The sequence below is a fragment of the Thalia democratica genome, chromosome 7 (genome assembly GCF_965202585.1).
Source record: "Thalia democratica chromosome 7, ktThaDemo2.hap1.1, whole genome shotgun sequence".
Taxonomy (NCBI): domain Eukaryota; kingdom Metazoa; phylum Chordata; class Thaliacea; order Salpida; family Salpidae; genus Thalia; species Thalia democratica.
The window spans coordinates 57,442,533-57,514,621 of NC_139171.1; the positions used below are offsets into that span (position 1 = coordinate 57,442,533).

Consider the following 72,089-nt stretch of genomic DNA (forward strand, 5'->3'; position numbering starts at 1 on the left):
GAGAGCGGCCACTCTCTCGATTATAAGTAAGCTGGCTTGAAGCCCCGCGACATATCAGACCTGTTTTAAGGGAGATAGTTTCCGAAAAACGGATTGTTACTGTTTCCGTTGAATTTAATAAATGTAAACAAAACAAACGATAACATTTCATTTTTGAAATTAGGAGATTGATACTTTAAACAGTGCTTAATAATTCTAAATTTGTATTAAGTAGTGTTGTTTACAACGAATAAAAGTTAATCGTGTACTAAGTCTGAGTTTATTTCTTTAAACTATGCTATATTAAGTTTAGACTCGTTTTTTTGTAGCGGTTGAGAATTTTTTTTTTCAGCCTATCATTTAATTATTTTTCTTTAATGAACAAAACTGGATGTAAAAAACAATGAAAAGCTTCCAAATTTGTTTAGTAATATTGATTGCATCGATTTGCCTGACTGAAAGCAGTAAGTTTGTATTGTAGTAACTCTAAGCATCAAGATTGATAAAATAAAATATTTTAGCACAAACAAATAAAAACCTTTTAAAGTAGTAAGTATTATTAATACTTAAACTTTTCTAAATATTCGTCAAGTTTTTCGCGTATAGTTTATGTAGCTATTTGCAAATGTCAAGATCAATAAGTAGTTTACCATGTAATTGAGAACAAATTAGTGTTTACAACTACTTTTATTGAAGAGTGTTTTCGTTTATTTATTAGTTTTTAAGCGACTTAAAGGCTTTTGTTTTTTTTTTTTGTAATAATATATCAAAATGAAGTATAAGTTTTTTAAACAAATGAAATAAAATATTGCAATGAGATAGTTTTCCTAATAAGATATTACTCCAAAGAAAAAAGTTATACATGCTTGCAAAAACAGTTTTAATTATGAATATTAAAAAGTTAAGAGTATTAACAGTGAAAATAAATTTTTGTATAAAGTTAAAAAATATACAAAAGTATGCTTGTTTTAACTAATATGTCAGAAGAAGAAATACTGTACTTCGGACAAAAAAGGATTACATTCAATATAATCCGTTTATTTTAATTAACTTTTATGTTTTTCATATATTACTATTTTTTTACTCCTTTTATCCTTTGTAATAAATCAAACAAGCTTTAAGTAAAAGTTTTAATTTAAGTAGTGAATTAAAAACCATAAAAAAAAAATGAAACGTTTTATTGCAAAAACAAAAGCTTAGTAACTTGTTTATTGAAAAAAAATCAATTTATTTTAGAGTAGACACTGAGCTTAAAATTTAAAAAGTTAAATCAGTATTCACATACTTTGCAATTTGTAAAGAACATATTTGATTCATTATTCAAAGACAATAATAAAAATAAAACAATAAAAAAACTGTCGGGTGTATGAGTAAATTTTCAAGAAAATTTATTAATTTACATAGTTAAACCGTTTGATGTTGAGATCATTTTCGCAATTTGAGTTCTAAATTGCTTCAATTTTACCAAAAAAATATTGCGACAAATGTTATTGCAAGATTAACACGTGTAAGCTGTGAATATACTTGTTTGCACATTCAATTTTTGATTGTTTGTTGAAGTTAGTTTAATGTCAAGTTACCAATTTAAGGTGCTCACACAATTAACCTCAACAAAAGCTATTAAGTCATTTTGTACAACTTAACACATGTTCAAAAATCCTAATTTCGACCGCAGCGCTTAAAAATTAGCGCACATTATTTACGCTCGCTTCGAACTTACATCGAAACGTGATATTTCAGCGTTACGGCGACTTGTTGTGAGGGCATAAGACTTGTTGTGAGAGCAAGCAGGCAGTTGAGACTTTGACAGGTTGCGTGTATTCAGTCTAAAAACTCGTGTTTGCGGTCCCATTGTCTAGCTTTCCGGATTATCCTCTCAATTCGCTCTAATTGTTGATTGATGCTCGTGGCTTTCGGGCAATAAAAGTTTTTAATTGTTCCGACACCTGCTTAGAGCAAGACTTTAAAAGTCAAGTTTCCAAATATAACCGGAAATCGTATAAAAATGCTTTGAATAGTTGTTGAGCTTTTAAAAAGTTTCAAACACATAATCCCACTTTAAGTTGGTTGTCATCATAAATCATACTTAAACTTCAAAGTTGTGTATCACAAACACATAAATATTGACTTACACTATTACACATACCAAAAAACCAAACAATTAGCTTTTTAACCTTTCGTTCCTTAGATTAAAGAGAATTTTCTGTGTAATTTTCAGGTAAAACTGTTGTAAGAATAACTAGTTTTCAACGTACATTTTCCAAGAAATAATACTACGAATATGTCATAAATTTGAACTCTTAATGATTGTTTTCGCAAAATTTTGAAACAAATATTCTTCAAAATGTACAAGCTGAAATTAATTTAGTATGATAAAGTTTTAGAAAAATAAGTTGTTTACCTTCTTGTTACATTATTATGCTAACAAAGCATTTGAAAGTATCTCAAGCCATAAGTGTAAATGAATAGTTATATTGATTTTCTAAGTACAATAATTTTTTACACGTATTGTATTCATAGAAAACGCCCGCGCATCTTCGAAGAAGCGATCGAAGAGGAGGTCTTCGGGAGCCACCAACGACGCGGTCTTGTTATTGGCTCAGAAGCTGGACTCGCTGAACGAGCGGCTGATGGACATCCACTCCGGGTTGCAGAAGGTCGCGGAGGAGAACTCCAAGCTCAGCACCACCATGACCAACTGCCACGCCTGCTGTTAGTAAAACGAACAGACTAAAGTAGTTCTAGATTAAGTAATGATAATTCTTAGCTTACCCAGATAGTTGGACACATTTTTTTAAATTCTGTTTAACCAGATTTTTGTTACTTGTTTGTTATTAGTATAACTTTATTATTAAAATATATGTATTGATAAAAAAACATATCTAGTAAGGCAAAATAGGTATAGCACGCTAATTTCTGTCATAACTTAGCTGTTAAATATTTTATAACAAAATAAAAAAGCTGTATTTAAAATAACATATATTGAAAAAACATTAACTATTTATTCGAAAATATTAACTTAAGCGTTTGTTAACAAGGATCCGAGCGAAACAAGTTCACTGGACTGTATAGTAATAACAAATCGAATAGTGTTGTTTTTTTATTAAACTAACACACAGAAACATGTGTAATAAAGAAAGAATACTGGTTAATGTGTTAATATTAAAACTAAAACATATGTTAAAGCAAAACAGTTTTAATTTGTTAAGTAAGCTGTTATAACTAGTATTAAAATCACAAACTTCCATGGTAGCTGTTGCTTTTTTTTATAACTACATCAAGTTTATTTAAACATAATAGTTTAACATAGAACTGTTATAATGTTATATGCTCATTTACAAAAGCTCTATGCTGCTAATAAAATCAATTAAATCAAGTACTTGTAAAAAAAGTTTACCTAGTTTAATGATGTTAGAAAACTATATCTAAAGATCGAAGTATTTTTAATTCGTTAAGTTATAACAGCTAACACCACATAGACCAACTGGCGTGATTGGTGTTAGTATATAAAATAAATTAACTTATTATTAAACTTAAATTAGCTTGAACTTGTGAAATTATTATGGTTATAAACTTTTAAGCCTTATGCTTATTTACAAAGACCAGTTCTAATTAAATTTCTAATAACTTCAAGGGAAAACATCAAAGCCGTTCAGTGTCAATTTAATCCTATCATGTTCTGCATTACCTTGATTTCACCCCCTCAGCTATTATTTCGTAACGCACCCAAATAAACTTAATACTTCAATAACGAGGTGTTAAATTTGTTAAGTTTAATACTGGCATTACCTAATCAAATAATATCTTAAAAGGAAGAACTACACGTTTGACTTGTTTGTTCCCCAAAATTTCATAACTTGGTTAAATAGTTCTTAGTTCAACCAGAAAATTTAAAACCATTTCAAATTCAAATTTTTGCTTTGTCTTTATTAAAAAAAAGCCGGGTTATTTAGTTTTGAAATAATATTTCACCAAATGTTTTAAAAACTTCTAAACTTTTTTTCGTTTTCTTGTTTTCATAATTCAATTTTTAAAAACAGCCGGAGAAGGTTTCTTCAGCGGAGAGTTCGCAAACCTCCTCCTGAAATCGCTCGGAGTGAACGGGAGCATCGGAGGGGGTTTCGGAGGCGGAGGTAGCCACGGAAGGTGAATCTTTTATGTAAATTTACAAAGTAGCTTATGAAGAAAACATGTTAGCTAATCAACTAAAGTACTCTTATTTTAACTTTAGCTAATAATTTGTCAATGATTTTAACTCTAGCAGGTACTTTAACTTACAACTAAGACAAGAATTTTAAAAAAGACAACGATGTATTGAAAATGTTATCTTTATTTTACTCTTTTTTTTTTTGGTTCTACTTTGTTTTACTTCACTTTTTTTTTAATTAATTTTAACTTTATTAAAACAATTTTTTATCCAGCGATGACGTAGCACCCGAAGACTGCGAGGAGAACAACCCGTGCTACGAGGGAGTCGAGTGCAGCCCCAACTCCCAGGGAGAAGGGGTTGTTTGCGAGAAGTGCCCATTGGGGATGAACGGCAACGGAAGGGACTGCATGGATATCGACGAGGTTGGAAGTGAATATGTATTTAGTGTACAGTAAGTCAATATAAAACTTTAGTAGTGAAGAATAAATGACTTTTGTCAATGGCCTCAATTAGTTTTAGTTGTTGAAAAATGGGTGGATAATGATAAGGTTGGAAAAAATGAATATCTTTATTTGTTAAATTTTTAAAGCTGTAACTTTTTTTTGCACTACATAATAAGAAGTTTATTTTTGAATTAGTTCAATTTATTTTAATTTTAGATAAATATTTGGATAAAGACGATAAGTATAAAATTTAAAGAGAACAAACCAAGTTCACACAAATTTTATTTTTATTTCAAACAGTGCGGCGACATGAACCCGTGTTTCAACGCATCCGGGTGCATCAACACGAACCCGGGGTTCCAGTGCGGGTCGTGTCCTGACGGGTTCACGGGCGAGGCCATGGACGGCGTCGGTGCCGAATACGCCGCTTCCCACAAGTTTGTTGTATTAAATGCTTAATAGCTTTCTTTTCAAGTTGAATATCAGAACGAGCTTTTGGTAATGTTGGCTGTTTTGGTAGAGTTGTGAACGTTGCTAAAAGTTAAGTGCTTCCCACAAGGTTGTTGTAATAAGTGTTTTGTTATTTAACTTTGTTAAAATTTTTGCTTGAACAAAATTGTGAACATTGTTAAAAATTAAATTTTTAGTAGACTTTTTAAGTTTAATTAATTTGTTTTTTGAAAATATTAACTTTTAAATGTATTTAAGTTTAAGTGAAATTTCAAAAAAAAAAAAATTCACTAGCTATTTTGACAAAAAATGAGAGTATCAGCGAAACTCAATTTTGTATTATATATTTCTGCTTAGTTTAAGTTTTCTATTATTCGTGAAACTTTAATATAAAGCTTCGTAATCAATAGGTGTTTTTGTATATCTGTAAATATCATTAAAAACTATGCCTTGAGTGTTTTATCTGGTATGCACAAAACATTACATCATATTTACAATAAAGCTTGTTGTGACTTGGAACCAAACCAAGGTTCATTTTAACTTTTGATTAAATACTATTATCGTTTCCTGTATTTGTTTTCACAATTTATAACGTAAACAGGCAAGAATGCGTAGACATAGATGAGTGTCTTGTGGACAATGGGGACTGTGTTCCGAACTCCGAATGCATAAACACGCCTGTATGTTTATATATGATGTTGCGAAAAAATAAATAAAATTATAAAACTTACGTAACAAAAATGTTTTATTCAAATTAAGCTTCTAGCACAATATTACAAATATTTTTGTGTTATATAAAGTTAAGAACTTATAGTAAATTCTAATTTTAATTGAAAAAAAGTATAGTATATCCTTATGATTCTAAACTACATTTCACAACCAAACTAGTTACATTTTATACCAAGACTTTATTATGCAAACTAGTTTTCGGTCAAAGCTTAAATAAAAAATCTAAAAAGATATGCAACAGTCATGGAAAAAGTATTTAAACAATTAAATAAAAGCAAATACAAAAATTCAACTAGATATTACTATTTTCAATTCCGAATGCATAAACACCCCCGTATGTTTATATATCATGTTGTGCAAACATAAATAAAATAACGAAAATTATGTAACGATTTCGTTTTATTTCAATTAAGCTTCTAGCATAGTATTACAAATTATTTGGTATTTAATAACGTTTCAAACTTACAGTAAAAGTTTTATACATCCTTATGATTCTAAACTACATTTCACAACCTAATTAGTTATATTTACTATCAAGACTTTTTTATGCAAACCAAGTTTCGGTCATAGACCTCGTCAAAGCTTAAATAAAAAATCTAAAAAGATATGTGACAGTCATGGAAAAGAGCATTTAATCAATTAAATAAATGCAAATACAACTAGATATTATCATTTTCAACAAAAAATTTATTCACAGGGGTCGTATAAATGTGGGGAGTGCTTGGAGGGCTACATGGGCGACCCGCAGTTCGGTTGCGAGCCGATTCCTGAGTGCGGATCCGAGCTTCCCGGAGCCGTGAACCCTTGCGATTCCAACGCGGGGTGCGTCGTTGCCAGGGGAAAAGCTTTCTGTCAGGTTTGTGTGGTTTGTGTGGTCGCTAAGCATTATTTTACAACTAGCGTAAATTTTTTAAAAGTCTTAAAAATTTGATACAGAATAGATTTTAAATCCTAGTTCATTATTGTCAAGTTTGTATTTATTTTCATTAATTTGTTTCTTAAAAAGTAAAAGATACAAAAACTATTTTCAATAATAAACTAAATAATTTTCTTGTTTCTCAAAAAGTAAAGGATACAAAAATTGTTTTTATAAATAAGTTGATGGTACATTTATTTCTAGTTGTTTAAAGCTACGATAACTTTTAGTACATTTTAATAATTTTATTAGGGTTTATTTCATTTAAATTTTTGAAAATACTACTGAGTTATTATTTAAAACTATTTTCGAAATTTTTAAATTTTCAACAGTGCGATGTTGGATTTGCCGGAAACGGGAAACTTTGTGGCATCGATTCAGATCTGGACGGATTCCCAGATGAAACACTGGACTGCGCCGATCTGCAGTGTACCAAGGTTTGTTGAAATGTGCTGATAAGTTCTTACAACTACACAAGTTTCTTGAATGCAAATATATCACATTTTAAAGCCAACAAAAGCTATAAGATTTACATTTTTTATTTTTAAGAAAAAAAATGTTACAGTACACCTAACTCGGGCTAGGAAATTTTTTTTTTAAATATACTTTGATAACACAGTTTGTGTTTTTACACTATCATATTGTTTGCAAACTCATTTTAAGTAGTTAAATTTTCTTTAAAAGTTCCATATTCACAGGACAATTGTCCCAGCACACCGAACTCGGGTCAGGAGGACGTGGATGGAGATTTGATCGGAGACGTCTGCGATTACGATTCAGATAACGACGGTATCAGAGACGTTCAGGTAATATGAGTATTAGTATGACGAAATATAAATTTTCATTATCTAATTAGATAGACGTCTGCGATTACGATTCAGATAACGACGGTATCAGAGACGTCCAGGTGATATAAATATTAGTATGACGAAATATAATTTTTCATTATCTAATTAAATAGACGTCTGCGATTACGATTCAAATAACAACGGTATCAGAGACGTCCAGGTGATATAAATATTAGTATACGAAATAAAAATTTTCATTATCTATTTAAATAGACGTCTGCGATTACGATTCAAATAACAACGGTATAAGAGACGTTCAGGTGAAACAAACAGAATGTGTTGCAAAAAGCAAAACGTTTTGTTTGTTTTGTTACAATTTCAGTAACATTTCCAACTTTAAAGCACCATTAAAATACAAAACAAAGTTGTTGTTGAACGATTAACTACCTAGCACATTTTATTTAACACAGAACAAACGTCTCCCTGTTCTGAATCGCGATCGCAGTACATTTTTGCAAACTTGATAACAAACACCAAAAGCATTCAACTATTTAATCACTATAAAATTATACACACTTGAAAACAAAAACTATATACTTTAATTAAGCTTATATACCTAATTTGATAATTTTTACAACTTATCACCCAGGACAACTGCCCGCTGGTGCCCAACCCCGACCAGAGGAACTCGGACTCGGACAGCCACGGGGACGCGTGCGACAACTGCAAGACGGTGGCCAACTTCGACCAGAAGAACATGGACGGGGATAGCAAGGGAGACGCGTGCGACCCGGACATCGACGGTGACGGTGCGTTTGTTTGTTTATTAAAAAATTATTGTTTGTTTATTTATTAAAAAAAAAGTTATTATTGTTTGTTTATTAAAATTATTATTGTTTGTTTTATGAAAAATATTTAATTGTTGTTTGTTTGTTTATTAAAATTATTTAATTATTGTTTGTTTGTTTGTTTTACTAAAATAAAAATATATTGTTTGTTTGTTTTATTAATAAATTATTTAATTATTACTTACATGTTCGTTTGTTTATTAAAACTATTTATTTAATACTTACATGTTTATTTTATATAGATTTAATTATTACTTACATGTTTGTTTGTTAAAAAAGTTTAATTATTACTTACATGTTTGTTTGTTTATTGACAATATTTATTACTTACTTACATGTTTGTTTGTTAATTAAAAAAAAATTAATTTTTGTTTGTTTGTTTATTGAAAAAAAAAATTATTTACATGTTTGTTTGTTTTTAAAAAAAAAATATTATTGTTTGTTTATTTAAAAATATTTAATTATTACTACATGTTTGTTTGTTTATTCGAAAAAAAAAATATTGTTTGTTTGTTTTATAAAAAAGAAATAGTTATTTACATGTTTGTTTTTTTATAGAAAAAAAAATATATTAACATGTTTGTTTATTTTATTAAAATAATTTAATTATTACTTACATGTTTGTTTGTTTATTGAAATAAAAATAGTTACTACATGTTTGATAGTTTTATAAAAATATTTAACTATTGTTTGTTTGTTTTATAAAAATATTTATTTATTTCTTACATGTTTGTTTGTTTATTAGAATTATTTAATTAACACTTACATTTTTGTTTGCTTTATAAAAATATTTATTTATTACTTCCATGTTTGTTTGTTTTATAAAAATATTTAATTATTACTTTCATGTTCGTTTTTTTTTATATAAAAAAATAATTAGAGTAAACAATTGTTCGAAAAATATTTAATTTTAATTATACAACATCTAAAAGCTTGTTATCTAAATGTTTCACCACTCAACTCTAATGAACTTAATTTGATATCGACGGACATGATGCGTTTGTTTGTTTTGTAATAAAAATTATACAAAGTATATCAGATTGTACAACTGTTCAAAAGATATATTAATATCCAATTTATGAATATTTAGCTTTTATTTAATTACTATGGGTAAATATGTCAGATTAGATATTAATGACGTATGTTGTAAGTTGTTTGTTTTAGTCAATAAAATTTGCTGGAAAACATTATAAACGATGGTACGGTATACAAAATTAAATATGCAATATGATAGAATTTTGTTGGTTTTTTGGTTACTTTTTGTTTCAACTCAAAGTTTTCGATTTGTTTATTGTTATTGTTTTTGTATTTTAATTCATAGTAAACTAGTTTTTCTATTGATAACATATACCTACTTATTATAAATAATCAAATTTTAATTATTTTATATACACAGAGTAACATTCAAATACAAATGATCATTTAAAAACAAACGTTTACAGTTTTTCAGTATCTTAAAAAGAAAGCATGTATTTGTTAGCGTAAAATTTATCATCTTTGTAGAACTTGTAAGCAACTGCTGATTGAAATATGATTAAACGTTTGCGTTTTAGCGACTAGCATTAACAGTTTCAGATAAATTAAAAACGTCGTGCATAAAACAGCTGTAAAATTTGTTTATAAATCCGTTTAACATTTAGTAGTATGACACAGCATAAACATTTTATAACTTTTTTACTCAAAATAACTGGTTTGGTTTATATACATTACTTAAAGAAAGAAGTTTTTTGAACATAAATGTAAAATTTACGATTTTATTATTTATGCAATTTTTTGCAGACATCTCAAAGCTTTTCTAGAAATTACGTAAAAAAATCTGTAATAAATTACAGTTTTTATCACTGTTTTTGACAGTTTATTGCAATAGCAAAAAAAAAAGCTTTTTTATTAATTCAGAAACAGACAGTTTTTATTACGTATTTATCAAAAGTATCTAATCTTGTTTTATTCTGTAATGTTTTAATTACCCAGCGAGTTTTCCACCTTTTAAAACGTTTTGCTACACCCCATTAATTTTCCCACTTAAGTGTTTTAATTGCTAGAAACACGTCAAAATTTTAACTGTTTTTGACTTCTTTAATTGTTATTTAAATGTTAAAAAGATAAAACTCGTGATTTATTACAAATATTCGGATTTGTCGACTTTAAACGCGATTAAAACTGTTTACATTTTCCTAACGCTCAACTACGACGAAAAACATGTTTTTCAATGATTCATGTGCAAAGTTTCCGTTTTTGAGTTTTAGGATTTAAAAGAATATGTCGCATATTTTCAATTTAACAAAACACATCGTCTATTTTGACCAAAAAAAGCATGTTTATTTTTTAAATTGCACAGTAACTTTCAGAACTGAAGTTTTCTAGATCATAGAAGAAGTTTAGTTGTTTTTTATACCTCGCAATAAAGAAATAACTTTTATTAACAGCTTAAAGGCTTAGTTGCGAATTACAACGAAGTTTGTTTGTTTTTGTTGAGATTATTTCTGCAACTGTCTTGTTTTACGCACGAGAAATTTAATTAAAACTTCAGTTCGTATGTATACAAAACAATAAGCTACTCATAACAGGTATTATGATTGGTATAATCTTAACCTACCATAAATATGTAAAGTTTTACAAATTTTTTCAGCTTGAAGAAGCTTCAAATTTTAGCTGTTTTGTTTAGTGTTTTGTTGTTTTCTCAAAAAAATTAAATACATTAAATTTAAAAAAAGTAAACCTATATATTTACAGTTATTTACTTTAATTTAAAATAAGCTTAAAAGATTATTTTAGGTGAATTTTAAATATAAGTCATAAATTTTATACAAAAGTTTAGTTTTGAAACAATATAATAGCTGCATTTTAATATTGTTTTTTAGTTTAGTTTTTTATAAGAATACGTAATAACTCACTTTTTTAAACATGCATTTTCTGTCTTAAATTTTTTAGAGCACTTTCATCTAAACTTGTAGTAGCAAATTAAAGACTATAAAGCTTTTAAAGCGTTAAAATATACTGTAATTACCAAACAAATTTGTGACTAAATACATTTAAAAAAATCTTTTTATAAAGTTTAAACACTCGTGTGAACGTTTTGGTACTTAAAGTGTACTTGTAAAAATTTGTAAATTATGATTAAGGCTTTAAAATATATTACTTAAAGTAAAGAGTTTAAGCCTGAATTGCGTGTTGCTAAAAACCTTAAGTAGAAACTACTTGTTGAAGTAGAATGTTTTAAATACTTTAATCTTTAAATAAATTGCTTGCGAATGACTACAATATGTAAAACAGACTAATGATGTCATTTGGTGGTTTAACCTTTAATGTAACTTTTTTGCTACTTACCAAAACATTTTTTATAAATACCTGTTATTAAAATATGTTTTAAATAAAAATGAGATAATTCACTTTATGTATTGAATCGAACATTTATAATAACTGGTTTTTGTATATTTCAATAGTGAAACCTTCACATATGTTGTTCTAAAAAAACAAAAAAAGTTTATGGCTGTTTCTTCATTAGTATAATAACAAGAAATAAGCTTAATTTGTTAAATACTTTTCTCCTAATTTACTTTACTTGTTTTTTTTTTATTGTTTCACATTGCAAAATTGACTATTATTTTCTAAAATATATAAAATAGTTAAAAAAAAAAAATTAAAAATATTTATATCTTTTGAAAATAATTACAATTTCAATTTGCAATGGCATCTATAATAATGCAGAAGATTTACATTTGCGGCCTATAACGTACAGATAAATTTATCAAAATACAAACGTGTTTAGAATTAAAAACACTAAATACACTCAAAAAGCATTCTGGACAACGGATAAAACTTTACTTTTTTTTTACTGAAAAAATTCAAACACACTTTGTGGCACTAACAAGTAATAAAGTGTTGTTTTAAACTATTAAATACAACGTGCAAAATACTTTGAAAATGCTACAAAAATTAAAAATTAAAAGTAATACATAAACTTGACAGGCATTCCAAAATACGCTAGTGAGTTTACATTTGTGGTCAAGAATGTTTAGACAAAAATACTAACTAAAATTTAAACAGTTAACACTACGTAAACTCAACAGGCAAATTGTAACATTTACTACATGTAATACTCAAACAAAACTACTAACATTAAAAGAATTACATATATTTATACTTGAGCTTCTAAATTGAACACAAATAGTTTTTAAATTATTTGAAAACAAGGAGACATACACACTGCATTATTTTAATCAAACATTTTTTTGTAAATCTAAGTTTCACCTTTTAAGGGATCTTCAGTTACAGTTTAAATCTTACTCAAATAGAATTTTAAAAGAACATTAAAAGAATTCCTACAAAAATTCAACAACGCTACGTGAACTCAACAGGCATCCCTAAAAAGGCGGACAACTGCCCGTTCGAGGCCAACCCGAGGCACTGCATGTAATACTCAGATAAAACTACCAACATTGATAGAATTCCTACAAAATTTAAAACCCTTAAAATGTTTTTGAATTAAAAACACTAAATAAGCTCAACAGGCTTTCTGTACAACGGATAAAAATTTTCGTTTTTTACTTAAATTATTCAAACACACTTTGTGGCACTAAAAAGCAGTAGAGTATTGTTTTAAACCACTAAAAATATTGTATAAAACATTTTTAAAATGCTACAAAGTTTAAATTTCTTTACAACACTACGTGAACTCAACAGGCATCCCTAACAAGGCGGACAACTGCCCGTTCGAGGCCAACCCGAGGCAGGAGGACGTGGACGCGGACGGTGTCGGGGACGTGTGCGACAACTGCCCGGACCACTTCAACCCGTACCAGTCGGACAGCGACAACGACAAGCTGGGCGCCGCCTGCGACACCAACGACGTCAGTTTGAATTTAGAATATTATAACTAAATTATTGCGATATCAATGACGTCAGTTTGAATTCAGAAATTTTATAATTAAATTATTGCGATATCAATGATGTAGGTTTTAATTTTTTAAATTATAATTAAAATATTGCAACATTAATGACGTGAGCTTGAATTCAGAAATTTTTGAAAAAATTATAATTAATTATTATTAAAATATTGCGATACCGAAAACGTGAGTTTAAATTTTAAAAAAATATGAATAACTAAAATATCGCGATATCAACGATGTAGGTTTTAATTTGAAAAAATTATAAACAATAAAAATTTTCGGATACAAATGACGTTGGTGGTTTATTTTTTAAAGTGTAAAATTAGAAACTAATAATGCTTACTTGTCCGCTTAACCTACAATACTTTAAGCTAGAAAACATTAGCATTAATGACGTTAGTGGTTCGATAGCTGGTGAAATTTGTTGATAAAAAACTAACAGTAAACGTTGTAAAAAAAAGTTTGTCGTTTTATTAGTCCGATGAGGTGGGTGATGTGGTTATAAAAGCTGAAAATTAATTATTATTAAAGCGGTTGTACAAAAAACTAGGGATTACAACCTGTCTAGTTAAGGTAGTAGATTTTAAATTGAGAAACACTTGTTCTAATTATGTAAATGCTTTAAAAATATTGTAATTATGTAAATATTGTATTTATTAATCTTAAAGTAGATTTTTAGGAAAGTTTGTATGATTTGTTAACAGTTGCAAAACATCTGCTTAAGCTATTACACATTAAATTTTGATTTAGCATGCGCTGTTTTAAGGAAATGAGTATTTACCCACAGTTTTGTTGTCAATTTAAACACTTCAAGCATTGTTTTGTACGTTGCACAAAACAACATTAAAACAACGAAAGCCTGTTGCTAATTGTTGCAGTTTGATTTGATACTTCCTGACCTTTAACATGTTGTTTTGGCACAATGCATTTAATAGAAACTGTTTATATTAGTAACCTAGATTTAATTAAAAGTTTCCATTAATGGAACTTATTCGTACTTAAATCGGACTTTTCATACCTCTTTTACTTAGTTGTGCCAATAAAAAATAAAGTTCTGTTTACAGATAACCAGATTAAATATCTGAGCAAACTTTATTATTTCACACTAAGTTGTAATAAATTCCATTTCAAACTAATATGCAACCCTCAATTCACTAACAATTGAGTAAAACTTCGGTTTCAAAGTCGAAATATACATTCAATTTAAACCGCTATTTACAGCACTTAACCACAAACACTTGAGATTGTTCAGCACTTTCGAATATGAAACACATGTAAGTAATTTAAAATTTGAACTTTCACATTTAATTTTAGGATACAGACGGCGACGGAGTACAGAATGACAGAGATAACTGTCCGTACATAATCAACAGTGACCAGCTTGACTCGGATGGAGACGGTATTGGTTAGTTTGAATGTTCACTATTTTTCATTTGAAACATTTAATCTTTGTATTGTTTAGTCTTTTAAACAAATTTGATAAGCTTCAAAAATTTTGAAAATTTTAAATGCAGGTAGCAAAATATTGTTTAACATTAAAAAATAAATTAAAATCTGAAAAACTAAAGATAAAGCATGAGATAACAAGTTTTAGAAACGTAAAATACACGTAAAGTTTAACTTCTTTTAATAAACTTTTATCCATACAGGTGACGATTGTGACGATGATGATGACAACGACGGTATCCCGGATGTAGATGATAACTGCAGATTGGTGCCCAACGCTGATCAGAGGGACAGGAACAGTCAGTTTATGCATTTGATGTGAAAATTTTTACATTAGATTATATTAAAGTTGTATGTTTTATTTTTATTGCAATAACAGTTGTTTAGGTTTTAATCAATTGGTAGTTTATTGAACTTGAAAAAAAAAAGATAACCAGATCTTACTTGGTATTGAATTGTTACCCAGACTTAATGTGTAAGACATTAAGACATTACACTTAAAAACAAATGTTTGTAAAATAAAAACCAATGCGTCTAGCTTTTAGTTCAAGTCTCAATTTTTTCCACCAGACTTTACACGACCACAAAAACTTTTTGCAAAAAAAAAGTTCAACTTTTAATTACAAACGAACTAATGTGCAGCGCGCAGACAACACTTTGTTGCTAATCACCGAAAGTCCATCCGGCCGAAAGCTGACCCGAGTTCCGAACCCGGCCGAACAAAGCCGCGAGTGTTGCGAGCCGCGGCGAAATTGCAAAAAGACGAGCAGTTGAATTAGTCTGCGCGGCCGGCGCATTAATCATGTTTACCTCTGATATGCGCGCAACAAGAAGCTGCAGGTGAACTTTCTATGTTTTCGCTGCAAGCGCGTTATCGCAACAGCTGCGCGCCATCAGGCCTGCTTGCTTGCAAATCAGAGATTAAGGTTTTACACGACTTTTTGTCGTGTAAACAAAATTCGGCTGCGAGGCTTAAATCAAGGTTTGTTTTTGAGCGAAAACGAACTCTGTGACAATAAAATTAGAGCATTTCTATCAATCAGCTTCAGTATTTCTCGAATAGTAATAAATTGTTTAAAAACTTAAATTATTATTAAAAAAACATAAGTTAAACTGTAATAGTGTTAGAATTTTAACGGTACTTATTTGAAGATGTACGTAGAATAATAAAATAAGCTATTAACGTGTTAAGCTTTCATTTTGTCATATATTAGAACTTAAAAAAATAAACGGTGAGTTAAATGTAGTTTTAAAACGTTAAAAATTTGTAATAAAAAATATAAACTTTTTTTTTGTTTTTTGTTTCTTCTGCTATTAAATTTAGCTAACAATTAAATAGTTATAATAACAAATAAGTGTCAAATAAAATTTTCTTTCCTATTACAACGAAGTTTGTAATTATTAATCTCGTTTCATAGTTTAATAAAAACAATAATTTTATCACTACCGTACGACTAAATAAAACAACTTTAGGTATTAAGTTTATGTATGACTTTAAATTTTAGGTGTTAAAATGTGTTTTTTAATTTAAGTTTTGATTAATGTTACAATATAAAGGTTGTAATTGTAAAAGATTTCAAAAATAATTTGTAAACTTTAAACCATTTCACGGTTGTAAGGAGCTTCCTATCCTCAATTGTGAGTGTCAAGCAAAAATTAAAATGTAAATATTGAAAAACTTTTGTAAACAAGCTGAAACAAAGGGGTTTAAACAACTTTACATTGCATAACTCTGTGGTAAGAAAAGCTTTTGAAACATGTAAACAATGTTGGAGAAAAATATACTTCCCTTACATGTGTTTGAAATAATCAGAAAAGTAAACACAACTTTTTAAACTTCACCTACTACTAACGTATATGGACTTAAGCTCAATCACTTAAAATTCTTCTTACATTTTAAGCCAAACGTCTCTAAAATTAACATATAACTCAGACGTTTTTAGAAGCACATTTAATGTGTATCAATCAAAACTGTAAACTTGTTTTGATTTTACAGAACAGTAAAAAAGAAAAGTTTTCTTTTTAATTAGTTTATACTTTTCTAGCTTTCAATACTTTAGCTCGAAAAATAGAAGACATAAGGAATATTTAGTTTATAAAAAAATTTTTAGCAACCTTATACATTAAATACAAAACAGAACAATATGAGTTATTAGAATTAAGAACACTTACCTTAATCTTTTAAACATTTATGAGTGAGCTTATGATGAAAACAGTTTTCTAGAGCATAGAATTACCAAAAGCACATTTTACTTCACTTATTCTATACTTCTATATTTTAAAAAACAAACATAACTTTTAAAAGCATTCTGATATACATTTTATGAAGAAAATAAATCACAGGATTTTTTCCTTGTTTGCATAATTCATTTTACAATGAGCTAAAAAATATACTAAACATTAATACAGACAACGGCATTTCCCACAAGTTTTATTGATTTGTTTAATATTATTTATTTTAATTTATTTAATCATACTTATCATAATTATATTTATTTTTTCAAACAAACAACGAGACAATTGCGAGAATTTTATTTAGAAAACGTATAATTTTATTTAGCGGAAAAAATTCTCCGCTCGTATGAATTGTTTTCAAATTAAGTCTAACCCAATATTAATACTGAAGCTAAAACAGCATCAACCACAAGCCAGTTGACTTTTTGAATGATATTTTTTTGAACAGACAACGGCGACAAATGCGAGAACGACTTTATTATAAGTTTTTTATAACGACAATTTTTTTTCATTATAAACTTTATTAAAAACTTAAGCGCTTTCGAAATGCCCAAATTTATTTATCAAAACTTAAAATAAATAGAGTGAAATTAAATCATTTGTAAAACGCTTCACTTTTAGTTCATTTTTTAAGTTAATGATTCCAACCACATACTAAACGTTCATACAGACAACGGCATTGGCGACAACTTTTATTAATTTGTTTAATCATACTTATTTATTTTATATTTTAATTTATTTATTTATTTAATCATACTTATTTTTTTTTTCAGACAACGGCATCGGGGACAAGTGCGAGAACGACTTCGACAAGGACAACGTTCCGGACGCGGACGACGTGTGCCCGGAGAACATCTTCATCTACCAGACCGACTTCCGCGAGTTCCAGACCGTCATACTGGACCCGCTCGGCGAGGCGCAGATCGATCCCCTGTGGGTCGTCCAGAACCAGGTGTGTTGGAAACAAATAAAGCAAAAATGTAAAAATTTTAGTTTTTTCAGAACCAGGTGTGTTGGAAACAAACAAAGTAAAAATGTAAAAATTTTAGTTTATCCAGAACCAGGTGTGTTGGAAACAAACAAAGTAAAAATGTAAAAATTTTAGTTTTTTCAGAAACATAGTTGTGTTGGATAAAAATAAGCAAAAAATGTTTTGTAAAAACCAAGTAAGAACCAGGTATGTTGGAGAAAAAATTGAAAATAAGAAAAACAAATAAAACTTGTTATACAACATCGTAAAAAAACTTGGTGAACATTATCATTGTAAAATTGCTTTACTTTTACTTCATTTTAATAGCTTTAACTCAAAAAATTAAAAAAACTCTTACTTTTTTTAATTCTTATACTTAACCGCTGTGGGTCACCCAGAACCAAGTTGTTGGTCGAAGGTTAATTAATAAAACGTTTTTTTTTTTTTAATTTTCTAAAAATGTATGCTTTGATCATAAATTGAATTGTTTAGCTAAATCTGTTTTGTGTTGGACAAAAATGTTTTTTTTCTTGATGAGTTTTACTTTGTTTTGATAAACAAAAATTCAATATTTGTTTTCACATTCTTAAAAACTATTTCTCTATTGGTAAAAACTCATCGAGATTATAAAGCATCATACAAAAAAGTCGTTTTTCACCGAAAAATTGTTTCCCTACTTTTTTTTTTAAATTGTACAAAACTGGACTTGTGATGAAATGTCTATCTGAAAAAATGCTCACATTAGGCTACAAAGCATTAAAAAAACGGTTTCATTGTAAAACTACGTTTGTTACTTATTTTTGAAAATCCAAGTGAAAAACAACACTTGAGTTTGTTTACTTTTGTCGCTGAAAAATGATAAAAGTATTTTCTGCCAGCCATGCTTGGCTTTGCCTTCCGGATTAAAACATTATTCGTTCATTGTTCCATTTTCATTGACTTAAAAATTCTTCAAAAATGACCGAGTACAGACAATAGAAGAAAAAATCTTGAACTTGAAACAGTCTTTTATCTAAGTTAGGAATTTTCTTTTACAAAAGAAACTTTTGTGTATTGAAATTTGCTGTTTTTATTAGATATTATCGCTCTATTGAACTAATAAAAATTCCGAAAGCCGTTTAACTTAAAAGTTTCTAAATGATTAATTACGTAATTTGTAAAAGTATTTTTTATGCCTACGAAAGTCCGTAACCACTGACGAACTTTCAAGACTAAATTAAATCAATTCAACAGACTTATAGAAGCAGATGCATCAGTGTATTGTTGCCAATAATATCATAATTGAACCAGTTTATTAATTGCAGTTTAGTAATAACGTATAATACAGGTAGTTAAACCGATAAATACGTAACTAAACCGACTTCAAGTTTTGCAATTAATTACTTTACTAGTTTACAGGACACTTATGCTTTTTATAAAATGAAAATCTGTGTTCATGTCAACAAAACTTTTAACAATTATTCACGGCAAGGAAATTACTTAATTAATTCATTTTTCATGTAGTTGTTATAGTTAATTTGATACTTAAACATTATATAATATTATATAGGAATAAAACATTATTCGTTCATTGTTCCATTTTCATTGACTTAAAAATTCCTCAAAAATGACCGAGTACAAACAAAAGAACAAAAAATCAAGTTCAATCTGTTTATTAATTTCAGTTTAATTAAAGCGTTATTTAAAAACAATTAAACCGACTTCAAATTTTGCAATTAACTACCTTACTTAAACTAGTTTACAGGATACTTATTCTTTTTATAAAATGAAAATCTGTGTTCATGTCAACAAAACTTTAAACAGTTCTTCTCGGTAAGGAAATTACTTAAGTAATTCATTTTACATGTAGATTTTAACATTAATTTAATAATTATTTTAATGAAAACTCGCATATGCTGTCCACTGTAAAGTTTCCAAGGTCAAACTAAGTCATTTTGATAAAGTTATCAAAACGGACGTACTAGTAAACCGATGCCAAGTTTCTTATTAGTTAGTTTAAATAAATTTTAAAAAGTTATATTTTCAAACTTTAATTCAATATGAGACGATGCTTAACTAAGTTAATTATGCCAAGTTTTATTATTAATTACTTTTTTGTTTTATACAAGTTTTTAAATAACTTAGTTTTTCAAAGTAGTTAAATTGTCAACAAATCTTCACAGCAAGAAATATTATTAACAACTTTCTAGGGCAATGAAATACTTTTATTACCTTAACAGCTTTGTAAAGCACTGCAATATTTTTATTATTTTCACTAATTTTTCAGGGTACGGAAATATTTTTATTATTCTCACTAATGTTTCAGGGCAAGGAAATAGTGCAAATGATGAACAGTGACCCCGGTCTGGCCATTGGGAGGCACGCTTTCGGGGGAGTTGATTTTTCGGGGACCTTCTACGTCAACACGGTTACAGATGACGACTATGCCGGGTTCATATTTGGTTACCAGGTAAAAATATTAAATTACATTATTAAAAAATATATATATAAAATAATGTTCTGTAAATTAGCTTAACTATACTTAAAAAAACCAGTGAAACTAGTGTTTTAAAACAGTTAATAAATTTCTTTTGCCTTTTTAAATTTACAATAGAAGGACTTTAAGTGTTTCAAAAAACTCCTCATTAATACCCAAACTGATATATAATAGTATAACACCTTGAATCAAGAAACTGTAAAAATATTTTTCACGCTAAGTTGTATTATATTTCGAGTTTATTATTAAAATGTTATATTTTATTTCGAGTTGATTATTGAAATGTTTTATTCACAGGACAGCAGCACATTTTACAGCGTCATGTGGAAACAATCGCGACAAACTTACTGGCATTCAACTCCGTTCAGGGCTATTGCCCATCCCGGGATACAGTTGAAAGTTCGTTACACATAAACTAACTCCCTACGTGTTTTTTTAATTAGTTATACGTAAATCGTTCTTAAACTAAATGGTTTAGTGGCAACCTTATATATTTTTTTTTTAAGTTGTAACAATTAAGCTTTTGAAAACTAGAAGAAACGATTTATATTCAAACCAAATAATAAAGTTAAAATGGATACTTTTTTTTGTGAACTACGCATTCTAAGTAAAAAAGTTAAAACCTTTGTCGAAATAAAAACAGTTTATTTATTCTATATAAAACAGGCAGTGAAGTCGAACAGCGGACCTGGCGAGATGTTGAGAAACGCGCTGTGGCACACTGGCGACACCAAGGGACAGGTGAAACTGCTGTGGAAGGACCAGAACGATGTCGGTTGGAAGGACAGGACTTCGTACAGGTACATTTAATATATGTATATATTAAAGAACCGCTTTAATTATATTTCTGTTTATTGGAATATTTTTTGTATGAGATTGTCGTTTAACATTTAATATTTGAAAAACGAACAGAAGTCTCAAAATTTTAAGGTTAGTTTTTATATTATTTTTGTTGTCACGACCAAATAAAAATTTATTATTGTCTATAGCAGTTTTTTAGATAATTATCTTACTGCGTCATACTGCTTTAACAATTACTGCAGTTGATAAATAAAAACAATTTTCTTATGGAACTCTGGTTGAAAATAAATTCGAGTTGAACCGTGATATAAGTAGTTTTTTTCATTAACAGTACGTTATATACTACAAATAGTATAAGTTAACATTGTACAAAAATACATATATAACACATATATGTATTTATATATATATATATATATATAATGTATAATTATAGACAAATATAAAACAACGTGGTTGATTAAACTTAAACACTTTCCACAAAATCCACTTAAAGGACTTTTTTACAACTTACTTTGAAAAGTATATTTTATTAAGTATATATTTATAGTATAAAAGAATCACATTATATATATACAAATAGTTACACGTAAAGACCTATAATTCAATTTTGTTTTACTGATAAAGGTGGGAACTGAGCCACAGACCGGATGTAGGTTACATCAGGTTGAAAATGTACGATGGAAGCAGACTGGTGAGTTTCTTGTGTGGTTTTTTGAGAGCTTTGGGTGCAAAAATTTATTTATTGCTTGTAACTGTTAAGTTGTGTATATAGACATTCTCACTTAATGATGGTTAAATATATAATTTGATGGTTAGAATTTTTGATTTTATTTTATTATATCAAAACTTAACTTAATACTTTTTTGAGTTCAATTTAAAAATCTAAATCAAATAACAGTGTTATTAAGTGTTTTGACTAATATATTTATAAAAACTTATATAACATGGTTATAATTCTTAAAATAAATAAAATATATGCTAATAGTTATTTTGAAAAGCTGGTTTAGTATTGTTTACGTATTTTTAGCTTTTTGTGGTCGCGTTTTGTTTAAATCCATGAGATTTATTTTATACAAATGAAGCATTGTTTTATATAATCGGAAATTCATTATTAACTAAGAAATTTTAATTCAATTAAACTGATTAAAATACGGCTTTATATTGTCTAAAAACAAACTTTAACGAACTTATTTAATTCATTCCTAAACAATTCAAACCTAAATTACTTGAAAAACCTACACATCTTCTACAAAATACCACTTTTAGTTGCAATGCATTGAAAAAAAACGTTACAAAGAAACTGTTTCATTGAGTTGTAGACACCAATTAAGACGGTGTTTAGTTACAAATGTCAAAGATATAATCAACCGTGCTATTCATGCAATTAATTAGCGAGCCCTCTTGACAGAACCGTTTTTGCAAGATCAAACAAAACATTTCAAACGCTTTCCTTTCAAGTTTCCCAGAAAAAGTCAACGCCTAGGTCATGTGGATACCGTTGCAAAAAAAAAACTTTTGTTGTGTTTTAATTTACTGTGAAATCCGTTTAAACAGTAACGGTTTCGTTTTTGAACTAGTAAACAAACAAACGAGGCATTTTTTTGATTAAATAAGCTCCGGTAGCGAACGGCTCATTAGCTGTTTATCGAGTTAAAGGTCACGCTGTAATGTTAATAATTATTTAAACAACGCTACTGTCTGTACGCAATACAGTAAGCGCATTTAAAACGTTTATTTTGATTTAATGTTTGTTGTTTCGTGTTTCGAATGTTTGCTTGGTTATTTATTTGTACGCTAATCGTCATGTGAGCATTTAATGTAAAATTTGGTTTGTCTTAAGGAAACCATAAAATGCCAAACTTTTTTTTTTAATTCTTGAATTAACTTAAATAATTATTATTAAAACCAATTATTTCTTGAAGTTGTGAGCTGTGATTATTTTTATTTAAACCAAAACTCTATTTTTTCAGTTTGCTGACTCCGGTCCGGTGATAGACCACACGATCAAAGGAGGAAGACTCGGAGTCTTCTGCTTCTCCCAGGAGAAGATCATATGGTCCAACCTCGAGTACAAGTGCAACGGTTAGAATTTGTTTTGTGCATTTATGCAAACAATATTGAGAACCCGGATCAAGCTACTTAGCTACATATATGATTCAATTTAATGTAATCTAAGGAAACCATAACTAAAAATTGGAAACAAATTTTTGTCGTTCTTTTAGAGTTATTTTGCAAGTACAACCTAAATCAACCCTGAATAAAAAATGACAAACCTTTATATTAAGTGCATGCCCACATATTGAGTTCTAATTTAGGCAATTCGGGTAAAAAATGCTAAAGTTATGTTAAGTGTGAAAGTGATCGCTTAACATCAAAAGAGATTCTTGAATTTAATTTTAAACTAAATTTTTGCCACTTGTGTAGATGCCTACCACTTACCACAACTTTCTGAAGGTGCCAAAGCTTCAATAAGCGTACGGAACTTAATTCTTTCCAAACGTTTATGCTAAAAAAACTAAAATTATTTATCAAGGGTTATTTAACCTTTTGTCCAAATTTTAATTTTAAGTTGATTAAAACATGTTTAGTGTTTGAAATTCTTGGGTAATAAAACATAAATAGTTGAAATAAATTATTGCTTATTTTCATCGTATACAAACCTCATTCAAAAGTTCACGTAGGTTGTCAACTTTAAATTCAAATTTTATATCGTTGTTTTAGTTTATTTTCTAAAACTATTCACAGTTTTTACTAACAAACAATCTGTTAAAACGTTACGTTTAATTTTTCATCAACAGACACAACACCGCACGACTACTACGAAGTGAGAGAACAAAACTAGAATGCGCGCAGCAGCAGTTCACACGAGTCTAAAGTATTAACCGGTAGTAGGATGCTATTAATTGTTGCCTAACGTTGCCTAAATATGCGTCGTCAACTTTTCTTTCAAACCGCTTCATCGTTCTTATTTTGTTTGCATTTTTTTAGCAATTCCCGCATTTAAAGTTTTTGTTTAGTAACAAACTTTGAGCGTTAATTTTATTTGATAGCGAATTTCGTATTTATTTTTCTAATCATCTTATTTAAGTTAAACAAGAATAAGGTTAAATGTTTTTATTTTATTTGCTGTTTTGTTAAAAATAAAGTCCTTTCAAATTTTCTTCACAATTAAATACAATGTTTTTAATCCTGTTTAGCGTTTATAAATGCAGACAGCGCAAAAAATGCTGTCTCAAAACATAAATTTTGTAACTGTTATTTGTTGAAGTAAAAAATAAACTTTGATTTTTATTTGAAGTTCAAACTATAACTGAGAAAATTCAGCTTTGCTTTTTATACTTTACTATGTGATAAAAATGGTTTGTTAAAGTAGTGTTTAAAATACATAACACTGTATTTGCATAAAATGATTTTTTAAATCTTTAAGGTTGAAAAGTTTTATGGTAAAATTTACAAGCTTATTCTTGGTTTACTTAAAGTAAAACAATTTCTATTGTTTTCTTAAATATTGGTTATAAATATACCAAAAAACGAGAATTGTTTTAAACGATTAAAAAAAATTATTATATCTACTTCAGGTTAATTAAATTACTTAAGGTAGCTTTTTAGGATAAAAGAAAACCTTACAAAGTTAATTTTTGGCATAACTTGTGAACCAATAAACGAAAACTTTCAACTTTAGCTTTCAAGCTAAACAGTTACTTGTAGCCTTAAGTAAGCGCTACATGTTCTTTTTGGTATATTAAAAATGTATATTTTGGTCACTTAATATTGGGCGTTTAGTAAACAAAATATTATTTCTATAAATTTATAACTACCATCAATGAGAGGTACTGTATTGCCTAAAAAAGTTTTTATCTAAATTACATTGCTTTGAAGGATAAATGTATGATAAATCAAGAACATTTATTTTCAATAGTAATTTAAATTAACTTTCAAGTTTAAATGTTTCGTGATGTCAAAGTAATAATCAATTTCAAGCTCATACAATTATTTAGCTTTAGCCTTTTAAATTTAAGTGCTTGAATTTGGTTATTATTTCTAAATTAGAAGAAACTTATAATCCAATTAATTCATATCGTTAGAAACTCTAAATTCCATAAATAATATTCGGGTTTAAAAAAAATAGTTTAATACCCTTTAGCTAATTGCATTTATGTTTAAATTTTGATAAAAGGATTATAGGTTTTATATACCAGTTTGAATTAAGAGCATATAAGTTTAGATTAATAATTTTCTTATTTATTTTCATAAATATTTTCGAAAATACACAAAACTTCTTTTTCAAGTTATGTTTTACAATTTTGTGTGATAACAAAATATTATGTGAAAAAAAAAGTAATCTAAGTTTATATATTACTAGTTGCACATTTTATTGAGTTAGTTAAGAAAACCTTCCTTAAATAGTACAGATTAAGACTTTCATATTTATTTTTTAAACAAAGAAACAAAGTATAGATTCTTTGTCTACGATTTTAAAACTTTTAGTTTACACATCGATATTATTTAACTTTGTAGATAACTAGTTTTTTTACAGCACCGCTTAATCTCTTAAACAGTAAAATTTGTATGCAAAAGTGTAAATACATTAACTTAAGCATTTAATCAGATTATTCGTTGCGCAACAGATTTAAAATGTTAAGTCAAAATGTCCAAAGCAATTTTACAAAAGATTGTTTGTTATAAGTTTTACAGCATATAATTATTCTTTTGAATTTTAATTTAAAAAGTTTTAGGTAGTCAACAGATGTTGTTTTTAAGCTTTTAATTGAAATTGATATAGTTTTTACAAACAGCAGCCTTTTGTAAACAAAGTTTTATGTGCTATATTAGCTACTTAAGGATTACAAAATTCTGTAAGTGATAAAATAAAAATTTATTTTCTGTAGGTCTAAACTAAAGCTTTACTAACTTGTTGAACTTTCTTATGATAAGAAAATTATAAACTTAAAAGCTACTAGTTCAATAGTAAAAATACTTTTGCAAATACGTAAACAAGGTTTAAACAGAACGAACAAATGTATAATAGAACAAATATAACACAGACAGGACAGCTTACGCATAAAGAAAACAATTTGAATACTTTTAGTATAAAAAAACATAAACTTACTTGATCTGCATAAAATGTTTTAGCTAAAAAATACGCTAGGAGACAGAAATTTTTGCTTGACAGACCGCAGTTTGCTGATCCCTGTTTTAGATAAGTACATATATTTTTTTACTAATAACCTTGACACACTAAACCAGAGGTCAGCAGCATTTAAAAATTGGTCAGTTAATTTTCATACAAATAACTTGTGGGCCGCACTATATAGAAATAAGTTTTCTGCCGGCGGCAATCATTTATAAGAAGTCTAGTATTTAAAAAAGTCTGATAAAATATGCAATGTTAAAGCACTAGTTTTGTAAAAATAAAGCTTTATTGTAAGTCTTACGACAAAAACTAATGTTGTTTGCTTTACGAAAGAAACTATTTTTGCAATAGTATTCGCTTCGACATAATCAAAAATATTATTATTATTTTTAAATATCCATTAAATTTTAAAAAGGAAAAACTTGCTCAAATTAAAAAGGCGGTACTTAATTGAGGCAATTTTTTTCCTCAGTTTAATAGATATTTATAAATCCAGGATTTGTTTTCCATTACATTGTTGAACAATTTCTTAGCTAAAACTTCTTATGTTTATATCATAATACTTATTCAAAAAATCTTTTTTATGATTATACTTGAAAAAAAGTACTTTAAAACACTTATTAATTATTAAGCTTAGGTTTTTTGTAAAAATTTGTTTAAATGATTTTGGTTTTTAAAAAGAAGCAAACATTTTTTATTTTTAAAATAAAAAAATATTTCTAAACTTAGTTATTAGAATTTAAACGTTAAAATCCGAGCTGAGCGTTTAATTTAATAAAAAACTGAAACTAAAAACAAACAAAAGTATATATCTGATTAATGTAAGAATATAAACAATCATAATAATGACAAAATATGTTTTTATTATAAAAGTTTAAGCTTGAAACAACAATTTTATTGTTTGTAAAAAGACTTTTATTTTGTCTAATATGTAAGTATAAAGAAATATAGTTTATCCAAACCAGCTTGTCTTACTAGCTATAAAAGATAACATTTAGCCTTTTTTGAACAACTAAGCAGTTGATTTTTTTGTTGTTCTATCCTTTTTATGAATTATTCCGTTTGAAAAAATATATATTTTGTATAAATCTTATGTAGTTGCCATCATCAATCTAGTAGCAGTAAGCAATAGTTATGGTAAAGTTTTATTATATTGTTCACAGATTGAATAACGTCGATAGCACTGACGAGGTCTTTGACCGAAACTTAGTTTGTAAAGTAAATTCTTGAAAGAATAAATTCATAGTATAACTAAAAGTAAATTTCAGTTAAAGTATAGTTTTTGCAATAACTGATTATTTTATTATATCCACAATGAACTTTACGACTTAATATTTGATATAAGTCTAAAATTATCAAGTCATTGTGTGATATTCAAGTTGTTTTGTCAAACAACAATTATTTTAAAACAGTTTATCTAGTTTACTCATCTTTAGTGTACACAATTTTAATGATATTTGTTTAATACAACCAGATATTTAGTACAGTTGTCTATTAGTGAAAACTTTTTTTATAATAATTTGAACTGACACAAATTACCAAAAATAAATTTGACATTCTCAGAACAAAATTTAGAAACCCTTTTTTTACCAATAACATCTTTTAGCATTAGACAAATTATCAAATCTGTGAATAATATTATAAAGCTTTACGATAATTATAGCTTACTGTTATTAAATTGATGATGAAATTTAAATCAAAATTATACGTTTTTTCTGAGGATAGAACAACAAAAAAAAACCGCTTAGTTGTTCAGAAAACCTATTTGATATCTATAAATTAGTCATTAATCTGGTAGCAGTTTAAGTTAAAAAAGTGATAAAAACAGTTTAACTTGTAGGAAAACAAATATAAATTGAAAGTATGGTCTTTTCAGTCACTTAAGTTGTGCAGCATAAATTGAAAATCATACGAGTTGGTTTTGAATTTAAAAAAAAACAAGCATACAAAAATTAAATGCAAAACCTATTTTCAATTTATGCCCTTTATTACTGAGTATTATAGAAAAATACAAAACTCAATAAGCTATTGTTGCGCTTAAAGTTCTTAAAAAAGCTTTAATTAACCGAATGTAATTTTCAATAAATAAAAAGTTTATAAACACCATTTTTTTGTTTTTTAATATTTTAAAAATAATTTGTTGGCGTTGTTTAATAAGTATTTTATAATTTAAACTTATCAGCTTAACACTTTACTTGAGACAAATTTGTCGATTGAAAATTAATTGTGCACAGTTTCACTCTCGATATAATTTTCTTATAAGAATAAATAAATTTTTAAAGTTTTCAAAACTAAATACAAACCATAAATACGATATACATATACAGCATTAATTTCAGTTGTGTAAAAAAATACAACTGCATAACAATTATTAACACTTTTTAAAAAAAAATTTTGAAAAATGTTATAATCAACAAAGATTTAAAAAAGAAAAACTTTAATAATTAAAACATATTTTAAAATTAAGTTAGTTTCACTTTCATCATTATTTAAATAAACCCTTAACCTTCAAGTAAGTTGAGCATAACTTTTAATCAATACAAAAAGTTATAATTAGTTAAATTTACAAAACAATTACAAATCATCTCCATTGCATTTCTACCTTGTTTAGTTAAAGTCTGATAAACGTCATCAAAAAAGTTCAACGTCACCAAGCTATGTTTAAAATTCAAAAACAATTTGTTTGCCTCACGTCAGCTAAAAATACGTGTTAGCTTTGCGAAATTCTTTGGTTTTTGTTTATTCTGTAAAAGCCATATCAACTGGTCGAAAAATATTCACACGTAATTCCTTGTTTACCGTTCATCAATTATAAGTAATTTTTTGTATCGATTTCAATTTCGCTTTGTTTTGTAACTCCGATTGTTTATTTTGTTACATCTAAACTAGTTTTACTCTATTTTATGAATTTTACTTACGACTTAATAAAAAGCAGTTGAAAAAATATACACGGAAAGGACAATGAAAATAAGTTAAATGTAAATATGGCTTATTGATCTATTTTCTTTTTATTTCAATATTCGACAAAAAACATAACTTCTAAAATGTTCTTAATTAATTATAAATATCTAACACTTAGATAGTTTAACCTATTTCAAATTAAAACAAAATACATTATAAAACATAAATTTTACGCAATACTTACATAACCGTTTTTACTTGAATTATAAACTGTGCAAAAGTTGTTGCTTTTTTATTTTACTTATTATTTTGCTGTATTGCTAATGTATAGTTAATATGATGAATAATCTAACACAGATTAATAAGGTAATCTTTTGTTAGTATTTTTACATAATAAAGTATTGCACTTGTAAGTACTACTACTAAAAATCAAAAACATACTGGTAAAAGGCAACAACTGCTAGCACAAAAGCAACAATTAATGTTAACAAATCTTGATATTTGTTGACACTTGAACCGCTTAACAGCGACTAACCAACAAAAGATCAAAATTTTATTTAAAAAAAAAAACTTTCTTTTGAATAATTTCCAACGTTTTCTGACCTATCAAGTTAACTTTCCTGGTCAAAAGTTCGATAAACTTTGCTTAAAATGTTCAACGAAATTTTGTTTAGCAATAAATCAAACATTTTGTTTGCTTTATTTTAAATGTAACTTCGCTTCTAAGCGCTTAAACAAGGCTTGTTGTGCCGTTTCTGTTTACTTTTACTTCGTTTAAAGTCCGTTAAACTTTACTTAAAATGTTCAACGAAATTTTGTTTAGCAATAAATCAAACATTTTGTTTGCTTTTTTTTAAATGTAACTTCGCTTCTAAGCGCTTAAACAAGGCTTGTTGTGCCGTTTTGTTTACTTTTACTTCGTTTAAAGTCCGTTAAACTTAACTTAAAATGTTCGACGAAATTTTGTTTAGCAATAAATCAAACATTTCGTTTGCTTTATTTTACGTGTAACTTCGCTTCTAAGCGCTTAAACAAGGCTTGTTGTGCCGTTTTGTTTACTTTTACAATTTTTAAAGTCCGTTAAACTTTACTTAAAAAGTTCAACGAAATTTTGTTTAGCATTAAATCAAACATTTTATTTGCTTTATTTTAAATGTAACTTCGCTTCTAAGCGCTTAAACACGTCTTGTTGTGCCGTTTCTGTTTACTTTTACTTCGTTTAAAGTCCGTTAAACTTTACTTAAAATGTTCGACGAAATTTTGTTTAGCAATAAATCAAACATTTTGTTTGCTTTTTTTTAAATGTAACTTCGCTTCTAAGCGCTTAAACAAGGCTTGTTGTGCCGTTTTGTTTACTTTTACTTCGTTTAAAGTCCGTTAAACTTAACTTAAAATGTTCGACGAAATTTTGTTTAGCAATAAATCAAACATTTCGTTTGCTTTATTTTACATGTAACTTCGCTTCTAAGCGCTTAAACAAGGCTTGTTGTGCCGTTTTGTTTACTTTTACAATTTTTAAAGTCCGTTAAACTTTACTTAAAAAGTTCAACGAAATTTTGTTTAGCATTAAATCAAACATTTTATTTGCTTTATTTTAAATGTAACTTCGCTTCTAAGCGCTTAAACACGTCTTGTTGTGCCGTTTCTGTTTGCTTTTACATTGTTTAAAGTCCGTTAAACTTTACTTAAAAAGTTCAACGGCATTAAATTCTTTTAGCAAAACAATTTTTACTGCTTTTGTCGCAATGCTGCGCCCTTTTCTGTTTGCCTTCTTTGAAGTCATCCATATTTTCAAAAGAAAAAAAGTTCATCGACATCGACCTTGTGCTTGCCGATCAAACAAAATCCGCAAACTCATTTCCGCAAACAAAAACACATATATATATATATATATATATATATATATAGCGTGTGTTTCTGCACAAGCACACCAACGAAAGCGTTGCACATGCGCCACACTCAACCCGACTTCCAAGACATGAAGCACCTGATCATCCTGATCTTCCTCCTGATTTGCCTCCTCGGTCCCGCCTCCTGCCAGGTCTGCACCACCACCTGCGACCACGGCCAGCCCCTTTCTCCCCCCGCCGCTCGTGACGTCATCAGACGTGGCAAGAGCGGGCCGAGGGGGGAGAAGGGCGAGAGGGGTAGCACCGGCGCCAAGGGGGCCGATCACGGGGAGGCGGTTTCGCGGAATTCGGCCGTTTTAGCCGAGCACGGGGCCGAGATCGCGGTTATGAGCCGGAAACTGGAAAGTCAGAACGGAGTCATCTCCCGGCAGGAGGAAACCATCTCCCGGCAGGAGGAAACCATCTCCCGGCAGGAGGAAACCATCTCCCGACAGGAGGAAACCATCAGGAACCTGTCAGGAGTCGTCCGGGGGCAAGCGGCTGCAATTTCGCACCTGTCCGATGTGGTCGAGGAAGCATTAAGTTTGTTTTTTGCATTCAGTTTCATAAAGTTGCTCATGCATGTACTTTTAGCATGTTTTTCAAGTACAGCTATGGTGTTTTCTGTAACTGGTAGAAAAGGTATAAGTTATAATTAAAGCACAGTAAAAACAAGTTTTTTATCAAACTTAAATTAAATACCATTAAAAAACTTTCAGATTTTTGTGAGCTGCCTGTTATAGAAGGCGCTACAGCCAACACTTCATCGGTCAGAGTTGCGCACAACACTGTTGTTGAGTTTTCCTGCGTAAATTTTTACCACAAACATGAAGGAGACGCCTTGAGAAAGTGCAGGAGAGGTGTGCTGCAACCAAGCTTCGACGCGAACGCGTTCAGTTGCGCAAGTAACTTATTTTCAATTATTTTCTTTTTAAGCACAGTTTCCTACATTCATGCAAAACCGATGTGGTTCTGCGATGCATGAGTTTTGTTTGTTTCTTATAAAGTGTTGAATTTCTTTGCAGTGCGGACGTCAAAATGGCACGCAGCCAGGGAATTCTGTCGAGATCACGGATCAGATTTGCTCATGAACGGAATCGCAACAACATCCGAGAGAAGGTGAAAAAGCATATATGTTTGTAATTTAATAAAAAAACTGTTAAGTTAAAAAAATTATTGTGTATATGGATAGAAATAATATATAAAGTTATCAATACCGATTAGGTGTAATATTAAATAGTCAGCGTTGTTTAACAAAACAAATAATTAATAAAACAACCTTATAAATTTCACCTGTACATCAATTAGATATAAAATGAATAAAACTTTAGGCATTTCAAGTAAATTTAACTCAACATTTGCATGTTACCGACAGGAAGTATTGTGAAGCCAACAAAATGCCAGAATCGTACATTTTGATCGGCATCACGAAAGAAGGCACGGGCAGCTGGAGGTTCGCGGACGGCAGACCACTTCCGTCACAATTCCAACTTGACTGGGTTGATGGTTACCCAGATAGTCGTAGGAACTGGGAATACATGGCAATGATTTGTAGCAGAGGTTCTACATTCGGCAAAGTATTTAATCATCCTTCGGACAGTTATAATTTCGCATGTCAAAACTAGTTTGACATCTTGTTCGTAAAAACCATGCGTTTTTTACAGAGTTTTTAAATTTGAAAAATACTTTATCAATTTGTTTGCTAATTTTGAAAAGAAGCGCTTTTGTGTTTGTTCTTTCAAACTTTCTTTTTGTTAGTCTTAAAGTTTTATCAATATCAATCTTTGTTGTTTTCAACTTGATTTGTTTTGTTTTATAAATATTATAAACTTCGCATAAACATATTCGTTTGTTTTATTTTCTATTTTGTAAGTTGTAAGATTATCATAAAAGTAAATTAAAAATGCTAGTATGCTTGATATATACTTTGTCTAAAAAGGATCATCATTAAAGGAAAACAATACCAGTTAAAATATTAATAAAAGTCAGTAAAAAATAAATAAAAATAAGTCAATTAACTTGCTTAAGCAAACTTTATGTATGCGCATTTGAAAACAAGTTTTATAAATAAAAACATTTTCAAGCTTGAAAATTATTTGACTATTTGTTAACGCTTGACATATGTTCTTAACATGGAAAACTAAAACTTTTTATTAAAATATTAAATAAACACGTACTTTTTTGTATATATTTTAAATTTAATCATAACAAACTCCCCTAGGTCGTAAAAAAACAGTTAGTAGAAAGCATGGAAAGTTTTTACTTTTAAATAAAACTAACACTAAAGGCCCAGTCCATTTTAAAGTTTCATATGTCGAAGTTAAGATGAAACTTCTTGGATTAACTTTTATAAACATTTTGTTTTTTGCAAAACAGGAATAAATAATTAAATTAAAAGCTAAATCTATCTTCGTTCTAAATTAAAAAAAAAAACTGTGTACAATAAAATTCTAAGAAAGCTGGCAGGTATTAAGTAATATTTGCTCTAATAGTGATTTTTAAGTTTTGAATGAAAATTGTTTTGATTAATTTTCATTGAATGTTTTTAATTTTTTTTTAGAATATTAAAACAATTCAAGTGTTTTTCTCGCATTATTAGAAACTTTTAATAGAAAATTGATAACCCAGAATAGTTAAAATACAACTTGTATCATACAACGTGCTGAATTTAAGTTATCTATTTAAAAGTTTTACGCATTAGTTTTTATAAATTTAGTTTAAGTGATTGTATAATCATTAATTATAAATTTATAATTATTAAAGTTGTTTCATTACAAGAAATATATTATTTTTTTGTGCTCTCTTGACTTTTAAGTAACTTCAAATCAATCTTACATTAATTTTTAATTATTTTAAATAAGTTGTTAATATTTCTAAAAATAAAAAAAAATTGCACGTTTTGAATTGGTTTTACTTTTAACGTAAATCGGTTTTAATGTTATTACTTAAGTTAGAAACACATAAGTTATCAAAATTCAATCAAATCCTTTAAGTGTATGTCAGTTGCAAATTAATTCTATTAACGATTAGCGTTTATCTTATTTATTATTTATTTACAGTTTATCTTAGTAAAATATGTTTTAAAACTTATTTGTTTTTCAAAAAAATTATCGGCTTGAGCAGCAGAGAAGTTAATATGATTAAAACGAAAAAGAATAACAAAAGTATAAAGAAGGTGAACTTTAATACTATTACTAGTTAAACTCGTTTTTCTAAATACTTTTAATCATTTAACCTAAAATTTCCTTACTAAATGTTTTTTTTTTTTAAAGTTAGCTAGTTGTTGATCAACTTAATTTAATGAGTTAATTCAAGTTGGCAATATTAAAGTAAAAAAATATACTAATTTTTATTCGGTTTCACTTTCAACGTAAATTCACATATATGTTAAATTATAAACATATAAATTATCAAAATTTTGATCTAAAACGTTTAAACGCGTGAATGTCAATTTTGAATTAATTCTATCAACGTTGTAACATTTACTTGGAATTCCGAAAGTATTAACATATTTGAAATGCTTTTTACTTCAAAAAATGATAACTTTTTTGCAACAATTATATGTTTAAACAATAAAAAATGAACAATTTGTTTGTGCTGCAGTTCGATTAACAGAAAATAACGTGAACTTAGTGTCTATTAGAACAAAAGTTGTAATTAAAAATATTTTTTATAGTTTATATATATATAGTTATGTAGTAACAAATAAGACATTTGTTGTTGATAAAAATTTACTCTGCTTACATTTAAGTACATTTACATATGTTATAATTCAACTTTATTTGAAATTTTTTTCAAACCAGCTAAACCGAAATAAAAGTCAATTACTTCTTTTTTTTAATGTAGATTTTAATGGCTGTAACACTTAAATTGCAAAGAAATTAATGTTTTATGGAACAACAAAAAAAGCAATAAAGATATTTGGTCCAATGACTTGGTACCAAAAAAACCATTCAATTATTATAAGTAGTTTATCGGTTTTACTTTCAACACAAATTGGTTTCATACTTGTCTAATTACAAACACATAAGTTAACAATGTTCTAATGATGACTTATAATTTTGTACATGTCAGTTAAAATTAACTACATCTAGGTGTACCATTTTTTACAAATTTTCTCAACAAAATAAAATGTAAGACCTTGTGAAGTTTATCAAAAAGAATCAAATGCGTTTAATTTTTTTTACTAATGACTGACAACAAAGTAATAGAACTATAAACTTTTAATTAGTTTGAATCTTTTAAATCTTTATCTCTTAACAGTAAAACTGTAAATGCAACTTTTATTAATTATGCGTGATACAGTATAATTCTTTGTTATTAAAGGTGTATTTAAAAAATTCTATGCAGCTTTTAAAAGATTTAGTTTTACGTAACTAATTTATTTTATTTGATTTTATATATAAGTTACAATGCGAGTTTTTAAATTAACTTGTATTGCTAGTCCAACTTTATTAGAAGCTTTGAATTATTTTAATTTAAGTCTAAATAAGTTTTTACTTTGTCAGAATAAATATTTTTTTTCTTTTTTTATTATTCTCTGCAAAAAGGTTAATTTTAGTTTTTTTTAGATTTAGATTTAACGCAATCATAGTATTAAATAAAGTTCAAGTATTGCTCAATTTCTCACAAAGTCGATAACTTGTTTTGTTTGAATCACTCTAAATAAATTCCCAAAACTAATTGAATTAAAAATTAAACAGTCTATTAATATTATGTCATTGTTCAATTTATGCAATTAATAATAAATTGTAATCAAGTCAATTTTATGTTACTAACAATAGAACTGTTTCCAACTATATATATTTTTAAGTTTCCAACATAAAAATATATTTCAAACAGTATTGGTATAAGTAAATATAGGTATAATGGTATAATAGGGGGTCAATTAATTCCCGTTTTCTTTTGCCATTATAGGTTAGAATTTTCACATGATAAGAATTATGGTATTATTTCTGTTTATTTTTTTAAATTTAGGTTAAGCTTATGCAGAGAATTATTATATTTTTGATTCTAGTTGTAAATGTAATAAAAAATGAAGGAAAAAAGTTTTAATACTTTGAAATAAAGTAAGCTCAAAATGTATGAATATTATTACAATAAGAAAATATTTTTATTTAAAACTTCAGGTAATTATCCTGAAATCTGTACTAGATCATAAGTTTTTTATAATCAATTTCTACCTTATTCTAGCTGGATTTTTTTGTTACCAGTTTTACGCGAACTTAACTACACTTAAACTAATAACTTTTAATAAATTAAATAACGAGAATATTCAATTGCAGAAACTTTATTTGTGCTTTACAAAGATATAAGCAGCAAAATGTAGAAAATATCAAAAAATAAAAGGATCACTGTAATATTTGTTTAAGTAATAACAACTAAAAGAATTTAATCAAGAATTTGCATGAGCAAACTACTAGAAAATACAAAAAAATAACAAAAGTCTTTAGAAAAAAATATAAAACTTTTACAACGAAAATTAAGATACTTTGTAAAATAATAAAACACCAAAAGTTTAGAACCATTGCAATAGTACCAAATAAATTTTATAAAAGGTACTAAAGATGTAAACTTATAAAAATACATTACAATAACTAACAGTATGGCTTTTGATTACAAATTTAACCGTTTGCTATAATTGTAACTTCGAATCAAATTTATAAAAAGAAACAATACAATGTAATTAATAATAAAGTTAGTGCCATAAAAATTTTAGAAATTAGCAACACTTTCAAAGTTATTTCTGTTGATTTTTTTCACTTGTTTGTCGATTGTCTGTGGCCTGTGGAACAAATTCAACAATATCATTTGGTGTCCTGAATTGGTATCTTGGTACATTTCCTTCAGAATTATTCGGAGATTGTTTCTTCTGCTGTGTATAATACCATAATCATATTTAGTTACTCGCGATTACTTGATAAAACATGTCTGTTATGTTTTTGAATAATTGATGTTAAGTTTTAATCAACAATGTATTGTACAAAGAAAAGTTGCCTTTGTTTATTTTAATCAGCTATTTATATTTAAATACTAACTAAAATAACTAAACTTTTGTCTAATCAAAACCCTTATTTCAAAGAATATTTTTATCTGTTCATTTTATTATTTAAAAGAATATTAGATGGTCTTTAATTATTATTTTTTTTAATTAATTTTAATTTTTCTGATGTTTTTTTGATCTAACAAAGTGTAGAGAACAAAAGTGTTTGTGAATAAAAAACTTAAAAATAACTAGTACTGAACTTTTATTATTATTTGTTTTTAATAATAAAAACCACAAACCTCAATTTTCCATCCATCCGGTAGGAACAAATTGAAACGCAAAATCAGGTTCGGGTGGTCTTGAAAAAGCTCGCAGGTTTTTTGCATTAAACAAGGGGTATCAAGCCTGAAATTTAGGTATTTTTTATTGGGTATTAATAGTTTGAATTAAATACGTGTTTTTAAAACCACTTCATCTAAATTTAATCTTAAAAAGTTTTTAACACTTATTATACTTATGACTTTAAATTTTACTTAAACTACTTCAAAACTTAATAAAATCAACTCAAAAGAATTTGATGTTAGTGTTTAAATAATATTAAACCTCTTTGATTTAAAGTCTTTTATAATATCGATGAAATCATTGTAAACTTCAGGAGTGAACTTGAAAGTTTCTTTCACTAAATCCATGTAAGCTAACGCGTCTGGCAGCTGTAAGTTAATCAAGTGTTACACAAAACATAAAAATTCCAGCATTTATTTTTTTATGCTGAGTTATGAAACTTTGCAATGAAGACTGGTTGGTGTAAATTAGTTCTTACACAAACAATAACAAACATTTTCTGGATGCTGGTTTTCTTCGTTTGATGAGCTACCTTCTCCACTTGAACTCATATCTAATTTATAATAAAATAACAAAAACTAAACATGTTTAATTTAATTTTCATCGGTGCACCGACTAAAAAAAATTTTTTGTCAAACTAATAAAAATTTTTATGAAACAATTAGCTTTTTTTATATATTATCAATTAACCTTTTACTTAAACAACCTAGTATTATTATTTATATTTATAAATTTTCAAAATTTACGAATATGCTCTAAGCAGCAAAATAAACTATAGAATTTTTGAATTTTTTATTTACTGTTAATTATTTTTACAATTCAAGCTCTTGTTATCATACCTTAAAAACATTTGTTAGTTGTTTTCTTTTAAATTTTATAATAGTTTTATGTTACTAATACTTACATACTGGACTAGATTTAAAGTTTTTTCATTCATGTTATGTTTACAGTTAATATCAATATATAAAATTTTGTTTTTGTAAAGTTTTGTACACTGGTTTTAAAACAAAAAAAACTTTAATAAGGTTGTTCAGAATACAATTATATTTTACAAAGGCTTAATTAAGGATATACATTTAATTAAAAATGACTCACTGAAAATATAACTTGAGTTTTTGATCAAGTCCTAAAATGGTCAAAATTAGTGTGAGTTTTGTGAGCTCAAAACCTAAAATAATCATATGAACTAGTACTTCTTTGAAATCAGTCCAATTAATATGACGGTTGCTTAGGTATAGACTTTATTTTTGGCAGTTATATTAAATGTACTTTTTTAAATCTTCATTTCCAATTTTTTTCTATTTAAGATTCACTTGGTACCTTTTTTTAGTTGTACGTAAATATTTAACAAGAGTTGTTTATCTTAAAGTTTTTGAAAAAGTCTTTTAGATTATCAGACTACAAGCTCTAAGTGGACTGAGATCCTTGTTTCGTTTTTATTAAAATTCATAGGTCAGTCTCGACCAAAGAAACTTGCAGTCGTCCGATTACCAACAGTTATTTATCATCCAAGTTTTGTTTTTAAAACTTTGTTTTGACTAACGCTTGTCACACGGCATATAAAAGTTCAAGCTTTAACAATGAATCTTGTAGATTAATAAATTTTTTGGTTTTGGTATAAATTCTTGAAAGAATTGAGTACCTTTTAGCAAACTTAAACAGGTTAAAAGTCAAAATGTGTTGAAAATCTTGACAGTGAAAAACAAAGAGAAAACTTAGATTTTCAAGCGTGTAGTATTGGCGAATAAAATTTAAAGAAATAGAAGTTTGAAAACATTAATGTTCATTTATAAGTACTACGCCTTGTAAAAAAATGGATAAAATTCTGTAAAGAATTTATTTATTGTTTTAGAGAAAAATATTCTATTTTAAAGCTTGTGACACAGTAACTGAAAATAATAAAATAGCACAGTAATTAAAGACCATCAAAAACTTTGTCACTCTTAAAAATATATATTTACGAAATAAGAAATACTTTAAAACTTCACAAAGATTTTACTAATATCAGTAGATTGGTTTTTTATGAGCTCCAAGTTAATGTTATAACCATATTAAAAAAAATGTAAAAAAAACATACTTAAAAGTTAACTTAGTAATAGTCTATACTTTACGAATATTCTTAAAAACTTAATGATAATTGAATTATGACAGAGCACTACTCTGAAGTTACTAACTTAGTTTTCAACAACCAAACTCTTAAACCAACAAGCCAGGTAGTCAAATGGAGCAACAGTTTTAAATATAAAACATGTTTCAAATTATTAAATGGTTTTTTTTTGTATATAAAATTGTTTCACGTGTTCTAAATCAACGCAAAAAAATAAAAAAAAACTATAATATAAACATTTGCCTAACTTAATTTCTAGTTCATTTAATGCTGTAAAACTTATACTTCACTTATAACTTAATTACTTAGTAATTAGTAAAACTTAATAATTTATATATATTTTAGTACAAGTTGAAATGTTTTTTTGACGTATTATAACAATTAATTAATTAGTTTGTAAAATTGATGTTGTTTGAATAGTTTGGTTTTGGTACTGGTTTTAACTAAAAATTTTTTATATAAGTCACTCATTTAAAACGGTTTATTAATCAATTTCATTTAGCGCGTCATCAGAATAATCTATCTAAAAGCTGATAATAATATAGTATAAATTTAGTTATATACTATGGTTTTGAAATGTCTAGCTAAAAATCTTTACGTCATAAAAGATAAAAGTCTGCTTAAAAGGTTTAAATTAAAATTAAGTTTTACTTTGCTGATTCGAAGTTATTTATTAGACAAAATTTTTAAAACAAAAACATTTTAGATAGTATGAATTTTACTTGAAACTAGTTTAAATCAAAAGTAGTTTACAAAACACGAAAAAAAACGACAACAATAATACTAAAAACACGCTATTAATAAAGTTTTAAATTTTAAATATCTCTTTGTTTGCAAATTTTCGGCTCGCGAGTTTTAATAAACGAAGACTTTAGAACTGAGACATGGCAAGTGTTTCTCGTTCTGAATAGAATTTTAAACCTACTATCCAGGTAGTTCTCAGCACAACTAGGTTATTGCGGAGGTGCTCGTGGGTGGACGACTGTTCACCTTTCGGTTTGACGTCGTCATTAAAAAAAACCTTTTCAGCTTTTCGTGACACGCTGCTCTCGCCTGACGTGGAAAAGTTGAGATGTTCGACCTACGTAGTCATTTCTGCAATGACGTTTAAATATGTATGCTACATTATTTAAATCATGGGCAGGTGTGGCATCTTTAACACGCGGGCGGTTGGAGTTGTACGCTAGTAAAGTGAAGCTTGCTTAGCCAGTCTTATTGAGTTTTCGCCTTTATAAGGGAGGCGGAGGTAGACTGGGCAAGGATGTGGGTCGAAAGAGAATAAGAGATTTTGGACTGAGTTGCCTTAATTTGTCTTCTTGATGACTGTTTCGGGGTAACCTAACGAGAGAGAAAAATTGTAAATGTTGTCAATTTCTAAATCCAAACAGTCGGTCTTGCAAATTTTGATAGCTCTGTTGGTTATGCATTGTATGATCTACAACTTTTGTTTGGCGGAGCAAAACGAGTTCCAGGAAATGTAGTTAAGACTAAAATTTTCTTTTCCGTACACAGAAGTAGAAACGGTGTTGCTGCTGTTACTAGTAATGTTAATGTCAAAGAAGTGAATTTTTCCGAAAACTTTTTCTTCAACGGTAAAAAGTATGAAAAATTGAAATTGTTTTCAGAAGAAAAATAGCAAAAACATCATCGACATACCTTTAGTACTGTTATCCAATGAAAGAAGACTATTTTTATAACAACCCACGAAAACGTTAGCAAGAGCATCTCATCGCTACGCCGTCAACTTGACGAAACATCAGATTATTAAAACTAAGTTGTATATTCTTCGTGGCCATACATATCATATCATTGCAAACAGATCTAGGGAAAGGAGGCGGAAGTAGGTCAGCATTGTACAACTGATCTAAACAATCGTTTAACACTACTTCAAATGGAACGTTTGTAAAAAAAAACTTTTAATGTCAAAGGAGAACATAAAGTTGTTTGTTTGGGAAATGTTTAAATTTTTATGTTGATCAAGAAAGCTAAAAGAATCTGGTTTTGTGTGAATTGTGATTTTTTCTAATGCTGGTTCTAAAACGCAAATTAAAAAGGTAGATAAATTTTACTCGGGTGATTTAGTAATAGATAAGATGAATTTAGATGAATTTTTTTTTGTGTGTTTTTGGGATTCCATACAACTTAGGGCGCTGTGAGCCAATAGGTTTGGTTGATTCACACACTTCTTTTGTAGACCTAATAACCAACTTCTCAGTTTTCTCTGAACGCTGTTGTCAATTTTACTCGTATGACCAAATTTATCGATTTGTCCGAATTTTTAAAATTTGGAACTGTCATACAAGATTACCATCATTTAATCAATATAATCAGCCTTATTTAAGATTACAATTATGTTTTCTTTATCTGCTTTACACAGTCACAGTACTATATTAGGATTATCTTTTAACCGTTTCAAAGATTCATTATACATATTACGCATTATTTTGTTGGAATGATTAACTTCCAGTGTAGAATAAGTGTGAGAAAGATTATTTAATTTGGATAAACAATGTTAGAGCTCAATCTTATTTAGTGGCTTATAGTGCTGTAAGTGTTCCGCAAGAACTTCAAATTCAGAAAAAATAAGTTCTCGCTTAAGTTTATTGGGAGGAAAGCAAAACTTAAATCATGCTTTAAGACAAAGTTTTAATGGCTCTACAAAATAAGACCAAGTTGTGAAAAAAGTAATTTACTCCACACTATGACTTTAAAGTAAATTAATTTATAATGGCATTTGCTAATGTATTACTTTTTTTATTGTAAGCTTAAATATTTATTAAAATAAAATTGACATTAATATATTTTGATAGGAAGTTAGATATGTCGATGATCTAAGTTACTAAGAGCAATGAAGTAACTCTTGGAACCAGCGTAAAATCTAAAAATTCATAAAATCATAAAATTTGTAAAAATCAAAATCTCTATTAATAGTTTCATTTATTTGATAAGAGTCCTTTTGTTGATGTGACGGAAATCCCCAAATATTTTCTGAGTTAACCTTAAAAAGATTTAAATATTTTATGTTTTAATTTATTTTAATATGTTTGGGTAAGGTGGGTTAGGGTTAAGGGTATAAATATTAAAAAAGATTAAAAAATATAAGATGATTCAGCAAATATTAGGGGAAACACCTTTGCTTTTTAATCGGACCCAATTAAGATTTAAAAAATAATATAATAATAGATTTATGTTTGATTACAAACAGTTTATTTGTATGTTGTTGCATAAAATTATACAGTCTAGTTGGATTAAAATTACTTAAAATAAAAACATAAACCGGTATAACTTTAGAATTACTTAAGCTTTTAGTTGTAAAATAGATCAACGCTTAATAAGCATGCACAATCAAGTATAATAATAAGTCACTCATTTTAAAAAGTTTAAAAAACTATAAATAACTAGTTCAAACAAGTTTAAGTGGTATATTGCTGTGTTTTTAGGAGTTTAGTGACTTTATTGAATGGGTCCGATTAAAAAGCATCTATTTTACAACCAAAAGCTTAAGTTAATTCTAAACTTATACCGGTTTATGTTTTTATTTTAAGTAATTTTAATCCAACTAGACTGTATAATTTTGTGCAACAACATACAAATAAACTGTTTGTAATTAAACATAAATCTATTTTTATATTATTTTTTAAATGTTAATTATTTTACAAAATTTTTAATGTAAACTAATTTTATATAAGCTGTTACAGTTATCTCTGATTTCTATCCTTGATTCATTTTAATTAAAGTTATGTTTTTAGTTAATATACCTTAATTAAAAAAAGAGAAAAAAAAAATTGTAAAAAGAAGTTTTAAATAAATCTAGTAAAGTTAATTTAGTAGTATATATAATGTAGTCTTGGAATAGCTTAACAGGTGTTATGCCATTATTTTTCAAACTAGTTAAAACAAGTTATACAGGGTAATAATAATCCTTCAACTTAACTTTTTTTACATAGTTTGTTTATTGAAAACATAAACTAATAATAGCTTTATACTTAAATTTTTTAAAACCATTTATACTTATGATTTCATTAAGAAAAAACAAAGATATAAAAATTTAAATCAACACTGCTTTAATGATGAAATAAAAAAATAGGAAAAAAAAATTAAATAAATGCGAGAAGTTTTATCTAAATATTAGTTATTATATTTTCTAACTACGGTGCCTAAATGTGAGTTAATCTTTATTAAATTTAGGTTTTATTATTAAAATTTGTAAAAAGATGTCTGTGGTTTTAAGCAAGGTGCAAACAAAATGAGTTTTATCATATTGGATTCATTTGCTCAACAAATATCAAACCAATGCAAATAGTCAATGTCACTTACAATAAAAATAAAAACACAAAATATCATAACAACTATAACGTATGAAATAAAGAAATCTTGTTTGATAGATTGTATGGTACAACAGTTAGTTTAAATAGCTTTTATTAAGTTTTAAACCAAGTCTTATTAGTTGACCCTGTATAGTTAATTAATCTTTAAGTTCATAACATAAATAATTTTATTCATTATTGGTAGCTTTAAATATAGTGTATTTTTTAATTTCTAATTTAAAATTTTTTGCATTATGAATTTTTTTTTAAAATAAAATGCAGCTTGGTTGGGTAAGTTTCTAGATTAAAGCTTTGAAAACTTGATAAGTCGATTGTAGTAAGATCAAAACCCCAGTGGTTCACACATATCCAAAAAAGTATAACTTTCTTGAGATGTTTGATTGAACCAACAATTAACATAAAACTGCGTTTGAGTTTCTTTATACTAGTTTTTATAAGTTATGATATAACACTAGATTTTTACTAAAGTAATTTATAAATTTCTACCTGAAAAAACAAAAAAGCTCTTAATGTTTGCTAAATGACATGGTCACTCAAGAAGAGTTTTTGGTAATAACTTAGCATGATGTTGCACAAACATCAAACTGAAATTATATACTATATTATTTGATGTCTTTATTTATTAACCATCAATTTAGGTTAAAAATCAATGTTTATTGTGTAATATGTATATTCAAAAAGGTAATATGGTTCAAACAAGCTATATAAATACATAGTTATTTACTTCATTAAATTGTTAGCAACATAATAACTTTTAAGATTGTTTTTGTATATTATATATTATTTAAGCCAAACTACAAAAACTTCTAATTATTATAAACTAAATTTTAAGATGGACTCTCAGATAACAAATTTAAAAATATTATATCAATTAAAAGAAAGAAATAATATTTTTAGTCTAAAACTATGATTTGAAATTACATACAATTTCAGCTTGATATTGGTGCAACATCATGCTGGGTAATTACCAAGTTTTTTTTAATGGTAGAAAACATCAGACTTCTGCTCCCTCTACAACATTAAACATTTGTAGCAAGCAATGCAAGCTGGTCAAGCAGGCAATTTGTCAATACCTGTAATTCTACCTGTCCCCTTGAAATTAATATTAAACTAACTGAAAGTAAAAATAAAATATCTATTTAGCTGCAAAGTTACTCCTTGGTGACACTTTTAGTAAACACTCACAAGGTTAAAATCTTAATACTATAAACAAGTAAGAGTCAAAAAATCATTCAGCTCAAATACCAAAAAAGTATTTGCCGCTGCAACAAAAGTACAAAAATGGTTCAATTGTGTGGTCACTGTCAGGAAAGCCTTAAATCAGGATAACTAAGGCAAGCTTTAAAAAACCAAGTTGACTTAAGTGGTTTTGATTTTTTTTTCTATAACTCCAGTAAGTTAAGTTACTTTTTTTAGTATTATATTAGTATTTTGATTTTTAATGTTTTTCTAATTTATACCATTTAACCGTTTTTTTATTTGTTTGGTATTTTTAGATGCTTTTTACTAATTTAAAGATTTTTTTTTTATTTTTGTCCGAATTGCTTTTCTATAATTATTTTTTATAAACATAAGCTGATATTAATTAGATGTAACTCAAATTAGATTTTTGTCTCTAAAATTGCTTCTTTCTTACATCATAGTACATTGGCAACTCTAGTATAAAAGTTTTTTTGTAGTTTTATAAAGTTAATTTTAGAATGGGTTTCTAAAATTACCTATTGTGTTTAAAAATTTGCTTAATATTTAATTTTTTAAATTATCATTTAATATTTATTGATTATTTTAATTTCTTTAAAGATAAATATGACCAAATAAAACTTGCTTACAGGAAATAGTTAAACAAATTGTTAATTAACTGAACTTAAATTTTTACCTAGGTCAGTGTAGCATTCATTAAAGTCTGAGTATAAAAACAATTTAGTTACAAATACTATATGTTTAAAGGAACTAGGAAAAATTTAACATCTTATTACTTAAATCACTATTGACCTTTATTTGAAAGCTTTAAGAAGTAGTTTTATCACAGAAACAGAGTTAGAGGACGGTTTGGAAATTTTATTTAATGTTATAATTATAACATAGATCAACTTTAAATTAAAATGAGTTGTTTTTCAGGTCAACAGTATGTATAAAATTTTTTATTGCAATACAAAATAAAATTGTTGATTCTCTGTTATGATGTCATAATTTTAGAGTACCTAAAGTGTACTACTATCAGGGTTGCCACACGGTCAGGAAAAGTCAGGAAATCAGGAAAAGTCAGGAAAAAATGGGGGGTTTTGAAAAAAAGTCAGGAAAAGTCAGGAAATTTGATAAAATTATAAAAAAAGTCAGATTTTGTCAGTTTAAATTTACAAAACCCCTTGTTTTCCAAAGCCTTCAAACGGTAAACATTAATTAAAAGTCCTATAAAGTCAGAAAAAAATTCCAAATTTTTCCTAGAAATTTACAAAAATGTTTAATTTATTTCCAATGCCTTCATCTGGTATAATTTAGTAGAATATTCTTAACAAAACTGCAAAAATTTTCTATTAATATGTTGTATAAGTACCCTACTTGAACAAGCAGATTTTGCAAGCTTTTTAGTATTGATGATCTGTAGCAAGGACACTTGCATAGTAAAACTGTGATATATACACAAAAGTTTATTTATCTAGCATAATTTTAGAATCAAAGTGTTTTTTACAAGTAAAGAATTGAGTTCTTTAGAACTAAGCAGTTAGTTTAGTATTTAATGTAACAAATTAATGTGTATACTTTACCTCTTTATAATTTTTTTAAGTTGTTTAAATTTATAAAATAAGTTATAAGAGAGGTATATACCAAGATTATGTTTACTTATTGTTTGTACTTTTTGTAGAGTAACTTAAATTTTTAAAGTAAATTACTTTATTAAGTGTATTTATTTGTTACAAGTTTAATACTAAATAATAAGAGGAAATATTTTATGCAACAGATATATAGTTTACTTTTTTATGTCTTTTTTTTACAGTTACTTAAGTATATTCTTTTTTAATTGATTTTTAATTTAAAGATTTTATCTTAAATAGTTTGGGTAGTATTTTATTAAACTAAGTGAACAATGTATATAAGTAAAACTGATTTAGAAAAGTCAGGTAAATATTGGTAAAAAGTCAAGAAATTTTTCTCAGCTTGATCAATGGCAACCATGCTAAACAGTCATGAATCAATCTGACAAAAAATCTGAGTTAGTCTTAGTCATCTTAAGATTCAATGATGAATTTTTAAAATTTTTTTACAATACAATGTTTCACTTGTTTAAAAAAATGAGATCTTCAGTTGTTTAAAATCTGTAAAAAAATTATGTGATAACAAGTAGGAAGACATTAGGCTAAAATTGAAATAAAAGAAGTTAAAAAGAAAAAAGTATATAAAAAAACTGAGTAAAATCTAATTAAAACCTGTAGTTTAAAGTTACTAGCATACGATGATTTTAATGTTGTTAGGCTAAATTTAGGAAAATGCACGTTACTTAATAATTATACAATCTTAAAACTTAAACAAATAAATAAAAAATAATTATAGTAACATTTAGTGGCCTTGTGAAATTTGTAGATAGCTGGCAAAGAAAAATATCTCTTTAACTAAACCTTTAAGTTAAATTTACTTGTTTAAAAAAGTTTGGCTATTGTATTATGACGTAATTATATATTGGATCTTGAGAAAAAAAAACTGTCCTGAGTTATCCCAAATATTCTGATTGTGTGGCAACTCACTTTAAAAAGTAATAGATAAAAGTTAAAAAAAAAAACTCAGGCAAAACTTATAATTTTTATTAAAGACATAACTATAACACTTTTATAAGTCTTAATTGTTTAAACTCTTAAAGTAGTTTTTGAGATATAAAGAATCAAAGTTAGACATAAAAACTCAAACTCAGAAAAAAAGTTCAAGTGACACAACCAAAAAAAAAGTATATATTTGAAAAAAAAAGTATGTAGGTCTGACTCAGATTTTCCCATTTTTATTTTATAACTCTTCCTCAAAAAAAAATTCTATGGCCCCCTACAATAAGATTTCTCAAAAAACTACCATTATTAACCTCAAGATTCTTTTTTGCTCTTCATCATTAACTGAAGAGTATCTAGTATAAAGTTTACCTTATGGCTTCCTACGGCCCCTTACTACTCATTTCCCACCTTCCTTTTAGCCCCATAAATTTCTGTAATGGCCCCCTTTTTCTAACTAATATTTACATTTTTTTATATTGGAAAAAATATTTACCAAAAGGCAACTTAGAATTATAAAAAAAAAGTAGTAAAAAAACTTTTTTAGTAGTAAGTATTTCAATTTTTTGAAGTATTGAATTAAATAATGTTTATAAGTATTAATCAGACCTACATAGGTATTTTTGATTCTAAATATATATTTATTTATTAAATCTTGAGTTTCTACCCTTAAAAAAAAAGTGTCAGAATTTGAAATGTTCAATTATGAATGGTTGCGCATTCAAGTTAAATAATTCAATAAGATTCTTTTTTTAGGGCGCCAACTGAAAATCAAATCAAGATTATTTCACTAAAAATCTATCTCCCACCTTTTTTGAGATAGATACATCAAATATTTGGAAGTGTTCCTTGCAATATTAGAAAATTTAGTAGAAAATTTTATAAATATAAGTTGATATTACTTAAGAAAAGAAATAATTTGTCATTTGGCTATATAATTTTAATTTTTAACTATAAGAAAATATTACTCCAGATTTTTCTGAATATTGCAAAATTTTTACCTTTGTTGTTATCAGTAGTTCCGTTCAGGGCATAATAAGCCCAACATTTTTTTTCTACAAAAAAAACATTTGCTCCTATGTGAAAGCTGTAAGTACAAACTACAAGATAGATATTATAGAAATTAAAATCTTATTTAACTTTTGAGATATTATAACTTTTGTACAATGTATCTAATACAAAAGTATGGACTGCAATTTTTTTGTGTTCAATACTTTTTAAAAATTTAAAAAATCACTTAAAATATATCTCCTCCTTCATTTTTTTGAGCTAGAGACCTGAAACTTTTAGTTCTTTTTATAGTTTAAAAGATTTTAATAGTTGCATTCTTGAAACTATTGAAAAATATTAATTAACAACAAAAAATAATAAAAATAGGTGTGTTTTTAATTTTTTTTTCAAAAATTAAATAAATTCCTGTATTTAATCTATATATAAGTTAATAAACGACTTTATGTGACTGTTTGAGAAAATTGGTTAAAAAATTATAGAGAAAGTATATTTTTAATAAAATAGTCTTATTGCTCACCTTTGTTTTGTCCCATCCATTAGAAATATATGGAACACACTGACTTTAATTGCTTATTCCTCAAAAATTACTAACATTTTTATAAATTGCTAAAAATGTCTGACCACTCAGTTAAAATAAGACCAACTTGTAAAAACCCCTAAGCCTTTTATTTGTTGTTATAAGTATTATGTAAAAAATAATATATTTAGTGAGTTTTATAATCATACAGAGGCTAACCATTACATTACATAAGTAACTTTATAAATTGCTGCAGTTTTTTTAAGTTGAAGTTTTACACCTAGTTTTCCACTTTCACTAGTTATCTCTCAGATGTAACATATCTAGTTTTGAAAACATGAATTTTTTTTGATAGTTTTTCTTTTGATATTGTTAAATCATTTTATTAACCATTTAATAATTATATAAAAACTTTTTTTTTATTATGCTTATGATAATAAAAATAAAGTTTATCAACAAACTATTCAGTACAACATTTATGTTATTGGTGTTACTTGAATTTTTTTATAACAGTTATGATACTGTTGGATCAAATAATAATAATAATAAATGTTTAAACTAATTGTAGTTTAGGAATTAGTATTTCAAAATAAATTAACAATTAATTTAATTAAAATTTTGTCCAATTAAGGGCATAGGGAGTCCATCATTTTTTTTTACTTAAAATAACATTTGCTTTTCTATGAAAGCTTCAGGTACAAACTACAAGCCAGTTTTTATAGATATAAAAATCTTATTTAAGTTCTGAGATATTGTAATTTTTGTAAAAAGTTTCCAATACAAACCTATGGACCTGAAATTTTTCAGGTTCAATATTTTTAGGAAATTTAAAAAATTATTAATAATCTATCTTCCAATTTGTTTTTGAGCTAAAGACCTCAAACTTTCAGGAAATGTTCCTTATATAGTTTTAAAGACTTTTAATGATGTAATTTTAAAAATAAAAAAAATAATAACTTTGATAAAAAAAGATAAAAAAGTTTTTAAAAGTTAGAAGAATTAAGTTTATTTTAAATTAAAAAACTTTCTGCATTTAATCTTTCTTGAATATTATAACAGACTTTCTATGAAAATTTAAATAAGATTGGTTAAGAAATGAAGGAGAAAGATGGATTTATAATAAATATTCTTTTTTGTGGTTTTTGGATTGTGCCTTCCATTAGGAACTTGTTGAGGCCACTAGCTTCACTAACTTTATTTGCTTATATCTCAAAAATTATTTTGAATTTTTTAAGTGGTTAAAATGTCTGATAGCTCAGATCAACTTGTAAAAATTAAGGTGAGCCCTCCTATGCCCTTAATTCAGCTTTGATATGATGATTAAATATCAAAGTTTTGATAAAAGACAAATAATTTTCAAATGGTGTTTAATTTAGATTCAAATAATACAGTATTCTTTTTAGTTTTTATAAAAGGCAAATATTAAAATGCATTCACAAGTTGTTCTATTTTTATAATTATTTTGATATTGAATAACTTATAAAGTTTTTTAAAAAGCGCTTAAATGGATCCACTAGTTGTTCTATTATTTATTATTATATTATATATAAGTTTTTATATTATGTGCATAGGGGGGTCAATCTTGACTTTTACAAGTTGGTCTTATTTTTAGAGTTTTTTCTGAGCTATAAGGCATTTTTAATCACTGAGAAAATTCAAAGGAATTTTTAAGATATGAGTGATCTAAGTCAGTGACCTCAATAGGTTCCTAATGAAAGGCTCAAAGTAAAAGCGCAAAAAAAGACCATTTCACTAAAAATATATCTCCTTCATTTTTAAGCAATCTTATTCAAATTTTCACAGTGTATTATTAAATTTAATAAAGATTGAATGCATGATTTTTTTTAATTTTCAAAAATGAAAATAAATTTTTTATTAGAAAAAATACCACCTTTTTTTATCTAAAAATTTTATTTTTCAATATTTTTAAAATTCCAACACTCAAAGTTTTTGAAACTACAAAATGAACATTTCCTGAAAGTTTGAAGTCACTAGCTTAAAAAATGAAGAGAAGATAGATTTTTAGTTATTTTAAAATTTCCGAGAAAATTCACCCCTAAAAATTTGGGTCCATAGGTTTGTATTGAAAACTTTTTACAAAAATTACAATATCTGAAAAGTTGAATAAGATTTTTTAAATCTATAAATACTGGCTTGTAGTTAGTTCTTCAAGCTTTCATATAAAATCCAATGTTATTTCTAGTAAAAAAAAAACTCCTACCCTCCTATGCCCTTTTTATTTTCTAAGTTTTTTATTAAAAGTTTTAAAATTGATCCACTAAACATTTTTATTATCACTCTTCTTTTTTTTACATTAATTATTTTTTTAGTTTTATTTTAAAAATATTAAAATGGATCCACCAGCACCTGGAACTTCCCTCCACCCCAAATACTATGCCAAGAAAAGTTGGTTTAATTTTAATTAAAATAAGTTTTTTTTGAATATTCAAAATAATTTTGGTTTAATTTTAATTAAAATAAGTTGTATTTTGAATATGCTAAAAATTGGTTTGATTTATTTTAAACAAAAATATTTTTTTTTGAATATTCAAAAAATGTTGGTTCAGTTTTAATTAAAGTAAGTTGTATTTTGAATATGCCAAGAAAAGTTGGTTTAATTTTAATTAAAATAAATTGTATTTTAGATATGCTAAAAAAAAGTTGGTTTAATTTTAATTAAAATAAGTTGTATTTAGAATATGCCAAGAAAAGTTGGTTTGATTTATTTTAAGCAAAAATTTTTTTTGAATATGCCGAGAAAAATTGGTTTGATTTATTTTAAACAAAATTTTTTTTTGAATATTCAAAAAAATGTTGGTTTGATTTTAATTAAAGTAAGTTGTATTTTAGATATTCCAAAAAACTTTAGTTTTATTTAGTTTAAAATAAATAAATATATTTTGAAAATTCCAAAAAAGAAAGTTTAATTTTGACTGAAATAAATTGTATTTTGAATATGTCAAAAAAAGTTGTTTATTAAAAAAAAATAAATGAGTTGTATTTAGACTATGCCAAAAAAAAGTTAGTTTAATCTTTTACAATAAATAATATTTTTTAATAAGCCAAAAAATATTAGTTTTTTGAAATAAATAAACTGTTTTTTATCATGTCAAAAAAGTTGGATTAATTTTTGTTTGGGAGCATATAGGGAGTAAATTATTTTAATCAAAATTTGATCTTTTTTTATAGAGTTTTAACCAAGCTATTACTAACTATTTACAAGTTTTTAAAACTCAAAATAATTTTTGAGATACAGCAGGTCACAATCGGAGGCAACAATAGGTTCCTTATGGGAAGTGCAAACTTAAAAGGCAAAATTAGAAATCACTTAAAATCTATCTCCTCTTACGTTTTCAAGACAATGACCTAAAATTTTCAGGAAATGCTCCTTGCAATTTTTTGAAAATTCTGTCTGGAAAGAGTTTTGAAAAAATAGGAAAGTTTAATGACAAAATTTAATTTTTTTTGTTTGTTTCTTTATATATATATATTTATTTTAAAAGTTCTTTCCAAACAGAATTTTATCAATATTACAAGAAACATTTCCTGAAATTTTGAGTTAATTTTCTCAAAAAACGTAAAAGAAGATAGATTTTTAGTGAAATAAAATTTTTTTGCTGGTTTAGTTTGCACCTCCCATAAGGACTGTGACCTGCTGTATATCGAAAAATATATTGAATTTTTTGATTATTTTAAATTTTTTGTAAAATGCAACTTGTAGCTTAATCAAAACTCTTTAATATAAGATCAAATTGTAAATAAAGTGATTAAACCTCTTCTCCCATGCCTTTATTATGCCAAAAAAGTTGGTTTGAATACAACAATTAATTGTGAACAAGTAGATAGTTTTTTTGACATTCAAAAAAAGTAAATATAATTTATAAATTTAGTTAAAACTTTGAAAAATGTTTTAAACTTGTTTTGAAGTTGATGAGTGCATAAGCACTAAACTCGAGTCCTTCAAGTTTTACATCTTGAAATAAACCTTTTTATTGAAAAAGCCCTTAAGGTGGGCTCAGTGTGAAAGATTTGATTTATCAAGTTAAATAACTTATATATACATATATATATAATTTATTCAAATGGCGATTTTAAAAAATTCTGGAACATATGTTTCACAAAGCTTTAATTTTTCATAAAGCTTTGATCATCAGCCAGTTAAATTCAAAATAAAAAGCACTGTACTAAACAAAGATACAAAAGTTATGCAAAAAAACAAAAACAAAAAACAGTATGACGTAATATTGTACATTACAAATATTCAGTACAAAAATCGATCTACCTTCTAACTAATTAAACAACTAAAATTAACGAAAACAACAGTTAATTGACTATAAAATTTAATTAGTTGAATTTTTTTTTAAATTTAACTATTAATTTTAGTTGTTTAATTAGTTAGAAGGTAGATCGATTTTTGTACTGAATATTTGTAATGTACAATATTACGTCATACTGTTTTTTGTTTTTGTTTTTTTGCATAACTTTTGTATCTTTGTTTAGTACAGTGCTTTTTATTTTGAATTTAACTGGCTGATGATCAAAGCTTTATGAAAAATTAAAGCTTTGTGAAACATATGTTCCAGAATTTTTAAATTCGCCATTTGAATAAATTATTTAAAAGCCCTTCAAGTGGGCTCAGTTGAAAGTGTTTAAGTTTAAACATTAACCTTATTTTATACATATATATATATAATTTTTCAGAAAAATAAGATTTCAGAAATACTGGTACATGTGTTTCACAAGACAAGACGCCTTAATCTTCAGCGAGCTAAATTTAAAATAAAAAGCACTTTGCTAAACATAGAAGCAAAAGTTATACAAAAAAACAAAAAACAGTATGACATAATATTGTGCATGACAAGAATTCAGTTAGATGGTAGATCGATTTTTGTACTGAATTCTTGTAATGCACAATATTATGTCATACTGTTTTTTTTTTTTTTTCGCTTCTATGTTTAGCAAAGTGCTTTTTATTTTAAATTTAGCTGGCTGATGATTAAGGCGTCTTGTCTAATGAAACACGTGTACCAGCATTTTTAAAATTTTATTTTACTAATAAATTATTTAAAAGCCCTTCAAGTGGGCTCAGTAGAAGGTGTTCAAGTTTAAGGGCATAGGGGGGGGTAAACGCCCTTTTTTGGTTCTTAATCTTCTTTATATAGTTTTTACTAAGCTATACAAGATGCTTTTTACAGATTTAAAAAATTCAAAATAATTTTTGAGATATAGCTGGTCAAAGTCGGAGGCAACAATAGGATCCTTATGGGAGGCGCAAACCAAAACAGCAAAAATAGGCTATTTCACTAAAAATCTATCTTCTCCTACGTTTTTAGAGATATCTACCTCAAACTTTCAGGAAGTGTTCCTTGCAGTATTTAGAAAATTTTGTTGGAACAGAATTTTGAGAAATTAAAAAATAAAAATTTTATAAAAAAAAAAACAAAAAAAAAATTAAAAAAAAATTTTTTTACAGTCGAAGTAGGCATGAGGTTTCCCGGAGACATGAGGAAGTTCAGGGACATCAAGCTCGCTGAAATTCCCTCCTGGCTGATGAAGAGAGACTTCTCCCCCATGGGCATGATGTTCGCTGCCAAGAGAGGTTGTTTTTGTTTGTTTTAATTATTCTTATTTTATTTATTTGTACCAATTATACTTCTCCCTAATAGTTAAGATGTTCGCTGCCAAGAGAGGTTGTTTTTATTTGTTTTAATTATTCTTATTTTATTTATTTATCCCAATTATACTTCTCCCCCATTCGTATGATATTCGCTGCCAAGAAGTAACCTCCCATACTTAGCGCCTCTCATAAGTAACCTTCACTACAACCCAGTAAAAACATATTCAAAATTCCTTACTAATAAATTATAAATACTAGTAAAGTTTACTTTCAAATATAAATGTTAAAGATTTTATTTGAGATTTTTTCCTCACACAGGATTTAAAGTTTTTCTATTTATTATAGTTTGTATAAATTTTTCAATTTAATCAATCTTAGCTGCAAGCTACAACACTGTTAAATTAACAAAAAAGTTTACAAAAATATTTTTTTAATGCTGAATAAAAAATTTTTACCTTTAAAAATTTACTTTATAATTAAGTAGATGAAAAAGTCAAGTTCCTATTTTTTTATTTTGCTTAAACATTTAAAATGAAAAAAAAATTCAAAGAATTTACTAAATTATTTGAATTGAAGCATTAAAGTTTCGAAGAGAAGAGAGTTTTGACTGTGTGGTTATGCTTACTTCATATATTTCAAAGGCTTTAACTTTAATAAAAAATACTTTTCTAAGAGACTGTTTGAGCTAAAACTGACTCAGTTGTCTTGTGTGCTAAAATTTTATATGTAATATAATAATATTTATCTATATCTATTATATTAATCATAATGACAATAAATTTAATATATATTTTTTTAATTACTAAATTTGAATAATTTTGCTAGTTAAATATGCAAGTTAGTTATCATTAAAGTTAATTGCTTAAATCATTCTTATATCCTGAAATTAAACATAACAATTTATTTATCAGGTTATTGAATAAAACATGTTTTTTATGAAAAGTTAAATTAAATTTACAGTTCAAAACTCTGAACTGATAACTAACAATTTTTAATCTCAATTTTTTTCGGAATAAAAAAGTTACTTTTTTTCTATTAAAATTATGTATTTTAGTTTAAATTAAGAGCTCTTTGAAATCACAGTCACAAATATAATGTTTAGATAAATAGAGGATTGTCAAGAGTCCTGGAATCCTGGAATAACTTGAAGTTTGACAATTTAGGCTAAAAAAACTGGAAAACCTGGAGATGTAGAAATTATGAAAAAAAAAAGGAATTATGAACAAAAACCACTAAAGAACCTGTATTTTGAACAAAAATCAATAACAAACATGAAAAAACCTTAAATTATTAACAACTTTTACATATTAAGTAGTTAATTTTCGATTCGACACAAAAAATATCTATCATTTAGATATTTTTTTTTGGCATTATCAATTTTTTCAATTAAATACACATTTAAAGAAGCTTGATTAATTTTTAAAAGAAGGTTATTAGTTAGGAATATAAAACTAAACTTTTTAAAATCTAGTCAATTTTCAAAAATTTAGTCAATTTTCAAAAATCTAGTCAATTTAATAAATTCATATATTCATGATATGCTAGTAAACCAAATTTTCTAATTGACTGTTTCCCCCTCACTTGAGTAAAATGGTTATTGATAAACGAAATTTCAGATGAATTAAATGAGTTTTCATTGAAGTCTGATCTTAATCATGCTTTTTATTATTCATTCAATTAATAATTATTCACAGCAAAGTATGGTTACTGATTATATTTTTAACATTATTTTATTAACCATTCAATTAATAATCATTCACAGCATAGTACAGTTACTGATTATATTTTTAACATTATTTTATTATTCATTCAATTAATAATTATTCACAGCAAAGTACGGTTACTGATTATATTTTTAACATTATTTTATTATTCATTCAATTAATAATTATTCACAGCAAAGTACGGTTACTAATTATATTTTTAACATTATTTTATTATTCATTCAATTAATAATTATTCACAGCAAAGTACGGTTACTGGTTATATTTTAACATTATTTTATTATTCATTCAATTAATAATCATTCACAGCAAAGTACGGTTACTGGTTATATTTTTAACATTATTTTATGATTCATTCAATTAATAATTATTCACAGCAAAGTACGGTTACTGATTATATTTTTAACATTATTTTATTATTCATTCAATTAATAATTATTCACAGCAAAGTACGGTTACTGATTATATTTTAACATTATTTTATCATTCATGCAATTAATATTTGTTCACAGCAAAGTACGGTTACTGATTATATTTTTAACATTATTTTATTATTCATTCAATTAATAATTATTCACAGCAAAGTACGGTTACTGGTTATATTTTAACATTATTTTATTATTCATTCAATTAATAATCATTCACAGCAAAGTACGGTTACTGGTTATATTTTTAACATTATTTTATGATTCATTCAATTAATAATTATTCACAGCAAAGTACGGTTACTGATTATATTTTTAACATTATTTTATTATTCATTCAATTAATAATTATTCACAGCAGAGTACGGTTACTGATTATATTTTTAACATTATTTTATTAACCATTCAATTAATAATCATTCACAGCATAGTACGGTTACTGGTTATATTTTAACATTATTTTATCATTCATTCAATTAATAATCATTCACAGCAAAGTACGGTTACTGGTTATATTTTAACATTATTTTATTATTCATTCAATTAATAATTATTCACAGCAAAGTACAGTTACTGATTATATTTTTAACATAATTTTATTGTTCATTCAATTATTAATTATTCACAGCAAAGTACGGTTACTGATTATATTTTTAACATTATTTTATTATTCATTCAATTAATAATTATTCACAGCAAAGTACGGTTACTGATTATATTTTTAACATTATTTTATTATTCATTCAATTAATAATTATTCACAGCAAAGTACGGTTACTAATTATATTTTTAACATTATTTTATTATTCATTCAATTAATAATTATTCACAGCAAAGTACGGTTACTGGTTATATTTTAACATTATTTTATTATTCATTCAATTAATAATCATTCACAGCAAAGTACGGTTACTGGTTATATTTTTAACATTATTTTATGATTCATTCAATTAATAATTATTCACAGCAAAGTACGGTTACTGATTATATTTTTAACATTATTTTATTATTCATTCAATTAATAATTATTCACAGCAAAGTACGGTTACTGATTATATTTTAACATTATTTTATCATTCATGCAATTAATATTTGTTCACAGCAAAGTACGGTTACTGATTATATTTTTAACATTATTTTATTATTCATTCAATTAATAATTATTCACAGCAAAGTACGGTTACTGGTTATATTTTAACATTATTTTATTATTCATTCAATTAATAATCATTCACAGCAAAGTACGGTTACTGGTTATATTTTTAACATTATTTTATGATTCATTCAATTAATAATTATTCACAGCAAAGTACGGTTACTGATTATATTTTTAACATTATTTTATTATTCATTCAATTAATAATTATTCACAGCAGAGTACGGTTACTGATTATATTTTTAACATTATTTTATTAACCATTCAATTAATAATCATTCACAGCATAGTACGGTTACTGGTTATATTTTAACATTATTTTATCATTCATTCAATTAATAATCATTCACAGCAAAGTACGGTTACTGGTTATATTTTAACATTATTTTATTATTCATTCAATTAATAATTATTCACAGCAAAGTACAGTTACTGATTATATTTTTAACATAATTTTATTGTTCATTCAATTATTAATTATTCACAGCAAAGTACGGTTACTGATTATATTTTTAACATTATTTTATTATTCATTCAATTAATAATCATTCACAGCAAAGTACGGTTACTGGTTATATTTTAACATTATTTTATTATTCATTCAATTAATAATTATTCACAGCAAAGTACAGTTACTGATTATATTTTTAACATTATTTTATTATTCATTCAATTAATAATCATTCACAGCAGAGTACGGTTACTGGTTATATTTTAACATTATTTTATCATTCATTCAATTAATAATCATTCACAGCAAAGTACGGTTACTGATCATATTTTTAACATTATTTTATTATTCATTCAATTAATATTTGTTCACAGCAAAGTACGGTTACTGGTTATATTTTTAACATTATTTTATTGTTCATTCAATTAATAATTATTCACAGCAAAGTACGGTTACTGATTATATTTTTAACATAATTTTATTGTTCATTCAATTAATATTTGTTCACAGCAAAGTACGGTTACTGGTCAAAGTACAGCGGTCGCCGCATCGGGGGCGCCTGGGTCGTCCACTTGGCTTCGGTGCTCTTCCTGGGCGCATATGTCTCCAAGTACTCGTGGATGCGTTAGTTTATTTGTTTATTTATTACATATATATATATCTTAAAATTTTCATGGATGCGTTAGTTTATTTGTTTATTTATTACATATATATATATATATTAAAATATAATAATATATTTATTAATTATATAATATATAATATATTAATATATTTTTGAGAAATAGCCGGTCAAAGTCGGAGGCAGCAACAGGTTCCTTATGGGAGGCGCAAACTAAAACGGCAAAAATAGACTATTTTACTAAAAATATATCTTCTCCTACGTTTTTTGAGATAACTACCTCAAATTTTTAGGAAATGTTCCTTGATATATTTAGAAAATTCTGTCGGAAGGAATTTTTAAAAAATTAAAAAATAAAAATTTTATATAAAAAATAAACAAAAAAAACATTTTTTTTTAGTTTTTTTGTTATAAAATTTTTTTTTTACATTTTTTTTAAATTCTGTTCCGACAGAATTTTCTAAATATTGCAAGGAACATTTCCTAAGAGTTTGAGGTAGTTATCTCAAAAAACGTAGGAGGAGATAGATTTTTAGTGATTTCTAGTTATTTGCCATTTTAGTTTGCGCCTCCCATAAGGTTCCTATTGTTGCCTCCGACTTTGACCGGCTATATCTCAAAAATTATTTTGAATCTTTTAAATCTGTAAAAAGCATCTTGTAGCTTAGCAAAAACTATATAAAATAAGATAAAAAACCAAAAAAGGGTGTTTACCCCCCCTATGCCCTTAATTAATTTGTATTTGCTTATTTTAAAATTTGTTTACGTCTCCAAGTACTCGTGGATGCGTTAGTTTATTTGTAATCAGTATTTACATATTTGTCTACATCCCTAAATATCCGTGGAAGCGTTAATTTATTTGTATATTTGTTATGTGTCTGAACCAATAAGCAAATATCAGCAATATACAGGGTTGCCACTTTACCTGGAAACCTGGAAAAACCTTGAAAAACCTGTAATTTGACAGTTTAGGCAAAAATAACCTGTAAAAAACCTGGAACTTTAACAATTTTCACACTTAATTTAACTCAAAAAATATATCATGTAAATGAAAAATTTCTGTCAACATCAACAATTTTATTTATTAAAAATATATTTAAAGTAGCTTAACATTATCTTTTCAATGTTTTTATACTGTTTAACACAGTTTCATACCTTAGATTTATCTTTAAACTAAAAATAGACCCAAAAATGTGTACTTTTAAAAACCTGGAAGATATTTGGAAAATATGGAAAAATCGTTGAAAAAACAAGTGGCAAGCCTAAATATAATAACTGGTAACTTGTTATTAGTTTTTCATACATTTCTAACCAGACATTGGTCTTGAAGAATAATTGTTTCATTGTTTTCACACTAGTAGTTTGGGTAAAAGTTTAGCAAAGAGTGTTATGCCGTTAAAGAGGGTTATGTTGTAATATTTCACTGTCTGGTTTGCTTTATTATTTTATTCTGTGAGTTGTAGCTCGTAGGTCATTTAATAAAACAGAATGAGCGTACAATTTATAATATAAATAAACAATTTTTTTAAGTGTCATAATATTTAGAATCACTTTTATTTTCCAAAGAAACCTTTATAGCTAGTAAGTGACCAAGTTTTTTGTAAAAAGTTAAAAATTTAAAAGTTTTGCCTGTGTGTTTTAAATTAAATAAAAAGTTATACTGGTACCTTTTGGTACCTTCTTAGCAATAACTTAATTCTACAGATATAAATTAAAAAAAACTTACACTTGTTTAATGTTTAAACTGTGTATTTATAATTAAGTTTGAAAACAAATTATTTAGATAGTACCATTTTTACTGTTTAACACTTATTATAGTTGTGAAGTCGCCAAAAATTACTTTTTAAATTTCTAGTATGTCTTACATAAATACTTTTAATTATGCTATTGTTGTACTTTATAAAATACTCCTAGTTTGTTTTATACCAAACGTTTTATTAAATAAGTTCACTGTTCAAATATTATAAAAGTTTCTTTTAAAAATAATCAAAAAATATATATAACTACAGTTTATAATAGTTTTAATTTCATAACTTATTTTAAAGATATTTTTTTGTTGTATCAATTTATGTTTTAAGTTATTTTTGAAACTGTTTAGAGTATGAAATAAAAATATTATTATTTTAGTCAGTGTTTCTGAGAAAATTAACAAGTTCATAATAAGTTTTAGACTAAAATTTCTGTGTAAAAACAGTTTTTCTATAAAATGTAATAATAGTTGTTATTGAATCTCATTTTTATTAGTTACTAATATATACGTGTTAGTTTTTTAAACACAGTATTTAATATATTGAATTTTAAAATAACAATAAATTTTGAACAGTTAAGCATTGTATTATGTTTTTTTTAATGAATTGTTTGAATATTTTTTTATATCATCATCAATAGTTTTAGTTAAGCTACTTAAATATTTAAATGATTAATAATTAATTCTAAATAGTTACAATAAGTTTTGTATTAAAAATTCACAATTTTTTTTTGCATTTTTTCAATGTGCTCACACAGTTTTTTTTTTCAGGTCAAAACGAAACCATCAAGAAATACCATTAAATCAAACTGGTCATCATGAACTTTTCTGCGTTTTAAATTTGTCTATATATCGTTAGAATTTTTTCGAATAAAACTTGTTCGTCTACTTTGTTAATGATGTTAATCTTTAAGACTTGAAAGTCATCAGTGTTCAGTTTTATAAGCAAGTAAATGTTAGCCGTTTAATATACCTTTTATTTTTATAAGTTTCACAACAAACCTAAGCGCTACAGAAGGACTAATGCATAAATAAACTTTTTAATATTTTATTAGTACGCTGTTTAAATAATAGAAAAGTAAGAAGCACATGTAGCTATTTATTTAAGTACAGGGTTGCCACACTTTCAGGAGTTCTGATTATTTCTAAAAATTTCAGGGAAGTTATAAGATTTTCTAAAAAGTTCAAGGTAAATTTTTTTACATCTACTAATGATATTTAGCTAATCCAGTTTAAATAATTGGTTGAACATGAATATTACTTCGTTTTTTTATCAAACTTGTTCCAGTTAATTTAGGGGTAGCACAGGAAGCAGTCCTCGAAACACGCCCTGGTACGTATTGAAACTTTCACTTTCTTTCTGAACTTAACTATGTTTAGTTACAATCACTTAGTATAGTTTTTTACTAAAGCTTTCAAATTTACAAAGCTAACATGAATAAATAGTAAAATGAGTAAATTCTAATAGTTATGTCTATGTTTGTAGTAATATAAAACTCTCAAATGAGCACCTAGCGTTAAAGTTATCAACCGTTATACTTAAACGTCAAATAGTTATTTTATAAATAGATTAATCTCATATTCGGATAAACTTCATTATTAACGTCTTAAAGATTGTTCAGAAAACCAAGAAAAACTTGGAACAAATATTAAGTTTTTTACGCAGAAATATGAAAAAAAAAGCCAATCTTTCTTACGTTAACTGTTTGTATAAGCACTTATAAAAACTTTAAAACAGTTCAAGATGAAGCTTACATATTAGTTTTAATAAAAACAATCAACAGAAAAAATTTCAAAAAACATTTGAGTTTGTATCTCTTGAGCTTGCTTCTTAATTTCTCGGCTCCAAAAACCATCGGCTCATTCCCAATTGACATTTCGCACGTTCGATCGCACAATCGGCTCCGTTATTGACGGCGGCAGTTTCAATGATGCAAACGACTAACTCACGAAAAATAGAAAGTATCAGAACAGGGGGTTTTTTCACCTTCATTTGTCTGCTGTTTCGCCCCTGATCCTCCTGGCCAGCTGCATGTCCTTGGGCATGATGGTCACCCTCCTGGCGTGGATGGCGCACAGGTTGGTGTCCTCCATCAGCCGCACCAGGTACGCCTCCGAGGCCTCCTGCAGCGCGCCGATGGCGGCCGACTGGAACCTCAGGCCGGGCCTGAAGTCCTGCGCTATCTCCCTGACCAGCCGCTGGAAGGGCAGCTTCCTGATCATCAGCTCCGTGGACTTCTGGTACCTCCTGATCTCCTGCAGCGCCACGGTGCCGCGCCTCTTCTTCTTGCTCCGCCTCCTTTCGTCGACGTTTCGTCTTCCCGGCCGCGATCTTGAAGGGTTCTGCGTTCTCCGTTGCGCGCCGGAGTCGCTCCGCGTGCCGACCAGGTCCGCGTAGTTGGCCGGCTTCCCGCGAGAACCGCTCTGCTGTCCGCCGTACCGCGCAGGAGACCTCTGCTTTCTCCTGCTGGCCGGTGACTGGTTTGTTGGCGACTGGTTGCGCACGCTAGGCGGCAACCGTCTTTCTTCTCTGCTTGCTGGAGCTTGATAGGGTTCGGCACGATCTCGACTGATACTTTGCTCTGTTTGCGCGTTTCGCGCTCCGCCAGTTTCTGTCCTAGAGTCAGGCGAGTCCGGATCTGAGGAGCTGGAGTCGTCAGGAAAACCACTTCTCGGTTCTTTACCTCTATGGCGCTGTATATCTGTACGCTGTGCAGTTTGACTGTTTTCTCTGCTCACTTGGATTTGTTCTGTACGATCTTGACTTTGCTCTACGTGCTCGTTTTGTGCTCCACTGGATTCTGCTCGAGTTGGGTCAGGCGTGTCCACCTTTGAAGCACTGGGATCGTTATGAATTTTCGCTTCTTTACCTCTATGACGTTGTATCTTTGTACCGTTAGATGAAGTTTGCAACGGTTCTAGCGACTCTGCTTCTGACGACTCTGCTTCTGACGAGCTTGAGTCAAAATCGCTCCTCGGCTCTTCACCCGCCTCTGCGTTTCGGCCAGCGCGAGCTTGCCGACTGCTTCCTTTCCGAGCTGTCGGGCAGTTTTCTCCGTTGAAATCCGATTCTGACGAACTGGAGTCGCAAGTATGACGTTTCGGTCCCTTGCCGCCGTGACAGCTTTCACCGGACCGTCGCTTGCCCAGCATCGACCCGTACTGGGGTGAGTTTTTCGGAGAAACGGAGCATCTCGACTCGGACGAGTCAGATTCGCTGGGATCCGTTACGTGCAGGGATCGTCTCGGTTCCTTTCGAGCGACTTTCGCTGCGTTTTCTTTGTTCGCTTGCCTCATGCCTCGCTGCGAAACATCAGAAGGTGAGTTTTTCAGAGAAACGGAACCTGACGAGCTTGAGTCTGCGGGAAAACTGCTTCTCGGCTTTTCACCGCCGAAACGACTTGCTTCCGCGGTTTCAGCGCGACCACGCCGGTCGTTTCTTTCCCGAACCGTTGGACTTTCCGCTCGGGTATCTGAATCTGAGGAGCCGGAGTCATAACTATTACTTGGTGTCAGTCTTGCAGCAATTTGGCTGCCCGCTGCACGACCCGGAAGACTGTTTTGTTCTCCGCGGTCGTCTTGTGCTTCAAGCGCGGGTCTTCCGTTTGCTGACAGTTGGTCTTCAGGATCAGCTGAGTTATCGGAGGAAGAACTTCTTGGCTTCTTGCCGCCGTAACAGCTTTCTTCGGAACGTCTTTTGCCAGGCATCGACCCGTATTGGGGTGAGTTCTTTGGAGAAACGGAACCTTCTGACTTGGATGAGCCAAATTTAGTATGACTGTCTCCCACAGGCAAAGATCTTCTCGGCTCTTTTTCAGCAACCTTCACAACGTTTGATTTATCAGGTTTTCTCATGGTTGGCCTCGAAACATTGCAAAGCGTCTCCTCATGATAAACTTGTGACTGATCCGATCCACTGGCAGCTGATCTGTCAATTCTTCTCGGCTCTTTAACCGCTGTTCTACCCACATTTTTACTTTTTACGGTTCTTTCACTGAGTTCTGAATTACCTGAGGGCGATTTGTTTTCAGGTCGTTGAGAACCAGGTGTTTTAGAATCGTCTTTATTTGTACCACTAGAGTTTTTGCTTGCGTCTTCACTCACTTTTTTACCTTCATTTTTATTAAAAAAAACGGTAACATCCAAATTTTCACTACCATAAGGAGGCGGACTACCTTGCTTAGGATTCCCACAGTTGCCTACTGACATATTGGTATCAGTTGGAAATTTGCTGTTGTTTGTACTATTCAAGTCATTTAATATCTGGTTGCTTACATACTCATCATAAGAACCAAATAGGCTTTTTGGCTCTCCAGCTGGAAACTTAAGAAGACCTTCTTCTTGTGACAGTCCGGTATCCGCCACTAAGTTGCCCGAAGTTGGATTTCCAAGAAAACTTGGTGAAAGATTGTCAGCCAAAAAAGTTTCATTTAGTTCCTCTTCAGCTTGTTGGGAGAAAGAAGTTGGTTTTGATGACGTCACTGAAAATTGTTGGGAGAAAGAAGTTGGTTTTGATGACGTCACTGAAAATTGTTGGGAGAAAGAAGTTGGTTTTTGGGGAACGCGAACTTTATGCTGCTGGTTTTTGTCAGACTCTGATGTTTGGTTCTTTGGTCTTGTCATCTTGTTTCTACTTTTATTACTGTTTAGTTTTAAAAATCTTTTAACTGATAAATATTTCTACTTGTTAAGTTGTAGACCTTGTGTAATTAAAAGAAAGTGTTTTAAATCGTTGTTATGGGTAGCTTAAAAAACCTAAAAATAATTTGCATATTTTTAAAGTCAGCTTTTTATTTATTTTTTATCTTGTTACTTCATATTTTCATTATTGATAGTTTTATTTGATCTATTTTTTATATGCCAGGGTAAGTTGAGTTGGGAATAAAAATAAAAAAGCTTATTTGTTTTTATGCTGTCTTAGCAAATGCAGTTTTGCAGGTTTCTTAGCTACCCGTTTTTTTTACCTACAATCGATTTAGAACATTTAAGCACAACAAACTTTAAAAAATTAAACTCGTAAAAGTTATAAAAATTCATTCAAACTTGAAAGTGGATTTAACAATAAATTTTGCAATGCAGTTTGAAAAAATAAAAATGAAATCTTTTGAATATTAACAATATTTTATTGTATAACTGTTTGAAACTTTCGAAGTTAATTAAAATTTGTAAACTTAAAAGTTATTTAATAAAAAAGACTTTAAAGAATTGTGTTTTAAACTTTGGAAACTACTTTTTAATTAAATAGTACATTTTTAGTTTTCTGTTAAATAAAGCTCTCTTAGTTTAAGTTGTAGACAAGTAACTAAAAACATAATAAATACATTTTTATTAGTTTTTTCGTAAAAAGAAAAATTTTCAAGCAATGTTACAGAAATAGTTTCTAGACCAGTTTGTTCAAAAAAATATAAAGTTTTAGCTAAATTTAGTTAAAAAATGTAGTTTTAATTTTCGACTTAACGTAATAAAGCTTAAATATTTGCTAAGTTTCGCTTTATAATTCTGTTCCTGGATTTAAACACGTAAATAACATTTTAAACAATTAAGTTGATTTTAATAAAATAGAAACGTTTAAAAAGTTAAACTATATTAAAAGTTTTTTGGTAAGAACTTATTCAAGTCGTTTGTATAGTTTTAATTCAATATATAGCTTTTAAACACGAAAACCATCCGATGTTCATATTAAAACTAAAAATTTATATAAACTTTAAAACTTAGTAACTTCAAATTTAGAACGGTACACCTTGAAAAGTGTTTCATAAATTTTTTATAAGGTTATTTGTTATTTGTGCTAGTAACTAACAAAAATACATACTAAATTGTTTTAAACAAAGCTAGTGTAACATACGAGGTTCAAGCTAGCTCTTTTGTTAGTCTAAATGTTGCTTAGAATAAGAAAAGTTTGCGTTTTTATTCTGCTTACTAATTGAGTAATTATGTTTTTAAAAACAACTTTTAAAATACTAAAGCTTACAACATAATTAAAAAGAACATGGTTTTTATTATATCAATTCTAAAATTTTAAAGGTTTGCTTAACTAAAAATAATTAGATATTAGCTGTTCTTGTTAAAATTAAAGCTAACTTCAACTAACAAACTATTTTATATTTAAAGTTTGTTTTTTCAAAAGAAAATATGTATCAAACTTAAATAATATTAAACTTACTACTAAATCACTTAAAGTTCAAAGATCATAGCGTTACTTAGTAAATATGCTTAAAACTTTAAAGTTTTAAAGTTAAAAAATATTGTTTATTTATTATTTAAAAAACTTGAAAAAAAACGTTATACTGTTTAGATAAATTTTAAAATACTGGAAACTAAAACTTTTGGCTTTTGACTAATACCAAAAATTTGTTTTATTATTTTATTTTCAATTCGCGTTTTACAAAAATTTTAGGTGTCTGTAACAACTGTTTTACATAATATTAAATTTTGTTTTTGTGTAGTTACTGCAAACATCGAAAAGTTAATATTTTATTAAACTAAAAAGGTTATTGATAGCCTAAACTAAGTAGGAAGTAAAACACAAACGAGTTATCATAACTTAAGAAGTTAAGAAACTAAGTAATACAAATAAATATAAAAGGTTTCAAAAAGCAATATATAACTTAATCAAGTTGCTTAAAAAAATGTGTTCATTAACAATGTAACTTGTCTGCTTAGACAAGTTTGTTTACTTTTACAACCAAAAAAAAGTAGTGTTTTTCGAGTAGACAAAACATAGTCTATCTTTAAGTCACTCGATATCTTGAAGTTTGTTATTCACATGAAAGATTAAAACAGTTCATAAACTAAAACTTCTAAAAATAAAAGAATTAATGAAAATCGCTTGCGTAGATGAACTTAATATGTGTAAATTGTTTTTTAAAACAGATACATTTATATTTAAACAAACAGAAAGTATTCACAAATCTGACCTTAGGTTTATACAAATTTTATTTTAAATTTAAATTTAAACTTATTTATGCAATTTAAAAACTGTCTTTAAATTTATTTTTTTATTTAACCATAATGAAATTACCTTTATTTTAAAACATCTGTTTATAACTTGCAAAAGTGTTGTACTTTGTTTATGGACAAAAAATATAATAACAATTTTACTAACTGCTAAGTTTTTAAACAGTTAATATAATGTAAAATACTTTGGATTTATAATAATAATAATGTTTGACTTTCATTCGATAGTTTTTTATGTCTGTTAAAACGAAAATTAAAACTTAGATTACAACGTTAACAAAAACGTACAACTAAACGGATATACCTAAAAATGAAATAAAGTCCTAATAAAAATACTCTTGATCAAATTGCAAATAAAAACAAAACTTAAAGTTTGATTATTAAACCACCGTTTTAAAAATCTTATACTTAAGTTATCTTAAATAACTTTATTTTGTGTTTTAAAAATAGTTTAAGGTCAGTTAGTTCTAGGCTTTCTAACTAGAAAATAAATTGGTTAATTTTAGTTTTACACCATGCACAATTCTGTTGTTTTGACGTATAATTGAAACAAAAACTAGAAAAATTAAGTATGCACATAGCTTTTTTTATCATCATTTATTTTTTAAATAATTTATTATATTAATCACACATACAAGCATTTACGACAAAAATATTAATAATTTTTAATTTTATAATGTACATAAGTAACAGTTACGTTTTGTTGTTCTTAAAATTGTTTATAAAAATTAATTCTTTTTATTATGACTTCTGTAATTTTTAACTTGTACTTTTTAGAAACTTCTTACTTAACTTTTTTATATTATACAAGTATATACAAATATGACAAGCATTGAGTCTAAAGTTTATGTTTTTTTATTCAAGCTTGTTTAAGCCTATTACTGTTACATGCTTCTTAAATTTACTAAAAAGAATAAAATATTTTTTTAATGTTAGTCAACATTGTTGATCATTTGCAGCATAAATTTTACATCGTTATAGCGTTATAGCATGTTTTATGATTAAAATAGTTTGACCTATAAAGTTAAACTTACATTGTTGAACATTGAAATTGAAAAAAAGCTATAAAAAGAATGTTTACAGTAGCTTGCATAAAAAGAAAAAATTGCCAACAAGTCATATGGTGTACACTTCATTACTAATATTTTTGTTTTTTTAAATAACATGAACATTATTTCGTTTAAATTGTTATTCTTGCTTATGTTACACTCGAAGTTTCAGCTTTAGTTAACATATAAACAATTTAGAAACAAAACTAAGCAAGCCTTATTGCTAAAAAGTCATCAAAAGATAACAAGCACTAAAAGAATACATTGCATTGTTCAGAAAAAGCTGAGACTATTGTATTTTTGTAACGAATTTCTAGATAAACTAAAAAGAGCTAATAAAAATGAAAATAATCGAATTAAGCAGAATTGATTATCTTTTGTGGCTTCTTTTATAAAAATCCATCATTATTCACTCTAACAACGGTCTTTTCATTAATTTTAAAACAAATATACCTTTTTGACTAAAAAACTTTTTTGATATTTACAAAATAGCTTTTTTATATAATGTGACTGTAAGTAAAACTACAATCTAAACTACTTTTCACCTAAACTGTTAATTGTTATTTAGTTTAAACATCTATGTAACTACATATTAAATCAATTTGTGTTAGATGTTATATAACCGTCTGATTCTATACACTTACGCATCATTCCGTAATAGTTTATCTAAGTCTATCAGAGATGTTAAAATGCTAAAAGTTACTATGGTAATTCAGCAATGAAGTGTTTTATTTTTGGTTTGTTTTAAGTTAGTAATTTCACGCTTGAGTAAACAAAGCAGAGCTTTTTAACATGTCTGAAGTCTATAATGATTCTAGTATTTATTTAAAATATAATCTTAATACAGACTAGAAAGTAAACATTTTATTTAATTAAAATGATTTCAACGTATACTTCATTATATAAATTTAATATAAAACAAAACACAATACTCTAATTTTATCAATATTAGAACTAACTTAACTACGTTCTAATCTTAATACTAAAAGTATAGGTTCGGCACTCTAAGCTTATTTTACAATGTTACTAACAATTCATACAAAATAGCACTCACACACATGCAAGTCATAGCTCGATGGTTTGTTTGCAGGGCGACTTTTATTAAATGTATTAGCGTCTGTTTACAGTCCTCAGCAATTCTTACTGAAGTCAGAGCCAAGTTAGGACTTAAAGCGTAAGAAACGCCTAAAAATCCGGGCTGGTTGAACTACAATATAAGTTTATACTAAAGAAACGAATGTTAAAAAACAACGAAAGCTTGAAACAAATACAAATTAAATAAACACTTGCTTTGGTTTTTCCGAGATTCTTACAGGAAAATAACTCACTGTAGAAGCTTGGAGCTTGAAAAAAAAGTTAGCGAACGACTAAAGCTGAATAGTGAAATGAATTACGTTTCGCTTTAGTTGTTCGGCGCTTCTTACAAGTAAATAACTCACTGTGAAAGTAGGGCTCAAAATACGGTTGTAGCGAACTACGAAAGCTGAAAAGTGTATCAAATTACACTTGCTTTCGTTTCTCAGCGGTGTTTATTAAAGTCAGTGGACTACAATATAAGTGCAATGCTGAGTAACAGTCGCTTAAAAACAACGAAAGTTGAACGTATATAATCTCTAAAATACAAGTGACGTTCACAATTAGACCGAAACACAATCTGGTAAACGTTCCTCGAGGTCCTGTTTGTTACTAAGTCAAACAATACGCGATTCTAAAAAAATAGTGAAATCTGGTTCAAAAAGAATCTAAAAAAGCATTTGTTCAGTTGTAACTAATTGTAGCTATTCTTGCCAACAATGCTGGCTAGCAGAAACGAAAAGCGAATGAACCTGCAAATGCAAAGCGGTACTCGCTTTAAGCAAAAAGCTGCGACGCTTAACTACGACGGAAGTTTTAACATTCTCTTCAAAAATATTCGAAAATTGCAAAAATATAAAATAAAAAGTAAGACAGATAAAAATTTATTATAAAATTTCTTTGAAAATTAAGTAGACAATATATCATTTGAAATTTATACTTAAATGTAAATGATCAAACTATAAATAAAGTTTGTAAATAAAACTTAAAAAATCCCCTATAACAGAACTTGAGAAGAAATTTTTGTATATTGTTTGATATATTGTTCAAATACGTTTTTCAAATTAATTTTAGATTTAGTTTTTTGAATCAACCATTGCTCTGCAAAATTTAAAATATTTCTTACTGCTCTCTCTAGAAACTGTACATTGTATACTACTTCTATTTGTTTTGGTATGTATTCTTTGAGAAGTTTTTTATAATGAGTTATTTTAGCAAATTGGTCTGTGTGTTCATTGTTTGTTTTCAATATATAATTTTAAAAATTTTTCTGTGTCCATCCCATCGTTTAGTAAAACTGTTTACGGTTTGGCCTACATATATATTTGTTTACATAAAATTGCATGTTGCAGCATATATTCCATAATCTTTGCAACTTTATTTTAAAGTATTTAACATACTTTATTAATAACTCCTGAAATTTCCACATTATGCACATTTTCCACTTTTAGCTGCTGTTGTATGGTTTTCATTACTTTCTTCTTTCATGAAATTGTTTTTTTATTTTTCAATAAATGCCTTACTGTCTATATCATTTAAACATAAAACTCAAAGTCTATATCAAACAAACTGTGTGCTAACTAACAAAAAAACTTGTAGAGTAATTTAAAAACGTACTTTGAACTTATTCTTTAGTTTAAGTAATTAATTTATTTTGGTTTTTCAAAACAATATAATCAAAAAAACTGAGAAAAACATGACTAACTAGCCCGAGTCAGCTTTAGTGTTTCTTATATTTCTAAATAGCTTGGTTTTTATGAAAATCTATAAAAGAACATAAAGTCACTATTATAACCTTTTATGATAACCATTTATACCAATGTAATTTATAAATTAAACAGCTTTAAGATGAAAAGTTGTAAGAGCTTTAGAATTTATTCGATCAAAGTCAAAATTTGTTTAATTATTTATTGTGAATGGTATTATTAGAGTTACATTTTAAATTTCCCTTTATTACTTAAACTATAGTTAATATGTTATTTATATTTTTAACACCACTAGAACTAAATGTGAATTTAATATTAAGGTTAAATTTAATTTCTTGCTTAACCTGTTTTTTAATTGTAAACAATTATTATAGTCGATAAAACTTTAAAACTAAAATTACAAAATTTTTACCTTTTACTCTGATGCTAACTAAGCTGTTTTACTTGACTTTTAGAATTCAAGTGTGACTA

General features: G+C 27.3%; 2 protein-coding genes across 2 annotated transcripts; both read left to right on the forward strand.

The window, feature by feature from the left end:
- Positions 1 to 308: 308 nt before the first annotated feature.
- Positions 309 to 24,414, forward strand: LOC145840184 (cartilage oligomeric matrix protein-like). Its single transcript, XM_082947352.1, has 20 exons — positions 309 to 443; positions 2,500 to 2,691; positions 4,020 to 4,125; positions 4,401 to 4,551; positions 4,873 to 5,009; positions 5,624 to 5,702; positions 6,449 to 6,607; positions 7,000 to 7,104; positions 7,366 to 7,473; positions 8,105 to 8,264; positions 12,987 to 13,153; positions 14,507 to 14,597; positions 14,842 to 14,937; positions 17,647 to 17,825; positions 20,149 to 20,292; positions 20,617 to 20,718; positions 20,986 to 21,119; positions 21,748 to 21,814; positions 23,094 to 23,205; positions 23,922 to 24,414. The coding sequence occupies exons 1-20, from the start codon at positions 383 to 385 to the stop codon at positions 23,963 to 23,965; spliced, it is 2,394 nt and encodes a 797-aa protein (XP_082803478.1). The 5' UTR covers positions 309 to 382; the 3' UTR covers positions 23,966 to 24,414.
- A 27,010-nt stretch (positions 24,415 to 51,424) lies between these two features.
- Positions 51,425 to 61,720, forward strand: LOC145840657 (ATP synthase F(0) complex subunit f, mitochondrial-like). Its single transcript, XM_082947979.1, has 4 exons — positions 51,425 to 51,496; positions 54,564 to 54,689; positions 58,974 to 59,087; positions 61,604 to 61,720. Exons 1-4 carry the CDS (start codon positions 51,442 to 51,444, stop codon positions 61,633 to 61,635), a joined length of 327 nt encoding a protein of 108 aa, XP_082804105.1. The 5' UTR covers positions 51,425 to 51,441; the 3' UTR covers positions 61,636 to 61,720.
- Positions 61,721 to 72,089: the final 10,369 nt, after the last annotated feature.

Coding starts and splice junctions, on each gene's coding strand:
- LOC145840657 (XM_082947979.1), top strand. CDS start 51,442: ATGGATCCACCAGCACCTGGAACTTCCCTCCACCCCAAATACTATGCC. Junction 51,497..54,563: donor CAAATACTATGCCAAGAAAA/GTTGGTTTAATT, acceptor ATTTTTTTACAG/TCGAAGTAGGCATGAGGTTT. Junction 54,690..58,973: donor GATGTTCGCTGCCAAGAGAG/GTTGTTTTTGTT, acceptor ATTTGTTCACAG/CAAAGTACGGTTACTGGTCA.
- LOC145840184 (XM_082947352.1), top strand. CDS start 383: ATGAAAAGCTTCCAAATTTGTTTAGTAATATTGATTGCATCGATTTGC. Junction 444..2,499: donor GATTTGCCTGACTGAAAGCA/GTAAGTTTGTAT, acceptor TTGTATTCATAG/AAAACGCCCGCGCATCTTCG. Junction 14,938..17,646: donor TGATCAGAGGGACAGGAACA/GTCAGTTTATGC, acceptor TTTTTTTTTCAG/ACAACGGCATCGGGGACAAG.